Here is a 72089-nt window from a genome sequence, read left to right on the forward strand (position 1 = left end):
CTCACATGGATGATGCACACCAGTCTGACCATAAAAGGAAGTGCAGGAAATGAGCAGCATCCCCCACAGTGCACAATAGTCAGGAAGAGAGGTAAGTAAAATGGCTGCCAGCAGCACATGGCAAATACAACAAGGAAAAAACCCTGACAAATATTTGGGGAAGTGGCCAGCATATATATTTGTTTGTACAAATACAGAATTGAGTAACGGTTTAATCATTTTTTTTTGGGATGATTTTGGTAGAGACAGAATAAAAGATTCCCATTTCCTGAAAAAGGAGACTAGATGCTCCTCATAAGGATATGGTAAGTTGAATTACTCTGCCGTATATTGTGTAATCAGAGCATATTTGAAATGAGAAAATATCAGGTTACGTCCAATCAATATAATTGGGTTTATCAGTTTAAAGTTTTTGGGGACCCCTTGGAATTTGACCAGGAAGAAAATCTCAATTGGTTTAAGTTTATATTCTAAATGTAAAACTGAGTTCATCCAATATATAATTTTTTGCCAGAACTGAAATTATTTGGGCATTCCCAAAAACAGTGTAGTAGATCTGCTTTCATTGACTTACATCTACAGCAAGGGACCAATGATTTATACCATTTAGATAAAGTTTCCGGTGTAAAATAACTCCGAAGACTAATCTTAATCTGAGACTCCCTCCATGATGGTTGTACCCATGGTTGTTCAATTATTTTAAAGCTATCAGTTATAATCTGATCATTAATATCCGGGAACTTTTTAGACCATTTTGCCACCATATCGTTAACTTGTATACTTGATGATTTTTGGATGAGTAACAAGTACAAGGTGGAAATTTCATAAGTTCCCGTTATATATATATTCTGTTCTGCAATTCACCCATTGACCAATCTGTACCATATTTTTGGAGCAGCTCGTATAAAAAGTGTCAATTCGAGGTAAGCATAAAATTCACGTGGTGAAAGATCAAATTTGTTAGCTAATTCTGCATAGGTAATTGGATATCCATCTATTCCCAGTATTTGACTCATCCCTTTTAGTCCTCTTAAATCCTAATCTTTAAAGATCCTATTTGAAAACCCAGGACTGAAATTAGGATTGCCACAAATAGGCAAAAATTGTGAGATATACGGGGAACATTCTAACTCAACACAAGTTTCTGCCATGCTACTATAACATTTTTAAACATACTTAAATAGAAAGTTTTTGAGGGAAGAGAAGTTAATGGGCAATGTAATAAAGCCTTCAGATGGAAAGGTGCCACAAGTTTGGATTCCCAAATAAATGTGGTAATTTGTTCTTTCTCGGTTATCCAATCTTGGGCAATTCTTGCTGAGGCAACTAAATTATAAGCTTGAATGTTAGGAAGCGCTAGACCAGCTGCCGTTTTAGAGTTCATGAGCCGATAGCTGGCAATCCGTGGTTTGGCCCCTTTCCATAGAAATCTGGAACAAGCTATACTGTACTTAAGAATATCCAACTTGTGGATAGGAATCAGAATATTTTGAAAAATATATAATAGTTTGGGGAAAAGAATTGTTTTGATCAAAACAATGCGGGCTGTTAGAGAGATAGGCAGAGAGGTTCAATCCTCTAGCTTTTTTATGCAGTGCTCCAGACAGTGTACATAGTTTAAATTGTACCATTCATTGGGATTTTTAGATAGTCTAAGACCCAAATATGTAAAAGGATGCTTAATTCTAGTTGTAGGATTCTTGTGCAGCCATAAGAGTTCTGATTTCAGTGTGTTAATCTTATAGCCTGAAATTGCTCCAAACTGAAGAATAATATTCTGTAGTATTGGGAGAGTATTCTTAAGATTAGTCAGAAATAATAAGAGGTCATCTGCATATAGTAAATTGTCGCCTGCCAGTGGGATACCTTCCAATTCCTGCCGAAGGAGTATGGCTAGAGGTTCTAAACAAATATTAAATAACAAAGGAGAAAGCAGGCAACCCTGTCTAGTCCCTCTATGCAGAACAAACCATTGGGAGATCATGTAGTTAATAATGATTGCTGATGAACGGGTACCATAAATTAATCGGATATAGTTGTTAAAGTATCCTACGAAATATGGTGAGCATTCCGTATTTTCAGAAAAATAAAAATGAAATAACTTATTCAAAGTGGGGGTAATGTGGGTTTGTAAAATTCTATAGAATTCTATGTGGAGAGCATCTGGCCCAGGAGCTTTGTTTAATTTGGCCTTCTTAATAGCGAGTAAAATATCATCTTCTGAAATAGGAGTATTAATGCACATCATAGACTCTACCGATAATTTGGGTACTTTGATCTTATCCCAAAATTATTTTTTATTAGCTATACTATGGGATTCTGCTTTATGCAAGACATTAAAAAGTCAAAAAACACCCTTTCAATATCTGAATGATTAGTAAATCTATTCAGACCCTTTTTAATGGCAGGAATAGTATTCCTAGAGCTAGATTTAGTGATTCTAGCTAGGAACTTAGCAGATCTTCCAGTATATCCACCGTATAAAGCTTTTAATCTTAGTTCTTCTTGGGCACTATTCTGCTTAAGGAAAATATCTCGAGCTGCTTTCGCTCTCACATATATATCCCAGTGGAGTTTAATAGGGTTATTTATATAGGTTCTATAAGCGTTTTTTAACTTGAATGGCAAACTGCATTTCAATACGACTGAATTTTTTCTTTTGGTGAGACATAAAGGATTTGATCTCACCACGCAAAACAGCTTTGGCCGTCTCCCAGAACACTTCTATTTTCCCGAGATAATTTGCATTATAATTGTAGAATTCTAAGCACTTTTACTCAACTAACTTTGGAAGCTAATATTATTACTTAAATGTTTAGGGAAATAGATGTGATTATTAACTGAACCTTTCCTATCAGAATTACAATTTAACGCTATGGTAGCATGATCCGAGATTATGATATCCTCAATTTGGGCCACCCACCTCCACTTAAGTAAAGAATCTGAAATAAAAAAATAGTCTATTCTGGATAACGATTGATGTACTTTGGACATGCATGTATATGCACGCACATCTGGGTTCTGAACACGCCATACATCAATGAGACCCAATTGCGAACAAAATTTTTGAAGAATGCGTACTTTCCTATCCCTGGAGTTTACAGATTTTTTTTGAGCTATCTAAAGTCGAATCAGCTAATGAATTAAAGCCTCCGGCTATTATTAGATTTTGTCCTATATATCTATGTAATTTCACTGTTAGATTAGTCCAAAAATCACGATCAACTTGATTAGGGCCATAGATGTTACACAATATAAATTGATCTTATTAATAATTATTTCCATAATTAAAAACCGGCCATCGGGGTCAACTTCTGTATCTACAATATGGTATTCTAGTTTTTTATTCAAGAGTATAGCTACCCCCCTTTTCCTAGAGTCGTGTGTGGCGGCTTGTGCATTGTCTGAGGTTTTTCCAACATAAAATCTTCCACAACTACAGCTTAGTAGATATATTACATATTTTGTTGTACACATTTATAAATTGCCTGATGGTGTATCTCTTATTTTTATGTGGACGACTGAATGTTGGTCCAGGTATCATAGAGCACCATGTAGTGCATCCTGTACACCGAAATGAGCCAGTTTTCTTGTTTTGATGTAACCAAGTATCCTTTTTGTAATAGTGCGTAGGATCTGTAAGCAGAATAGTGTGTAGGATCTCTAAGCAGATATATAGACAGACAGACAGATAAATACAATACTGCATATATGATTATGATATATGATATGAAGTCAGTGTTGCATGTCATCCAATGGATACCAATGTCTCCCACAATTGTGATGGAAGCTAATTGGTCTCTATATTTGTGAATCATAAGCAATAATTAATAAATAGGAAACTTTAGAACAGATGTTTTACACAAAAAGCTTCTCCCTTTAGCATAAACATTCAGCACCTTAGAATCCAAAACTTATTTAGTTCAAATAAACAGTATTAATAAAGATATTGATGCACCTTGTTTCTGGCGAGCCTGTTGGCATTTATCGATGTGCGTCGGACTTGAAACGCTACATTGTATCATGTCCACTCGTACTTACATAAATATATCCCAATGTATATTCATATTTAATATGCTGGCCAATGCTTAAAAAAATGTTGGATACAGTGCATGTAAAATCTCCTACAAGCTGCAATTACTGTAATTAATTACATTATACACTCATTCTTTCTTTGCATACATGTTTTGAAGATGATTTTTTTTTTTAATGTATAGTTTTGCTTATTTTTAAATAACATTGCTCTGCTTTTCAGACTCTTAAACAAGCCCCAAAATGTTAGGAGAATACCAATGTATACCTACTCCAGCTTGCTCCTGTTGTGTAAAGGGTCTTTTCATATGCAAATGAAGGGGGAGGGGGGAGTGTCTTATTTCCCACTTGCAGTGGGCTTTCCAACTACCTTTTCAACCAAACTAAACTGAGAGCTTCTAAGTAAGTTTTTAAACAGTTTTATACTGGATTTTTATATCAGTATCTGTGCATCTTATGCTTTATTAAACATCCATTTTCATTTACAGAAAACAAGGGGTAGCAGGACCAAAAATAAAAATCATATCATGTATACAAAGCCTACAACTATTACCAAACAACAAGTTGTATAAAATAAATTTTGATCATATTATGTGATCAGTCAAATTGCACAACCTTAACAAACGAATAATGGATACTTTTCTGGCTAATAAATAAAAATAGAAGAGAGAAAAGAACAGGGAGAAAAAAAGGGGGGAAAACAACCTACTCTCCAACCCCTAACCCGCTTCTCTAAAGTTCGCAACCCACATAGGAGGAAATCCATTCAATAGTACTAAATCTGCAAAACATTTAGAACTGAGGAAGGGGGTAAGTATATTTTTTTGCACAGAAAGAGGATAGGATTTAATTACTGGCAGCCAGCTGTATATATATATACATATATATATATATATATATATATATATATATATATATATATTTAGAGATTTTTTTTCTGTAGCTAAACGTTTATAAAAAGATTCAAATATTATAGGTAGTTGAATTTCTTTAAGAAATACAACCATAGAGGGGGCTGCGTAAGCTAGCCAATTCCTAATAATACGGGACCTAGCAGTTAAAATAGCAATCTTAAGAGGGTATTGGTATTGCGGTGCTATATCACTGGCTGTCTTTAAAAATATTATCTGATCTGGTGAAAATTGTAAAGATACTTTAAACACTTGACTAAACCAATACTGAATTTTCTGCCAGAACTGAAATACTTTAGGACATAACCAGAAGAATATTTTAGCAATACGATATCGACATTGATTACAAACAAAAAGCTGCTTAGGAAAAAAGTGCGACATCTTAAGCGTTGACAAGTAATAATTATTAATAAGTTTAAAATGTGATTCTTTCCAGCTTGTGGGAATAACACATTTATCTAAGGAAGCAAAACTTTGCTTAATGGTGTCCGCCTCAATCCCTAAGAACATACTGGTCCAAACATTACATAGATTATCAAGGAGTGGCAAGCTTTGTTTAGCTACCATAAGATCATACACTAGGGAGATTGAAGTGTTGCCTCTCATATAACTATTAATACAAATATTAATCTCTGCCCAATTACTAAGAGCCGCCTATGCTTTATAATAGTGTCTATTGCATGCAGTTATTTTAAAATTGGTGTATACTGTCCCTTTAAAACCCAAGAAGGCAATACAATTTGAGAAGTTAAACTTAATTGGTATTCCATTATGCATCAGACTCAGAGAAGGATAATACAAATACTACTAATAGAGAATATCAGAGGGTATTTCTTTGCATAGCTCCATTTCCTTTACTGATAAATAGGATTTTGCTAAAAAATAAATAAAAAAATACTCTCTTGACAAAGAAAGACACAAATGAATTATTTTTTCTTGTGGCACAATAATAACTCATCCTATTTCATCCTACCTCCCAATATTTTTTGCTGGAGATCTGGGAGTCTGGAGATTGAGGAGGCCTGTCACTGTTTTGTGGGCGGGTTAGGAGAGGGTCACAGATGGATAGTGGGTGGGACCATGGGTGTGTCTTGATAACTGGGGGCGCATGTCTTAGAGGTTTATAGGTGATTCTGGGCTGTCTATGGGTGGAGTTAAGGGAATTTCAGCAAATTGAGACATATAGGGGGGTAGTTATCAAGCCGTCTACTTTTCTTGCTTCGCCGGCCCAATACGCCCGCCTAAGCTCGCCTACCTTCGCCGCCGCGGACCTGAAAAAATACGCCTAAGTTATCAAATAAAGCTGTCAAAAAGCCACGGGGCGATGAGCAGCGGACTGTGACAGTTATCACTCATCCGATCTCGCTGCCCTTCGGCTTTTTCCCAGCTTTATTGCTAGCCTGTCACTAAGCACTCACACTAAACTACACTGTTCTATCCCTATACCGGCGCCCCCGGAGCCTCCCGCAACTCAATAAAGTTACTAATCCCTAAACCGCCGCTCCTAGACCCCGCCGCAACTCTTATAAATGTATTAACCCCTAAACCGCCGCTCCCGGACACCGCTACCACCTACAGTATACCTAGTAACCCCTATCCTGCCCCCCCCATACCGTCGCCCTCTATAATAAAATTATTAACCCCTATCCTGCTGATCCCGCACCTCTCCGCAACTAAATAAATAGTTTAACCCCTAAACCGCCGCTCCATGAACCCGCCGCAACCTATATTAAACCTATTAACCCCTATCCTGCCCCCCCTACACCGTCGCCACCTATAATAAATTTATTAACCCCTAATCTGCCCCCCCTACACCGTCCCCACCTATAATAAATTTATTAACCCCTATCCTGCCCCCCACTACGCCGCCGCCACTGTAATAAAATTATTAACCCCTAAAACTAAGTCTAACCCTAACCCTAACGCCCCCCTAACTTAAATATTAATTAAATAAATCTAAATAAATTAACTCTTATTAAGTAAATGAATACTATTTAAAACTAAATACTTACCTTTAAAATAAACCCTAATATAGCTACAATATAAATAATAATTATATTCTAGCTATCTTAGGATTTATATTTATTTTACAGGTACCTTTCAATTTATTTTAACCATGTACAATAACTATTAAATAGTTATTAACTATTTAATAGCTTACCTAGCTAAAATAAAGAGAAATGTACCTGTGAAATAAATCCTAACCTAAGTTACAATTACACCTAACACTACACTATACTTTAATAAATTATTCCTATTTAAAAATAAATACTTACCTGTAAAATAAACCCTAAGATAGCTACAATGTAATTAATAATTATATTATAGCTATCTTAGGATTTATATTTATTTTACAGGTAACTTTGTATTTATTTTAGCTAGTTAGAATAGTTATTAAATAGTTATTAACTATTTAATAACTACATAGCTAAAAGAAATACAAAATTACCTGTAAAATAAATCCTAACTTAAGTTACAATTAAACCTAATACTACACTATCATTAAATTAATTAAATAAATTACCTACAAATAACTACAATTAAATACAATTACATAAACTAACTAAAGTACAAAAAATAAAAAAAGCTAAGTTACAAAAAATAAAAAAATAAGTTACAAACATGTTACAAATATTACAACAATTTTAAGCTACTTACACCTAATCTAAGCCCCCTAATAAAATAACAACCCCCCCCAAAATAAAAAAATGCCCTACCCTATTCTAAATTAAATAAATTTCAAAGCTCTTTTACCTTACCAGCCCTTAAAAGGGCCATTTGTGGGGGCATGCCCCAAAGAAAACAGCTCTTTTGCCTGTAAAAGAAAAATACAACCCCCCCCCAACATTAAAACCCACCACCCACATACCCCTAATCTAACCCAACCCCCCCTTACAAAAACCTAACACTAATCCCCTGAAGATCATCCTACCTTGAGTCGTCTTCACTCAGCCGAGCCACCGATGGAACTGAAGAGGACATCCGGAGCGGAAAAAGTTAATCCTCCAAGCGGCGCTGAAGAAATCTTCCATCCGATGAAGTCATCATCTAGGCGGCGCTGAAGGAAAGTCTTCGATCCGTCCGATGTCATCTTCAAAGAGGCGCTGAAGAGGTCTTCTATCCGGGCGAAGTCATCTTCCAAGCCGGGTCTTGAATCTTCCTTCCGCCGACGCGGAACCACCTTCTTCACCGACGGACTATGACGAATGACGGCTCCTTTAAGGGACGTCATCCAAGATGGCGTCCCCTCAATTCCGATTGGCTGATAGGATTCTATCAGCCAATCGGAATTAAGGTAGGAAAATCTGATTGGCTGATGGAATCAGCCAATCAGATTCAAGTTCAATCCGATTGGCTGATCCAATCAGCCAATCAGATTGAGCTCGCATTCTATTGGCTGATCGGAACAGCCAATAGTATGCGAGCTCAATCTGATTGGCTGATTCCATCAGCCAATCAGATTTTTCCTACCTTAATTCCGATTGGCTGATAGAATCCTATCAGCCAATCGGAATTGAGGGGACGCCATCTTGGAAGACGACTCAAGGTAGGATGATCTTCAGGGGATTAGTGTTAGGTTTTTGTAAGGGGGGTTTGGGTTAGATTAGGGGTATGTGGGTGGTGGGTTTTAATGTTGGGGGGGGGTTGTATTTTTCTTTTACAGGCAAAAGAGCTGTTTTCTTTGGGGCATGTCCCCACAAATGGCCCTTTTAAGGGCTGGTAAGGTAAAAGAGCTTTGAAATTTATTTAATTTAGAATAGGGTAGGGCATTTTATTATTTTGGGGGGGTTTGTTATTTTATTAGGGGGCTTAGATTAGGTGTAAGTAGCTTAAAATTGTTGTAATATTTGTAACATATTTGTAACCTATTTTATTATTTTTTGTAACTTAGCTTTTTTTTTATTTTTTGTACTTTAGTTAGTTTATGTAATTGTATTTAATTGTAGTTATTTGTAGGTAATTTATTTAATTAATTTAATGATAGTGTAGTATTAGGTTTAATTGTAACTTAAGTTAGGATTTATTTTACAGGTAATTTTCTATTTCTTTTAGCTATGTAGTTATTAAATAGTTAATAACTATTTAATAACTATTCTAACTAGCTAAAATAAATACAAAGTTACCTGTAAAATAAATATAAATCCTAAGATAGCTATAATATAATTATTAATTATATTGTAGCTATCTTAGGGTTTATTTTACAGGTAGGTATTTATTTTTAAATAGGAATAATTTATTAAAGTATAGTGTAGTGTTAGGTGTAATTGTAACTTAGGTTAGGATTTATTTCACAGGTACATTTCTCTTTATTTTAGCTAGGTAAGCTATTAAATAGTTAATAACTATTTAATAGTTATTGTACATGGTTAAATAAATTGAAAGGTACCTGTAAAATAAATATAAATCCTAAGATAGCTAGAATATAATTATTATTTATATTGTAGCTATATTAGGGTTTATTTTAAAGGTAAGTATTTAGTTTTAAATAGGATTCATTTACTTAATAAGAGTTAATTTATTTAGATTTATTTAATTAATATTTAAGTTAGGGGGGCGTTAGGGTTAGGGTTAGACTTAGGTTTAGGGGTTAATAATTTTATGACAGTGGCGGCGGCGTAGTGGGGGGCAGGATTGGTTGTTAATAAATTTATTATAGGTGGCGACGGTGTAGGGGGGCAGATTAGGGGTTAATAAATTTATTATAGGTGGCGACGGTGTAGGGGGGGCAGGATAGGGGTTAATACATTTAATATAGGTTGCGGCGGGTTCAGGGAGCGGCGGTTTAGGGGTTAATACATTTATTATAGTTGCGGTGGGCTCCGGGAGCGGTGGTTTAGGGGTTAATATGTATAGAGTAGCTTGCGGTGGGCTCCAGGAGCGGCGGTTTAGGGGGTAATAACTTTATTTAGTTGCGGCGGTGTAGGGGGGGAAAGATTAGTGGTGTTTAGACTCGGGGTACATGTTAGGGTGTTAGGTGCAGACATCTCCCATAGAAATCAATGGGATGTCTGTCAGCAGCGAACTTGTACTTTCGCTATGGTCAGACTCCCATTGATTCCTATGGGATCCGCAGCCTCCAGTGGTGGCGGATTGAAAACCAGGTACGCTGGGCCGTAAAAGTGCCGAGCGTACATGCTAGTTTTTTGATAGCTAGCAAAAGTAGTGAGAATGTGCCGCACTTGTGTGCGGAACATCTGGAGTGACGTAAGAATCGATCTGTGTCGGACTGAGTCCGGCGGATCGATGCTTACGTCACAAAATTCTACTTTTGCCGGTCTCGAGCCTTTGATAACTAAGGCGAATCAGCCTCGCCACAAATATGCTGCGGAATTCCAGCGTATTTGAGGTTGACGGCTTGATAACTAGGCCCCACTGTATCTCACCCGGAGCTCATAATCTGGGAATCTTGCTCACAAATAGTGACATTTGGAAAATCTGGTCAAGTAACAATTGTTTCCTTCTTCTACGTCTGTGAATCTAAGTGCGCACATAGACAAATAAATATTTACAGAAGATGATATATCTGCATTAATTTCTAATATAATTGATTATCCGATAATTATGTCTATCAAGAAATGACTGAGATTACAGTAACATTGAAGGATAAACTGATTTTATTAAAAGTGGGAATCTTGATCATTTTTTTATATGGGGATATTGGGGTCGAATTATCAAGCTCCATAACTTGTCCGCTTCTGAGGCTGCGGACATCAATCCACCCGATCCTATCAGATCAGGCTGATTGACACCCCCTGCTAGTGGCCGATTGGTTGCAAATCTGCAGGGGGTGGCATTGCACAAGCAGTTCACAAGAACTGCTTGTGCAATTATAAATTTGAACAGCATATGCTTTTGGTATTTATCGATGTGCCGGGGACATGATAAGCTATATCTTCTCATGTCCGCTCGCACTTTCATAAATCAACCCCATTGACTGGTTTATATATTATATATCAGGGTTGTTAAATCCCATTCCTCATGACCCACTATCAGTCTTAATATTAAAGATCACCTTGGATCAGTACTGATAAATTAAGCACAGTTAGTGAGCAAATGATTATTATAACTGAGGGCAAATATAGAAGCAGTATTGATTGCACTTCTCTTGTAATCTATGCCTAAATGTATTTTTACATTGTTTTATAGTTTTATAGTTTTCATGAACATAAAAAATAAAATTTGAGCTGTTTGATTCAATGCCTATAAATGTTTTTGTTTTTATATCTATTCAAGACCCCTCGCTCTGTATGTAGCGAGATCTGTCCTACCGGATCTCGGAAATCACTACAGAATGGTAACCTCTCGTGTTGCTTCGAATGTGTTCTTTGTTCAGATGGAGAAATATCAAACATTACAGGTCTGTGGAGCAACGTAACAAATCAGCTTAGAACGTATGTAATGAAAATAGTTTCATAGTGATTATTGTTGATCATTAATCGTTATAAATAATAGCAGATTTTTCATAGTCTTCCTCTATAGGCAAACCTTATAGTGTGGTAGCTATTAATCAGTTTCACTATAATTTGTTAGCTGTAAAGCATATTGTTATTTTAAAAAATGAACCTAGAAAAGTACAATAAAAATTTGACGTGCATTTGGATTCGGACAAACGTAGAAAAATAAAGTTGTCTTTCTATATTTTTTATGCTGTTGATGGTTTGTATCAGTGGTACTAGAACATGATTTAATGTATTTAAGTTGCTTTCGAGATACTTCTCTGCTGCACTGAAGACATTACCCATATGCAATAGATGAAACATAGACTTTCATTAACAAACAAAAAAGACAAAAATGTGTATTTGAGACATAAATGTGTCCAAAAGAAATTATTTGTCTGTTTTACATCTATTCAAAATCCCTCAAAAATGTATAAAGCCTATGCTATTTTTAATAACATATGAACCAGCTGATCCCAATTAGAACAAAAAGGGCTAAATTACAAGCGGAGCACTATTTAAAGGGACACTGAACCCAAGTTTTTTTCTTTAGTGATTCGGATAGAGCATGCAATTTTAAGCAACTTTCTAATTTACTCCTATTATCAATTTTTCTTTGTTCTCTTGCTCTCTTTATTTGAAATGAAAGTTCAGGACCCTATCCACCAATCAGCAAAAACAACCGAGGTTGTTCATAAAAAATGGGCCGGCATCTAAACTTACATTCTTGCCTTTCAAATAAAAATACCAAGAGAATGAAGAACATTTGATAATAGGAGTAAATTAGAAAGTTGCTTAAAATTACACGCTCTATCAGAATCACAAAAGAAAAAAATTGGGTTCAGAGTCCCTTTAAAATTCCCATTCGAGTGCTAAAAATTGGGTAGCGCTAGTATTACAAGTTGAAAGTAAAATGTTTATGCTTGAGCTCTATAATCAGAGTCCTATAACACAAAAGGAGAGGCGCCTCATGGTCTATATATATAAAAATATATATAAAAGAAGTTGCACCCAGGTGGTAAATCGCCATAGAACAGGCTAACAATGGTATTGAGCTGGTTGTTCATTCCTATGAAGGCACTTCGTTCTGTGTATATATATATATATATATATATATATATATATTTATATATATATATATATATATATATATATATATATATAAATAATGTCCTCTTTACCGTGTTACCCTCCTAGGGACAGCTGCCTGGGTGCAAAGATGAATTAAATATTCCTTGCAAATAAATGCACTCACAGGTCTTTCTCAAGGTGAAAAAACAAAGCTTTCTTTAATGTAACGTTTTCAGGGATTTGTTCCCCTTCATCAGCATAACAAAGTGAGAAAAAACAATCAAAGTTATGCACATGTGTACAATCAACAAACAATGCATACCTGTGTTCACTCAGTGAAATTTGCGGCAAACTATTGTGTTTAACGCATAGCTTGCGTTCCAACTGTGCTAAACCGGAAGTGTCTATCTCTACTATATCCGGTATATTACGTCAAATAATATACATATTTTAGTATTTATATTTCTTAAATTATATGTGCCAATTTTGTTGATCAAATCTATATGGCTGATGTGCAAGTGTACTTACTACCTATTGCATTTACTTGATACCTTTTTATTTTCTTAAAGTGCGCTACCGAAGATTGTATCTCCTAAGTTTATACCAATCAAGCTTCCTTATTTCAGCATGTTATAGACCGATCATACCACTTACTGTTATCCCTAATCGGGACTGTGTCATTCTCCCTGTGATCATCCTTATGTGAGCTGTGTACTTACTATAATGACTGTATTGTGTTTTCCGTTCCTGTTTTGTTATTCCGATTGTCTTAGAAACAATTCTCGGCCAGAACTATTTGGCGAGGGGATCTATTGCTATTGCTTGAATAGCTTTTATTACTATATACCTAGTATATTTCCTCTGCCTATGTGGATACAATATTTACAGTCGTACTGTGCTTATCAACTTAACACACATAAAATCACATAGTTGCACCAATCATACGGCATTCTCAACTATATATAATTTGTACATATTGACATTAAATTAGATGTTAGTATATTTACTAACAACTATGCATTGCTGCATAACCTACTATTTTCTACTGCAAGTTGCCAGTTGGTATAAGCATTGACCCTAGGTGATGTTACAATTTAATTGTCTAGAAGCTTTTATAGAATTATTTACAGAGTGTTCAAGGTTTACTCATATACAGTTCCTGTATTGGTGTATTGTCCCTTTTATGGTATTAATTGTAGGACCCTAATATTCTTTCTTCTCTGCTTCCCTTCATTGAAGGTGTTAATGGTACCAATGGGCTAGGTATACATAGCTCTTGGTACTGTCGCTCTGCATTTCTTTCTGTGTGTACACCATTTCAAACTCCTCCTTAAGAAGAATAATTTCTTCTACCTGCATCCTTTTATAGGGACTCTCTGCACATTTTATGATTCATTTTCAGCTCATTTTTATATAGATATGGGAGAAAGATTTCTTTAAATACATAAAGGGCAACTAGCCTATGTGGACCACTTGTTCCATAAGTGGTGGGTGGCACCTAGGTGTCTCCCTCCTACTCAGGTTTCTGGTATATATTAGATGGCTCACCCCCTCTGGGGCAAGTTCGCTAAAGCACCAAAACGTACAAGTGTTTACCACCGGCTTTGCCTTGTAGTTTGTCTCCGATCTATGTGAGCGCTTTATAATCCGGCGGAGAGTTAAGTTCCCCTGGGGCTATGGGGCCCAGTCTGTACATCTACTCTGCTTCACGTCTCAGTAAGGTCTTGTTCCGATCTCCCCCTCTGTCCAGTGGGGGGATATGGTCGATGAGTATGTACCTGATGGTTGATACTTGGTGTGACTTTACTGCATAATGTCTCGCAACCGGTTGGTCTGAATCTCCTTCACTGAGTGCTAATCGGATAGCTCTCCTGTGGTTGGCCATCTTTTCTCGGAGTGTGTCTCTTGTTTTCCCAACATAGAATTGGGAGCACGGACAGAAGAGCAGATATCTCACGTGTGTCGTATTGCAGGATATGGAGTGTTTAATGGTGTACACTTTATTCGATTGGGGGTGGTGATATGTTTTGGTGGCTATTAAGCCATTGCATGTGGTGCATCCTAGGCATTTATATGAGCCTTTAATATTTACATGTGTAGCTTCTATGTAGCTTTTTTTAGGATCCGTGTGAACCAAGATATCTCGCAAATTGGTTCCTCTTCGGTAAGCTATCATAGGTGTCATCCTCTCTGCAAACTTTAACCTTGTGTCAGATTGTATCAGGGGCCAATGTGTCCTCAGTATTTTACCAGCTTGTGTTGTGTTTGGGGCAAAGGTGGTAGCCATTCTAAGTTTATCCTGTGCTTCAGCTTTTGCTGCTGTATGGATGAGAGTGTCCTGTGTTAGTGGTAGGACTTCATTCAAAGTGTCCTCCACTATCTTTTTCTTATAACCCCTCTGGAGGAATTTATCTTTCATTTCTTGCAGCTGGGAGACCCCTGCAAAGTGGTTCGAATTATTTCTAATTACTCGGATCATCTGGGATTTGATGATCCCCCTCAAGAGTGTAGGTGGATGACAGCTATTGGCACTCAATATAGAATTTCTATCTGTAGGCTTGTGGTAAAGTGTGCTTCCCAATTTTTGTCCCTGTATATAGATATTTAAATCAAGGAACTGTATTTATTTCTCATTGTGAGTAATTTTAAATCTCACAGTGGTTTCTGTGTTGTTTAAATGGTTAAACCATTCAAATAGTGTTCTTTGCCCCCCTCGCCAGATCATGAAGACATCATCAATGTATCTCACATAAAATATTATCAATGATGTGTCTGTACTCCATAGGTAATTGTTTTCGAAATGGGACATGAATAAATTGGCGTAAGATGGGGCCATATTTGACCCCATCACAATAATTATGGGTGAGGCAGAATTCTAAAAGGGTAAGTAAATATTCCACTGGTGGTCCCTTGTATAGCCTGCCTTCTGTAAGATGTGTTCTAACTGCATTCATACCTCTGTTATGAGGGATGATTGTGTAGAGACTGTTGACATCCAGGGTTACCCGGATGTCACCAGTCTCCACACTCACATCCCTCATCTTCCTTATCAGATCATTTGTGTCAGCTATATATGATCTGACCCCCCTCACAGTGGGTTGTAAAAGGATGTCAATCACCTGAGCAACCGGTTGTGTAAGCGATTGTACTGCTGACAATATGGGGCGGCCCGGAGGCTTGTGTAAGGTTTTATGTATTTTTGGAGTCGTGTACAGGATAGGTATCCGTAGGTATTGAGTGACACAGAAATCATATATTCTGTCTGTTAGATAGCCTTGTTGTAGACCCATTTGTAAAATGCCATCAATTTGTTTTTTATACCCAATTGTGGGGTCTTTAGGTAGCATTGTGTACGTGTCTGTATCTGCCAATTGTGTCAGGATCTCTCTCCTGTAGTCATCATAGTTCATTAATACAATTGCCCCGCCCTTATCTGTGGGGCGAATTATAAGACTGTGATCATCCTGTAGTGTTTTAATGGCTGCTTTTTCAGTGTTAGTTAAATTATGTTTCCATATTTTAGTAGTCCTTTCTTGTTCCATATCCTGTGTGACTAACCTCACATAAGGCTTAGTGCTTGCACTACAGTTGTGAGGCTCAAATGTGCTGGGTTTCCTACATTTGTGTAAGGGGTCATGTATATCCTCACTCTGTGGTGCATGTTGAAAGTGTTCTTTAATTTTCATACTTCTGTTTAGCTTATATATATCCGTTTTTAGGTCAATTTCAGATATGGTGTGTGTAGGTACAAAAGACAAACCCTTGTTTAAGACAAGTGTTTCAGCTGGAGTGAGTTTGTGTCTACTAAGGTTAATGACTATGTCCTCCGTCTGAAGCGACGTGTTGGTCTGTTTCTGTTTCTGCCCCCCCCATCCTCCTGATATGTGTTCTATGCCACCTCCCTCTCCTCTTGATCTGGTGGTTACCCCTAAAAATTGTTCTGGTGTAGAGTGTGCCTGCCCTGAATATGAGGTATGATGTACAGTTTGTGAGGGGTATATATCAGGTGATGTTTGATTAATGCGCAGGGTGCTTGTATCTGTATCTGAGGTTTCTGCTCCACCCTGGATGTCAACAGTCTCTACACAATCATCCCTCATAACAGAGCCATGGATGCAGTTAGAACATATCTTACAGAAGGCAGGCTATACAAGGGACCACCAGAGGAATATTTACTTACCCTTTTAGAATTCTGCCACACCCATAATTATTTTCGATTTGAGACAAAATTTTACCTGCAAATAGCGGGCACAGCGATGGGGTCAAATATGGCCCCATCTTACGCCAATATATTCATGTCCCATTTCGAAAACAATTACCTATGGAGTACAGACACATCATCGATAATATTTTATGTGAGATACATCGATGATGTCTTCATGATCTGGCGAGGGGGGCAAAGAACACTATTTGAATTTTTTAACCATTTAAACAACACAGAAACCACTGTGAGATGTAAAATTACTCACAAAGAGAAAGAAATACAGTTCCTTGATTTAAATATCTATATACAGGGACAAAAATTGGGAAGCACACTTTACCACAAGCCTACAGATATAAATTCTATATTGAGTGCCAATAGCTGTCATCCACCTACACTCTTGAGGGGGATCATCAAATCCCAGATGATCCGAGTAATTAGAAATAATTCGAACCACTTTGCAGGGGTCTCCCAGCTGCAAGAAATGAAAGGGTTACAAGATAGTGGAGGACACTTTGAATGAAGTCCTACCACTAACACAGGACACTCTCATCCATACAGCAGCAAAAGCTGAAGCACAGGATAAACTTAGAATGGCTACCACCTTTGCCCCAAACACAACACAAGCTGGTAACATACTGAGGACACACTGGCCCCTGATACAATCTGACACAAGGTTAAAGTTTGCAGAGAGGATGACACCTATGATAGCTTACCGAAGAGGAACAAATTTGCGAGATATCTTGGTTCACACGGATCCTAAAAAAAGCTACATAGGAGCTACACATGTAAATATTAAAGGCTCATATAAATGCCTAGGATGCACCACAAGCAATGGCTTAATAGCCACCAAAACATTTCCCCACCACCAATCGAATAAAGTGTACACCATTAAACACTCCATATCAATACGACACACGTGATATATCTGCTCTTCTGTCCTTGCTCCCAATTCTATGTCGGGAAAACAAGTGTCACACTCCGAGAAAGGATGGCCAACCACATGAGAGCTATCCGATTAGCACTCAGTGAAGGAGATTCAGACCAACCGGTTGCGAGACATTGTGCAGTAAAGTCGCACCAAGTATCAACCATCAGGTACATACTCATCGACCACATCCCCCCACTGGACAGAGGGGGAGATCGGAACAAGACCTTACTGAGACGTGAAGCGGAGTGGATGTACAGATTGGACACCATAGCCCCAGTCGGACTTAACTCTCTGCCGGATTATAAAGCGCTCATATAGATCGGAGACACACTACGAGGCACAGCCAGTGGTAAACACTTGTATGTTTTGGTGCTTTAGCGAACTTGCCCCCAGAGGGGGTGAGCCATCTAATATATACCAGAAACCTGAGTAGGAGGGAGATACCTAGGTGCCACCCACCACTTATGGAACAAGTGGTCCACATAGGCTAGTTGCCCTTTATGTATTTAAAGAAATCTTTCTCCCATATCTATATAAAAATGAGCTGAAAATGAATCATAAAATGTGCAGAGAGTCCCTATAAAAGGATGCAGGTAGAAGAAATTATTCTACTTAAGGAGGAGTTTGAAATGGTGTACACACAGAAAGAAATGCAGAGCGACAGTACCAAGAGCTATGTATACCTAGCCCATTGGTACCATTAACACCTTCAATGAAGGGAAGCAGAGAAGAAAGAATATTAGGGTCCTACAATTAATACCATAAAAGGGACAATACACCAATACAGGAACTGTATATGAGTAAACCTTGAACACTCTGTAAATAATTCTATAAAAGCTTCTAGACAATTAAATTGTAACATAACCTAGGGTCAATGCTTATACCAACTGGCAACTTGCAGTAGAAAATAGTAGGCTATGCAGCAATGCATAGTTGTTAGTAAATATACTAACATCTAATTTAATGTCAATATGTACAAATTATATATAGTTGAGAATGCCGTATGATTGGTGCAACTATGTGATTTTATGTGTGTTAAGTTGATAAGCACAGTACGACTGTAAATATTGTATCCACATAGGCAGAGGAAGTATACTAGGTATATAGTAATAAAAGCTATTCAAGCAATAGCCATAGATCCCCACGCCAAATAGTTCCGGCCGAAAATTGTTTCTATGACAACCGGAATAACAAAACAGGAACGGAAAACACAATACAGTCATTATAGTAAGTACACAGCTCACATAAGGATGATCACAGGGAGAATGACACAGTCCCGATTAGGGATAACAGTAAATGGTATGATCGGGCTATAACATGCTGAAATAAGGAAGCTTGATTGGTATAAACTTAGGAGATACAATCTCCGGTAGCGCACTTTAAGAAAATAAGAAGGTATCAAGTAAATGCAATAGGTAGTAAGTACACTTGCACATCAGCCATATAGATTTGATCAACAAAATTGGCACATATAATTTAAGAAATATAAATACTAAAATATGTATATTATTTGACGTAATATACCGGATATAGTAGAGATAGACACTTCCGGTTTAGCACAGTTGGAACGCAAGCTATGCGTTCCACACAATAGTTTGCCGCAAATTTCACTGAGTGAACACAGGTATGCATTGTTTGTTGATTGTACACTTGTGTATACATTTGATTGTTTTTTCTCACTTTGTTATGCTGATGAAGGGGAACAAATCCCTGAAAACATTAAAGAAAGCTTTGTTTTTTCACCTTGAGAAAGACCTGTGAGTGCATTTATTTGCAAGGAATATATATATATATGTAAAAGAGGTGTTGTCAGCACTTCCAGTATTACCAATAAAAGGGGTGGTTACAGTGTCTGAATTATTTAGTACTTATCAGACCACTGGTGCAAGGGGAAATTAGTAAACTTAAATTATATTCTACCAGAAATACAAAGCTATTCCTATCCAGCACTGACCAATCCATATCTATATAATTGGAATATGCATCCTCAAGAGTGTCAAACCTTATAGCAGCATAAAAATGTGAAATATATATAAAATGATACTGTGAAGCAGTCATATACTACACAAAAAAGGAGCATAAAAAGTAGTATTTATTAGGAATAACATAAGGAGGTCATAAATAAAAACCTAAAGGATTCTCAAACAATTCCTATCATAGTGCACTATGAATATTCCTACCAGCTGGAAAATCATATTAAATCAAAAAAATTATTTAACTCATAACAAGTGGTTCTAAATGAAAAACCGAATATCTAAATAAAGTTGAAAAATGCCTGTTAATAGTCACAGGTTAATTTTAAAAGTTCCAGTTCTATAGTGTAGGAGAGAAATCCAAACAGTTCCTCATATCAAATTGGATAGACTGAGTGAAAATAGGCCACTAGCAAAAAATCTTAGATACCATTGGGTATTATTGGACAACCTGCAGTGTGGTTACTGTTTTCAGCATGTTTATGCTGTGTTCATGTCAGCAAAATCCGCCGTAGCGGTAAGTATTAACCAGTCCTTTGCTATTAACAACAAACACTGTATAGGAAAGCGTGTTCCGCCATAGCGGTAAGTATTAACCAGTCTTTGGCAATGAACAACAACCACTGTGTAAGAAAGCCTTTTCCGCCGTAGCGGTAAGTATTAACCAGTCCTTGGAAATCAACAACAAACACTGTATAGGAAAGCGTGTTCCGCCGTAGCGGTTATACTTGCGATTGTTAGAGAGCCCCACTGTCACGTGCTGCACCTCCTAGGTCCCTTCTGTCAGTGCTGTAGGACAGGTAATTCCTAGGGTGCTCTTCTCATTAGCTGTTAAGACGCTTCATAAGCCTGTCATCTGCGGTTGTTCTCGGCCTCCAAATCACATCAGTCATCAATCGGTACGCTGTAAATCTTTGCCTCTCAGTGTCCAAACAAACACTCCTGCCCGCTACGCGCATTTCACCCCTAAGGCTGTGGGGCTTCTTCTGGCTCCAAATTCAAATCAGTGTATAACAGGTGTTTGTAAGTTCCCTTTAAAGAAAAGTTACGGAGGAAAACTCCTCCCTTTCTTGAAGCCTTTGTTGAATCTAATATTATACTTGGGGTAAAATAGTAACATTGTTTAACAAATACAATATATCTCTTTCATTGATACATATTTTGGTGTTAAACATAAAGATGTAAAAAGCGGAATTGTAAAGAACTACCGAAATTATAAGATAGAAATGCTCCTTTTCAATGCAGTATAACATAATATAATTTACTTTTTATTATTTGCCAAAGTTTAACATATCGCAAGGATTATAAATACCCTCTTTAAGTTTGATTATATTGAGTTTGAAGCAGCACATAACTGCTAATATGACAGCTTTGATTACTAAATAAACAAAATAACCCATTTGGCAAAAATGGGGTATATTTCATATATGGATCTTTTATATATATGGAGTATGTTCAGCTACTCTATACTTGGGGATTTTTTACATGAAATAACCCTTGACTTCCATTTCTTAGTTTAGTTAAGAACAGTAAATATAAACAACAAACTAGTAGATTTATTTCATTCACCCAAAAAGCATGCATAATTTATCCCCTCATTCATGCCTAAAGGGACAAGCGCTTTTAAATTGAAGATCCATTTACATTCATTCTGCAATAATATTTTGTCCAAATCACCACCTCTCTCTCTGAGGTCAATTTTTTGTAGACCTCTAAATTTTAATTCATGCTTATTGCTATTATGAAAATGGAAAAAAATGTTGTGCTACACTACTGGTATCAATCAGTTTTTTCTTTATATCTCTCTTGTGTTCTTTTATTCTCTCTTTTAGCTCTCTGTACGCTTTTCCAACGTAATAACAGGGGCAGCTACAATAGACTAGATATACTACTCCTTCACTTACACAGTTTATGTGTCCCTGGATGTACCACTGCTTACCAAATTTATCAATGAATTTATTTCCAGTGGTCATATTGGGGCAAACTGAACATTTTGAACATTTAAAATTTCCATCTTTGCTTTTGTATTGTGACAACCAGTTACCAGACTTGTTTGTACGAAAATGGCTTCTCACTAGTTTGTCTTTAAGGTTGGGGGATTTTCTTGCTGTCATTTGGGGGGTACTGCCTACTTGCTTCACTATAGAATTATCTAAAGTTAAGATATGCCATTGTTTTAGCAAGATTGCTCTGATTTTAACCCAAGAATCATTGTAAGTGCTAATGAATCTCACTGTGTCTCCTTGCATTTTATCTTTTGGTTTATATAGAATTTCCTGCCTATCCCAATATCTTACTTTTCTATATGCCTGTTTTATGCAGTTTTGGGAATATCCCCTTTCATTAAATCTTGTTTGTAAGTCACCAGCCTCCATTTTAAATGTTTCAATTTTGGTACAATTTCTCCTATGTCTAAGGTACTGGCCATGTGGTATATTAAATAATAAATGTGTTGGATGATGGCTATCAGCACGTAGTAATGTATTGCCGGCTGTAAGTTTTCTATGAGTGGAGGTAATAATAGTTTGGTTCACATTGCTGATATTTAAATCTAGAAAACTTATTTCTGTCTTACTACTTGTGTATGTAAATTTTAAATTAAAAGTATTTTGGTTAAAAAATTCCATAAATTCAATTAGTTCTTCTTCTGATCCCTCCCATAGTAACAAGGCGTCATCTATGAAACATATCCATAATCCTATAAGATCCTTATATTTTCCATCCAAGATCACTTCTTTTTCCCAATAACCTAGGTACAGACATGCGTACGTAGGTGCGCAACAAGTACCCATGGCTGTACCTAGTGTTTGTACATAGATTTTTTGGTTAAATGTGAATTAATTATGTCGCAACAAAAAATCAAGGAGTGATAATACAAAATTTGTGTGTTCAGTCTATCTTTTCCCTCTCTGTTCCAGAAAGTACCTACAGGTTTCAACTCCTTTAGTGTGTGGAATTGAAGAATATAACCCTTCCACGTCAATTGTTACTAAAAGTGTGTCTTTTTTGGACAGTTAGGCCTTCTAGTTTTTTTAGTACATCAAGCGAGTCTTTCACAAAGGATGGCAGATTGTCAAGAAAAGGTCTTAAGTTATAGTCCACATATTCAGAGATTTTTTCTGTAAAAGACCCAATCCCCAAAATTATTGGCCTACCTGGGGGCGGTAGTTTCCCCTTATGTAATTTGGGGATGGTGTAAAAAGTGGGTGTAATTGGGAACTTAACTTTTAAATAATCAAACTCACGTTTATTAATTAAGCCTTCTTTCAATGCATCTGATAGAATGAGATCTAATTTAGAGGAATATTGTTCAGTGGGGTCAATTTTAATGTTTTTATAATGGGTTTTGTCTTGAACTTGGAGAATACACTCTTTTAGATAGTCTTTGGTATTCAAAACTACTACATTTCTGCCTTTATATGATGGCTTAATGGTAATGTTAGGATTTTTTTGTAATTCTTTTAAAGCTGACTGCTGTTTAGATGTTAGGTTATTCTTTGTGTATGTAATATCTTCCATATCAATAATATCCTTCTCTGTCATTACAGTAATAAAGGTTTTAAATTTGTTCGCAAGAAAATTAATTTTAAAGAAAACTTTTGAGAACGAAATACCTGACATTACCTTAGATATCCATGACTGTCAAATACTGACTGGTCTTGAAGATTTGGCTTCAGAAGGAGATGCACAAGAACAATCATCATTGTTACATATAGGATTTAGTACATTAAAAAATAAATCTACCTATATGCCCTCCTTATCAATGGTACCATGTGTACAAAATTTTGTTAAACTTGTAGAGAAGGATATTATTGATATGGAAGATATTACATACACAAAGAATAACCTAACATCTAAACAACAGTCAGCTTTAAAAGAATTACAAAAAAATCATAACATTACCATTAAGTCGTTATATAAAGGCAGAAATGTAGTAGTTTTGAATACCAAAGACTATCTAAAAGAGTGTATTCTCCAAGTTCAAGACAAAACCCATTATAAAAACATTAAAATTGACCCCACTGAACAATATTCCTCTGAATTAGATCTCATTGAATGAAGGCTTAATTAATAAATGTGAGTTTGATTATTTAAAAGTAAAGTTCCCAATTACACCCACCTTTTACACCATCCCAAAATTATATAAGGGGAAACTACCGCCCCCAGGTAGTCCAATAATTTTGGGTATTGGGTCTTTGACAGAAAAAATCTCTGAATATGTGGACTATAACTTAAGACCTTTTCTTGACAATCTGCCATCCTTTGTGAAGGACTCGCTTGATGTACTAAAAAAACTAGAAGGCCTAACTGTCCAAAAAGACACACTTTTGGTAACAATTGATGTGGAAGGGTTATATTCTTCAATTCCACACACAAAGGAGTTGAAACCTGTAGTTACTTTCTGGAACAGAGAGGGAAAAGATAGACTGAACACACAAATTTTGTATTATCACTCCTTGATTTTTTGTTGCAACATAATTATTTCACATTTAACCAAAAAATCTATGTACAAACACTAGGTACAGCCATGGGTACTTGTTGCGCACCTACATACGCATGTCTGTACCTAGGTTATTGGGAAAATGAAGTAATCTTGGATGGAAAATATAAGGATCTTATAGGATTATGGATAAGTTTCATAGATGACGCCTTCTTACTATGGGAGGGATCAGAAGAAGAACTAATTGAATTTATGGAATTTTTGAACCAAAATACTTTTAATTTAAAATTTACATACACAAGTAGTAAGACAGAAATAAGTTTTCTAGATTTAAATATCAGCAATGTGAACCAAACTATTATTACCTCCACTCATAGAAAACTTACAGCCGGCAATACATTACTACGTACTGATAGCCATCATCCAACACATTTATTATTTAATATACCACATGGCCAGTACCTTAGACATAGGAGAAATTGTACCAAAATTGAAACATTTAAAATGAAGGCTGGTGACTTACAAACAAGATTCATTAGCACTTACAATGATTCTTGGGTTAAAATCAGAGCAATCTTGCTAAAACACTGGCATATCTTAACTTTAGATAATTCTATAGCGAAGCAAGTAGGCAGTACCCCCAAATGACAGCAAGAAAAGCCCCCAACCTTAAAGATAAACTAGTGAGAAGCCATTTTCGTACAAACAAGTCTGGTAACTGGTTGTCACAATACAAAAGCAAAGATGGAAATTTTAAATGTTCAAAATGTTCAGTTTGCCCCAATATGACCACAGGAAATAAATTCATTGATAAATTTGGTAAGCAGTGGTACATCCAGGGACACATAAACTGTGTAAGTGAAGGAGTAGTATATCTAGTCTATTGTAGCTGCCCCTGTTATTACATTGGAAACACGTACAGAGAGCTAAAAGAGAGAATAAAAGAACACAAGAGAGATATAAAGAACAAACTGATTGATACCAGTAGTGTAGCATGACATTTTTTCCATTTTCATAATAGCAATAAGCATGAATTAAAATTTAGAGGTCTACAAAAAATTGACCTCAGAGAGAGAGAGGTGGTGATTTGGACAAAATATTATTGCAGAATGAATGTAAATGGATCTTCAATTTAAAAGCGCTTGTCCCTTTAGGCATGAATGAGGAGATTAATTATGCATGCTTTTTGGGTGAATGAAATAATCTACTAGTTTGTTGTTTATATTTACTGTTCTTAACTAAACTAAGAAATGAAAGTCAAGGGTTATTCATGTAAAAATCCCCAAGTATAGAGTAGCTGAACATACTCCATGTATAAAAGATCCATATATGAAATATACCCCATTTTTGCCAAATGGGTTATTTTGTTTATTTAGTAATCAAAGCTGTCATATTAGCAGTTATGTGCTGCTTCAAACTCAATATAATCAAACTTAAAGAGGGTATTTATTATCCTTGCGATAGGTTAAACTTTGGCAAATAATAAAAAGTAAATTATATTATGTTATACTGCATTGAAAAGGAGCATTTCTATCTTATAATTTCGGTAGTTCTTTACAATTCCACTTTTTATATCTTTATGTTTAACACCAAAATATGTATCAATGAAAGAGATATATTGTATTTGTTAAACAATGTTACTATTTTACCCCAAGTATAATATTAGATTCAACAAAGGCTTTAAGAAAGGGAGGAGTTTTCCTCCGTAACTTTTCTTTAAAGGGAACTTACAAACACCTGTTATTCACTGATTTGAATTTGGAGCCGGAAGAAGCCCCACAGCCTTAGGGATGAAACGCGCGTAGCGGGCAGGAGTGTTTGTTTGGACACTGAGAGGCAAAGATTTACAGCATACCGATTGATGACTGATGTGATTTGGAGGCCGAGAACAACCGCAGATGACAGGCTTATGAAGCGTCTTAACAGCTAATGAGAAGAGCACCCTAGGAATTACCTGTCCTACAGCACTGACAGAAGGGACCTAGGAGATGCGGCACCACGACAGTGGGACTCTCTAACAATCGCAAGTATAACCGCTATGGCGGAACACGCTTTCCTATACAGTGTTTGTTGTTGATTGCCAAGGACTGGTTAATACTCAACACTACGGCGGAACACGCTTTCTTACACAGTGGTTGTTGTTCATTGCCAAAGACTGGTTAATACTTACCGCTATGGTGGAACACGATTTCCTATACAGTGTTTGTTGTTGATTGCCAAGGACTGGTTAATACTTACCGCTACGTCGGATTTTGCTGACATGAACACAGCATAAACATGCTGAAAACAGTAACCACACTGCAGGTTGTCCAATAATACCCAATGGTATCTAAGATTATTTGCTAGTGGCCTATTTTCACTCAGTCTATCCAATTTGATATGAGGAACTGTTTGGATTTCTCTCCTACACTACAGAACTGGAACTTTTAAAATTAACCTGTGACTATTAACAGGCATTTTTCAACTTTATTTAGATATTCGGTTTTTCATTTAGAACCACTTGTTATGAGTTAAATAATTTTTTTGATTTAATATGATTTTCCAGCTGGCAGGAATATTCATAGTGCACTATGATAGGAATTGTTTGAGAATCCTTTAGGTTGTTATTTATGACCTCCTTATGTTATTCCTAATAAATACTCCTTTTTATGCTCCTTTTTTGTGTAGTATATGACTGCTTCACAGTATCATTTTATATATATTTCACATGTTTATGCTGCTATAAGGTTTGACACTCTTGAGGATGCATATTCCAATTATATAGATAGGGATTGGTCAGTGCTGGATAGGAATAGCTTTGTATTTCTGGTAGAATATATTATATATATGTATATATATAATTATATATAAGTATAGATATATACAGATATATATAGGTTTATCTATTTACAAATACATTTACCCTTATGTGAAGAACATTAGAATGTGAAATATTTACAGTAAATACACTTACTTTATTAAATTTGAATATTGCATAAACATGTTTTACATGTTTTGATTTAAGTACTGCAAAGGGTTCCCATGTACTTATATATGTGCACATATGTTTTTAGGTGTTTATATGTGTATTCATGTCTGTAAATACATAAATACACAAATAAATACATAAATACATATGTACACACATAGACACACACACACACATATATATATATATATATATATATATATATACACATACATCTTTAGACATGTATATTTATGTATCTCAATGTTAACGCCCTTTGCTTTTAGGACTTTTGTGTGCAATATTTTTTTGAATATTTTTTTATTAGATGGTGTTATTACGAGTGTAAGTATACTTTGTAATTTATTTTTTATGTTTTGTGACACTCTGAATATGCTGTAATCATTCTAGCGTAAATTGCGATTGTGCTGAAGTGATCACATTTACTTTCAACTTGTAATATGAGCAGAAAACGTGACATGTGCAAACAGCTGCCATAATTGCTCCCTTGTAACTGTTAATGCTACACTCATAATCTGACTCAAAAATATTACGGGAAGAACACCATTCTGTGTTTAATAATAAAGTGAGAATTTTTCCTTGAAAAGAAAACATTCATCCCAAAATTATTTAAGCACAAAAAATACAAATAATAAAAATAAATAAATAACTATTGCTTGCAGTAAGTGCAGTCTCTATAGCTATTATAATTTTTTATTTCATATTGGTCTATCATATGCCACATAATACTATAAATCGTTCATCATAAAGGAATCAACAATGGTATACGCTTTGAAAGAAAACAAAAAACAAAGTATAACATACAAAGGGTCAGATTACAAGTGAAGCGCTTAATATCACTTTAATGAAAGCGATATTTGCGCTCCAATATGTAATACCGGCGCACGATAATGTGGGCTGGTATTACAAGTTTTCCACAATGCAAATGCGGTGCGTTATAATTTAGCGCTCCACTTGTAGTCTTGCCCTATATAAGAAATAAGTAGAGGGTCTTACGTTTACAAGCCCTTTATATAAAATGTATATTGATATATTTTTATTTTTATTTGTACCACTTCTTTCAAGCAGCAGAATATCTACAATTTGAAATAACTTTTTTTTTGCCAGAGTACTTTAAACAAATATATGCTGAGAAATTCATGAAAAAATCTATATTTCTTTCATGCAATTGGCAAGAGTCCATGAGCTAGTGACATATGCGATATACAATCCTACCAGGAGGGGCAAAGTTTCCCAAACCTCAAAATGCCTATAAATACACCCCTCACCACACCCACAATTCAGTTTTACAAACTTTGCCTCCTATGGAGGTGGTGAAGTAAGTTTGTGCTAAGATTTCTATGTTGATATGCGCTTCTCAGCATTGTTGAAGCCCGATTCCTCTCAGAGTACAGCGAATGTCAGAGGGACGTGAAGGGAGTATCACCTATTGAATACGATGATTTCCCTAACGGGGGTCTTTTTCATGGGTTCTCTTTTATCGGTCGTAGAGATTCATCTCCTACCTCCCTTTTCAGATAGACAATATACTCTAAAATGTACCATTACCTCTACTAAAGAACTGTTTTAGTACTGGTTTGGCTATCTGCTATATGTGGATGGGTATCTTTTGGTAAGTATGTTTTTATTACTTAAGACACTCTCAGCTATGGTTTGGCACTTTATGCAAATTATATAAAGTTCTAAATATATGTATTGTGCTTATATTTGCCATGAGTCAGGTTCATGTATTTCCTTCTGCAGACTGTCAGTTTCATATTTGGGAATATAAACACTTTAAGAAATTTGTTTCTTACCTGGGGTTTAGTCTTTTTCAATTTTGACTACTTTTTCATTTGCGGGTATTAGGCCCACGGGTGCGTCAAATGTTAGACTTTATTGCGTCATTTTTGGCGCAAACTATTTTGTCGCGGGAAATTACGTTTTTGACGCAACTTCGTCATTTCCGGCGTCATACGTGACGTTGAGACCTTTCACATGGCGGCGTCATTAGTGACGCAAGTGTGTCATTTCCGGTCATTTTTGGCTCCAAAAAAGTTTACGTTATGTTGTGCGTCATACTTGGCGCCAAATTTTTTTCATTATTTCAATACCCCATTCATGTTTGCCTCCTGCTTTCTTCTCTATCAAGAGGCCTATGCTTTTGCATTTTTTCCCATTCCTGAAACTGTCATTTAAGGAAATAGATCATTTTGCTTTATATGTTGTTTTTTCTTTTACATTGAGCAAGATGTCCCAATCCGATCCTGTCTCTGAAGTTTCTGCTGGAACATTGCTGCCTGACATCGGTTCTACCAAAGCTAAGTGCATTTGTTGCAAAATTGTAGAAATTATTCCACCAAATGTCATTTGTAATAGTTGTCATGATAAACTTTTGCATGCAGATAGTGTTTCTATCAGTAATAGTACATTGCCAGTTGCAGTTCCTTCAACTTCTAATGTGCATGATATACCTGTAAATTTTAAAGAATTTGTTTCTGAATCTATTATGAAGGCTTTGTCTGCATTTCCACCTTCTAATAAACATAAAAGGTCTTTTAAAACTTCTCATTTAGCTGATGAAATTTCAAATGACCAACAACATAATAATTCATTCTCTTCTGCTGAGGATCTATCTGAAACAGAAGATCCTTCCTCAGATATTGACACTGACAAATCTACTTATTTATTTAAAATAGAGTATATGCGTTCTTTATTAAAAGAAGTGTTAATTAATTTGGATATTGAGGTAATCAGTCCTATTACTTCTTACCACTTACTGCAACATGCTAATCATTTCATTTGTGATGCCATTTTCGATATTATCAAAATTGATGTTAGATCCATGTCTTTAGCTGTATTAGCTAGAAGAGCTTTGTGGCAAAATCTTGGAATGCTGATATGACATCTAAATCTAGATTACTATCTCTTTCTTTCCAAGGTAATAATTTATTTGGTTCTCAGTTGGATTCTATTATTTCAACTATCACTGGAGGAAAAGGAGTTTTTTTGCCTCAGGATAAAAAACCTAAGGGTAAATCTAAGGCTTCTAACCGTTTTTGTTCCTTTCGTCAGAATAAGGAACAAAAACTCAATCCTCCTCCCAAAGAATCTGCTTCCAGTTGGAAGCCTTCCTCAAATTGGAATAAATCCAAGCCATTTAAGAAACCAAAGTCTGCCCCTAAGTCCGCATGAAGGTGCGGCCCTCATTCCAGCTCAGCTGGTAGGGGGCAGATTAAGGTTTTTCAAGGATTTTTGGATAAAATCTGTCCAAAATCATTGGATTCAGAGCATTGTCTCTCAAGGGTATCGAATAGGATTCAAAGTAAGACCTCTTGTGAGAATATTTTTTCTCTCACACATTCCTGTAAATCCAGTAAAAGCTCAGGCTTTTCTGAAGTGTGTTTCAGACCTGGATTCTTCAGGGGTAATCATGCCAGTTCCTCCTCAGGAACAAGGTTTGGGGTTTTATTCAAACCTATTCATTGTACCAAAGAAAGAAAATTTGTTCAGACCAGTTCTGGATCTAAAAATTTTGAATCGTTATGTAAGAGTACCAACTTTCAAGATGGTGACTATAAGGACTATTCTGCCTTTTGTTCAGCAAGGTCATTATATGTCCACAATAGACTTGCAGGATGCATACCTTCATATTCCGATTCATCCAGAACACTATCAGTTTCTGAGATTCTCTTTTCTAGACAAGCATTACCAATTTGTTGCTCTTCCATTTGGCCTAGCAACAGCTCCAAGAATATTTTCAAAGGTTCTGGGTGCCCTACTATCTGTAATCAGAGAACAGGGTATTGCAGTGTTTTCTTATTTGGACGATATCTTGGTACTAGCTCAGTCTTTACATACTGCAGAATCTCACACGAATCAACTAGTGTTGATTCTTCGGAAACATGGTTGGAGGATCAATTTACCAAAAAGTTTCTTGATTCCTCAGATAAGGATCACCTTTTTAGGTTTCCAGATAGATTCAGTGTCCATGACTCTGTCTCTAACAGACAAGAGACGTTTAAAATTGGTTGCAGCCTGCCGGCGCCTTCAGTCTCAGTCATTCCCTTCAGTGGCTATGTGCATGGAAGTTTTAGGTCTCATGACTGCAGCATCGGACGCAATCCCCTTTGCTCGTTTTCACATAAGACCTCTACAGCTTTGTATGCTGAATCAATGGTGCAGGGATTATACAAAGATATCACAATTAATATCCTTGAATCCCAATGTACGACACTCTCTGACATGGTGGATAGATCACCATCGTTTGGTTCAAGGGGCTTCTTTTGTTCGCCCAACCTGGACTGTGATCACAACAGATGCAAGTCTTTCAGGTTGGGGAGCCGTTTGGGGGTCTCTGACAGCACAAGGGGTTTGGAAATCTCAAGAGGCGAGATTACCAATAAATATTTTAGAACTCCGTGCAATTCTCAGGGCTCTTCAGTTCTGGCCTCTACTAAAGAGAGAACCGTTCATTTGTTTTCATACAGACAATATCACAACTGTGGCTTATGTCAATCATGAGGGTGGGACTCACAGTCCCCAAGCTATGAAAGAAGTATCTTGGATACTTGCTTGGGCGGAATCCAGCTCCTGTCTAATCTCTGCGGTGCATATCCCAGGTGTAGACAATTGGGAGGCTGATTATCTCAGTCGCCAGACATTACATCCAGGGGAGTGGTCTCTCCATCCAGATGTATTTTCTCAGATTGTTCAGATGTGGGGGCTTCCAGAGATAGATCTCATGGCCTCTCATCTAAACAAGAAACTCCCCAGATACCTGTCCAGGTCCAGGGATGTTCAGGTGGAAGCAGTGGATGCGCTGACACTTCCTTGGTGTTATCAACCTGCTTACATCTTCCCGCCTCTAGTTCTTCTTCCAAGAGTGATTTCCAAAATCATCATGGAACAGTCTTTTGTGTTGCTGGTTGCTCCAGCATGGCCACACAGGTTTTGGTATGCGGATCTGGTTCGGATGTCCAGTTGCCCGCCTTGGTCACTTCCGTTACGGCTGGACCTATTATCTCAAGGTCCGTTTTTCCATCAGGATCTCAAATCATTAAATTTGAAGGTAGGGAAATTGAATGCTTAGTTCTAAGTCATAGAGGTTTCTCTGATTCAGTGATTAATACTATGTTACAAGCTCGTAAATCTGTCTCTAGGAAGATTTATTATAGAGTTTGGAAGGCTTACATTTCATGGTGTTCTTCTCATAAATTCTCCTGGCATTCTTTTAGAATTCCTAGAATTTTGCAGTTTCTTCAGGATGGTCTGGATAAGGGTTTGTCTGCAAGTTCCTTGAAAAATCTCCGCTCTTTCTGTTTTATTTCACAGAAAAATTGCTATACTTCCTGATATACACTGTTTTGTAAAAGCTTTAGTTCGTATTAATCCTGTCATTAAGTCAATTTCTCCTCCTTGGAGTCTTAATTTGGTTCTGAGGGCTTTACAGGCTCCTCCATTTGAACCTATGCATTCTTTGGACATTAAACTACTTTCCTGTAAAGTGTTGTTCCTTTTGGCTATATCTTCTGCTAGAAGAGTTTCTGAGCTATCCGCTCTTTCTTGTGAGTCTCCTTTTCTGATTTTTCATCAGGATAAGGCAGTTTTGCAGACTTCTTTTCAATTTTTACCTAAGGTTGTGAATTCTAACAACATTAGTAAAGAAATTGTTGTCCCTTCTTTATGTCCTAATCCTAAGAATTCTTTGGAGAGATCCTTACATTCTTTGGATGTGGTAAGAGCTTTGAAATATTATGTGGAAGCTACTAAAATTTTCAGGAAGACTTCTAGTCTATTTGTTTTATTTTCTGGTCCTAGGAAAGGTCAGAAAGCTTCTGCTGTTTCCTTGGCTTCTTGGTTGAAACTTTTGATTCATCAAGCTTATTTGGAGTCGGGTCAAACCCCGCCTCAGAGAATTAAAGCTCATTCTACTAGATCAGTCTCTACTTCATGGGCTTTTAAGAATGAAGCTTCAGTCGATCAGATTTGCAAAGCAGCCACTTGGTCCTCTTTGCATACATTTACTAAATTCTACCATTTTGATGTATTTGCTTCTTCTGAAGCAGTTTTTGGTAGAAAAGTTCTTCAGGCAGCTGTTTCAGTTTGATTCTTCTGCTTTTTTATTTAAGTTTTTTTCTTTCAAAAGTGAAAATAAACTTATTTTTGAGTTGTGGATTATTTTCTCAGTGGAATATGGCTGTTTTTGTTTTAGTCCTTCCCTCTCTAGTGACTCTTGAGTGGAAGACTCCACATCTTGGGTATTGATATCCCATATGTCACTAGCTCATGGACTCTTGCCAATTACATGAAAGAAAACATAATTTATGTAAGAACTTACCTGATAAATTCATTTCTATCATATTGGCAAGACTCCATGAGACCCACCCTTTTTTATGGTGGTTATGATTTTTTGTATAAAGCACAATTATTTCCAAATTTCCTTTGTTGATGCTTTCTACTCCTTTATCACCCCACTGCTTGGCTATTCGTTAAACTGAATTGTGGGTGTGGTGAGGGGTGTATTTATAGGCATTTTGAGGTTTGGGAAACTTTGCCCCTCCTGGTAGGATTGTATATCCCATATGTCACTAGCTCATGGTCTCTTGCCAATATGAAAGAAATGAATTTATCAGGTAAGTTCTTACATAAATTATGTTTTTCAATAGTGAATGCTATAGTGAATAAATTATGTGCAAATACATTTTATATTTACTATTTTCTGTTTATTTATTTTTTTAGATATGGAGAATTGTGTGAAATGCCCTGATGGCCACTGGCCAAATCTAAATAAAGATATGTGCATCAGAAACACTATAGACTTCCTCTCTCTTGAGGATCCCTTAGGATCAGCATTTGCAGCTATTGCTATATTGTTCTCTTTAATTACTAATATAGTCTTTCTGGTGTTTGTGAGAAACAGAACCACTCCAATAGTGAAAGCCAATAATCTTAACCTCAGCTACATCCTTCTTGTTTCACTGGAGATGTCCTTCCTGTGCTCTTTATTTTTCATTGGTCATCCAGAAAATGTTACCTGTATTATAAGACAAGCTGCATTTGGTTTCACCTTCACTGTTGCAATTGCATCTGTTCTTGCCAAAACATTGACAGTTGTATTAGCCTTTAATGCAACAAAACCTGGCAACAAGTTAAACAAGTGGATGGGATGTAGAATGTCACTTGGACTGATTATTGCATGTTCTCTTGGGGAACTTGTAATAGATGTCACTTGGGTGGTATATTCCCCACCATTCATGGAATTTGAAACAAAGACAATACCTGGAAAAACAATTGTGCAGTGTAATGAGGGATCAATGTTGGCATTTTACCTTGTTATTTCATACATTGGCGTGTTAGCCTTAATAACCCTAATTGTTGCTTTTATAGCCAGGAAACTACCAGATAGCTTCAATGAGTCTCAGTATATTTCCTTTAGTATGCTTGTAGTCTGCAGTGTCTGGGTCTCATTTATCCCAACCTATTTGAGCACCAAAGGCAAGTACATGGTGGCTGTGGAAATATTTACAATCCTGGCTTCCACAGGAGGCTTATTGGGCTGCATATATTTTCCAAAATGCTACATTATAATATTAAAGCCTGAACTTAACATAAAAATACATCTGACAGCTAAAACATCATAAGATAGTAGAACATACAGTTTATCTATGAATACTAGTTTTATAACTGTGTGATGATGTTAAGAAACATATTACCTATTAAAGGGACATTTTATCATCTAAAGGGCATCTGTTTATTCAAAGATAGGAGGGTCAATTACTTGCTACACTGTTTTAAAGGGACACTGAACCCATTTTTTTTTTCTTTTGTGATTCAGATAGAGCATGACATTTTAAGCAACTTTCTAATTTTCTTCATTCTCTTGGTATCTTTATTTGAGATCCAAGAATGTAAGTTTAGATGTCGGCCCATTTTTGGTGAACAACCTGGGTTGTTCTTGCTGATTGGTGGATAAATTCATCCACCAATAAAAAGTGCTGTCCAGAGGTCTGAACCAATTAAAAAGCTTAGATGCCTTCTTTTTCAAATAAAGATAGCAAGAGAATGAAGAAAAATTGATAATAGGAGTAGATTAGAAAGTTGCTTAAAATTGAATGCTCTATCTGAATCACAAAAGATAAAAATTGGGTTCAGTGTCCCTTTAAGTGATTTTCCTATAAAATGTAATTTTGAGACTTTCAGATAGCTTTAAGGTATTAAATGCAATGTTTCTTCTGAAGTACACAAGACTGTTCAAGATTGCAAAAACAGTTCAAATAAATGAAATGCTTGAAACATTGGCCTCACCCACTGGCTTCCATTTAAAGGCAGTTGAGGCAAAAAACACTGTATGACAGTTTATTTGTACGCCAATCCAATATATCAAAAGTTTGAATAAATAAATCTCTCAAATTAGTAAACAACATAACAACAACAAAAATAATAATAATAAATAAATACGTAGAAATTGAAGAAAAAGAAACAGGTGTTATAACACATATATCTGGGAAGCAAAAGATATTCATCCACGGTCAGTGTAAAATATAGTATAGTACTGATCGACTTTTATTTTTGAATGTAGGTTTTTCCATTAACCTTTAATACCAATTCATAAGCAAAGCTTAATTTGATATCGTTTTTTTATATATATAATTAACATGTTTAAATACCCAAATTCTACAACTATGATAACAGTATCTACAGTATCTAGGTGAAAAGTAGTATTACAGTTAAGCGCACACACACACACACACATATATATATATATATATATATATATATATAAAAACCCCAGAACTGGAGCTTATACACAATGGCACAGTACAATACAACAAATCCCACTGCAAATTTTGCGAACATATATATGAAAATAACACAGCTAGATGTAAAAGCAAAACATACAATGCCATCAAGGGATCCTATACATGCAGATCTGCAACACCCGGTGTACAAAATACAGTGTACAGTACAGTCTGTAACCAAGGACCAAGGTTGCTACATTAGAGAAACTGGCCTTAAAGGGATATGAAACCCAAACATTTTCTTTTGTGATTCAGATAGATCATACCATTTTAAAAACAGTTTACAGGTTACTTCTATTATCAAATTTTCTTCATCGTTCCAATGATAGTCTGTGTTGAAGAGATACCTAGATAGGCATCTGGAGAACTACATGGCAGGAAATAGTGCTGCCCTCTAGTGCACTTGCAATTAAAAAACATTAGTGCAAAACTGCTGCTATATAGTGCTCCAGAAATGGGCCCGCTCCTAAGCATATGTCACTGCTTTTCAACAAAAGATAACAAGAGAACAAAACATGAAAATAGAATTAAAATAGGAAATTGTTTAAAATTGCATGCTCTATCTGAATCATGAAAGAACAATTTTGGGTTTTATATAACATTAAGCTGCATCTCAAGATGAACCAGCACAGACACTCAGTCAAAAACCAGGAGGAAGACAAATACTGTACCCCAGTCAACATCATTTCAGTCAGACCAATCAATCCATCAAAAACCTCAAAATGAAAGTACTTAAAGGGAATTTTTAGGACTCTCATAAACAGAAAACATTTGAGATGAAAATGATTTTCAATGTCATAAAGCAGGGACTCTGGTTTTCTGATACACTATCAAAACTTTATATGAATATACTTCATATCTAACATACTGTATGTCTAGTTTTTGTCACTACTCCCTACAACACTTTTATTTGAGCTAATTGCTATATACACATAGTATGCAGAGGTGTATGATTTTTATACTTATATCTGTTGTTTAATGTGTTCATTTTTTCTAACCTCTCAAACAATCTTCCCCTTTTGCTTCCATGCCGATGGTACTATGTACAACACCCCACTTACTCACCCCACTCCATTTCTCTAACTACTTCTTGTTTTAAGTGGTAAATTCTGTTATATTGATTAGTATTGCTTCAGATCTGGGGATGAGAGGAAAGTTCTTGAAAGACTTTTAAATAACGTTAGTACAATAAAAAGGTATAATTGCATACTGCAAAAACTATGGTTATTTCAAATGATAGATAGATAGATGGATAGATGGATAGATAGATAGATAGATAGATAGATAGATAGATGATAGATAGATGAATGAATGAACAAGAAAGTTTTTTCTATTTTGTGCTGTATGTGAAGTACACAGTGGTTAAGGCTGCGGCTCCTGGAAATTCACTACCACTAGTGGCAAAATCTAAAATCCAAGAAGGAGGGAAAGTGCAGTGCAGAGCCACATGGTAGAGGAGAGAGAGAAACAACTCTTGATGGTGTAATATGTTAAATAACAAATGTGAGCAATGCTTAAAGTACCAATCAACACAGTAGATTTGCATAATCAACAAATGCAAGATAACAGGACAATGCAATAGCACTTAGTCGGAAATTCAAATAAGTAGTAGATTTTGTTTCCGACAATTTTAAAAGTTATGTCTTTTTCCACTCCCCCTGTACCTTGTGACAGCCATCAGCCAATCACCAATGCATACACGTACCATGTGACAGCCATCAGCCAATCACAAATGCATACACGTACCATGTAACAGCCATCAGCCATTCACAAATGCATACACACTTATTCTTGCACATGCTCAGTAGGAGCTGGTGACTCAAAAAGTTTAAATATAAAAATACTGTGCACATTTTGTTAATGGAAGTAGATTGGTAAGTTGTTTAAAATGGCATGCTCTATCTGAATAATGAAAGTTTAATTTTGATTGAGTGTCCCTTTAAAGGGATCAGGGGGTTTTATTAGAGCGAATGGGGGCTCATGTTACTTACGGAATTAAGTGTATCTATGTTAAATTAATACGGAAGTAAAGGAGCATTGGTACTATTATACTAACTAATTGCATATAATAGCCACTCTTTTCAACATGACTTTAACAAACAGATTATTCTAATAGCATGTTGGCAACTATTCTGATAACTTATGAGCTATAGTATATATTTCAGCTAACGCTATTTTATATGCCCTAAATATGTGGCGCTAATGAAAGTATCAGCTAACTCAGTTCAGCGCCTGTTATCTAAGAACTTTGTAACGTTTATTCAACGCCAATGGCAACAATTGTATCCATACTGATAGAATCAAAGTGACATTTCACAAACTAAGTGATATTGACAGAATAACTATACCTTATAGTTTGGTATTTACCTATACAAGCACAACATTTATACACTTGTTCAAGAATCACATATTAGGATATTTCGCCGTTGATAACAGAAAGTGATCCAACTGATGTTAGGATGATGGATTGTAATAGTGAATCTAGACTTTTTCATTACATTTCATCACAATCACATACTTTGCGATTGGAATAGATTAATTATTCCCAGACTCCTTGTGTAACATTAGTACATCCTTGCATTACATACTATTTAGCAGTATTATTATATAAACTCTTTACAATTAAACTGCATGGATAATATACCATTGAGTCTCTTTGGGATAATACCTGGTTAGAGGAATATTTGACCTTGAGTATAACAATATTATCTATGCCTCTAGCCTATCCCTTGTTCCCAGACTTATAATCATAACCCTGGATTAAATATTTTTGGTTATTTAACCACAAAGGCCAATTATTTATATTGACTTCCACGGCTTTTCACCTATACACTTACTTTTCCTATTTTAAAATCAGTTTCTTACCCGGTTTTTAATTGGATTAATGAAAGTTATGTTTTATTTATTCTTCTTACAGTTCCTGACTTAGTAGTCAAGGCACAGAGTACTGAAGTGCATTTTCCAGTGGAAATTTATCTTTCTTTTTCCACAATACCAATATAAAGGATTACAAGAATGTTCACGAGCACAGTGTCTTGAGTCACAGTGCTTTAAGAAACCTTTCTTGACATTGTGGTCATTTTAACTTCACTTGGAGAGCAAGGGACAATTTGTCCTGCCTGCATATTAAACCACAATTTGACACTCTATTAAATATACAACAAATGTTTATCCACAAAAGTATTGCAATTTTTCTAGGGCCATTTGTATACTCCTTGGATATTTCAATAATTATTTTTAAATTTGTTAATTTTTCCAATTCCAATTTTTACTATAACTGGGCTAGATTAAGAGTAGAGCGGTATTTTGCATTCCTTTTACATTCTAATATATATATATATATATATATATATATAAATATATGTATTCAGGGTGCTGAATACAGGGTAGGATATAGTAGACCAGCACTCACTGGTCTTAAATAAAATGCGTTGGTCTGATGAAGGGGAGCATTCCCCGAAACGTCACTTATTAAAAGCATTTATTTGAACTGTATTTAAGACCAGTGAGTGTTGTCTTCTATCTACTATATATATAAATACAGTAATAATAAATGTAGCCAGCACAATCTTCTTAGACATGTATATGTATGCATCTCTATATTAAAGCCCGTTGCAGTAATTGTTTTTTCTAACACCATATCTTTTAGCCCTTATAACTTTTTATGCAATTTGATTTTTAAATCATTTTTATTAGATGGTGTTATTATGAATGTAACTGCAGTTTTAAATGTATTTTTTCTGTGTTTTGTGACATTTAAACGTAACAGTTAACTACAAATCTCAGGTCACACTATTCCGACGTGTGTTCAATTGCGTGTTTACTTTCAACTTTTATTTAACAGCCTTGATAAACCTGACATTGCTCGAGCACATTTGTAAGTGTGCCACTCAAAATCTAGTCCTTACTTCATGCAAATCTGTTTCTCAAACTTGGTGCTCTCTTAAATACAACTTTAGGTCTATCATATATGATACTTGTCAAAACTGGATCTCTTTTCAGAATGTACCAATCTTTATTCAAAATCTTTTTGATTTTGGTTTCATGAGTGTTGTATTGTGATTAAAAGCAAATTGGAATCCAGCAGTATTTTGGTCATTATAAAACTGATTGTGTTGACTAGTTTTGAGACTTAAGGATTTTAAAAGCTTATTTCCATCTAACGGCTAGATTTAGAGTTTGGCGGCCAAAGGGGTGCATTAGCTACGCATGCTTTTTTTCCCCCGCACCTTTTAAATACCGCTGGTATTTAGAGTTCACAGAATGGCTGGGTTTTCAGTGCGTTAGGCTCCAAAAAGGGAGCGTAGAGCATACTTTAACGCCACTGCAACTCTCGATACCAGCGATGCTTACGGACGCGTCCAGCTTCAAAAACGTGCTCGTGCACGATTCCCCCATAGAAAACAATGGGGCTGTTTGAGCTGAAAAAAAAACTAACACCTGCAAAAAAGCCGCGTTCAGCTCCTAACGCAGCCCAATTGTTTCCTATGGGGAAACACTTCCTACGTCTGCACCTAACACTCTAACATGTACCCCGAGTCTAAACACCCCAAACCTTACACTTATTAACCCCTAATCTGCCACCCCCGCTATCGCTGACCCCTGCATATTATTTTTAACCCCTAATCTGCCGCTCTGTACACCCCCGCCACCTACATTATCCCTATGTACCCCTAATCTGCTGCCCTAACATCGCCGACCCCTATATTATATTTATTAACCCCTAATCTACCACCCCCAACTTCGCCTCCATCTAACTACACTTATTAACCCCTAATCTGCCGACCGGACCTGAGCGCTACTATAATAAATGTATTAACCCCTAATCCGCCTCACTCCCGCCTCAATAACCCTATAATAAATAGTATTAACCCCTAATCTGACCTCCCTAACATTGCCGACACCTAACTTCAAGTATTAACCCCTAATCTGCCGACAGGAGCTCACCGCTACTCTAATAAATGTATTAACCCCTAAAGCTAAGTCTAACTTTAACCCTAACACCCCCCTAAATTAAATATAATTTAAATCTAACAAAATAAATTAACTATTTTTAAATAAATTATTCCTATTTAAAGCTAAATACTTACCTGTAAAATAAACCCTAATATAGCTACAATATAAATTATAATTATATTGTAGCTATTTTAGGATTAATATTTATTTTACAGGCAACTTTGTAATTATTTTAACCAGGTACAATAGCTATTAAATAGTTAATAACTATTTAATAGTTACCTAGTTAAAATAATAACAAAATTACCTGTAAAATAAATCCTAACCTAAGTTACAATTAAACCTAACACTACACTATCAATAAATTAATTAAATAAAATACCTACAATTATCTACAATTAAACCTAACAATACACTATCAATAAATTAATTAAATACAATTTCTACAAATAAATACAATTAAATAAACTAACTAAAGTACAAAAAATAAAAAAGAACTAAGTTACAAAAAAATAAAAAAATATTTACAAACATTAGAAAAAAATTACAACAATTTTAAACTAATTACACCTACTCTAAGCCCCCTAATAAAATAACAAAGACCCCCAAAATAAAAAAATGCCCTACCCTATTCTAAATTACAAAAGTTCAAAGCTCTTTTACCTTACCAGCCCTTAAAAGGGCCCTTTGCGGGGCATGCCCCAAAGAATTCAGCTCTTTTGCCTGTAAAAAAAAAACATACAATACCCCCCCCCCCCACATTACATCCCACCACTCACCTACCCCTAATCTAACCCAAACCCCCCTTAAATAAATCTAACACTAAGCCCCTGAAGATCTCCCTACCTTGCCTTCACCATGCCAGGTTCACCGATCGGTCCAGAAGAGGGTCCGAAGTCTTGATCCAAGCCCAAGCGGGGGGCTGAAGAGTGACGTCCATCCTCGGGCTGAAGTCTTGATCCAAGCGGGCGCTGAAGAAGTCCATCATCGGGATGAAGTCTTCTATGAAGCAGCATCTTCAATCTTCTTTCTTCCGGAGCCATCATCTTCCAGCCGACGCGGAACATCCTCTTCTACCGACGCCTACTCGCTGAATGATGGTTCCTTTAAATGACGTCATCCAAGATGGCGTCCGTCGAATTCCGATTAGTTGATAGGATTCTATCAGCCAATCGGAATTAAGGTAGGAAAATTCTGATTGGCTGATGGAATCAGCCAATCAGATTCAAGTTCAATCCGATTGGCTGATCCGATCAGCCAATCACATTGAGCTCGCATTCTATTGGCTGTTCCGATCAGGGTTAGCGTTAGAATTAGCTTTAGGGGTTAAAACATTTATTAGAGTAGCGGTGAGCTCCGATCGGCAGATTAGGGGTTAATACTTGAAGTTAGGTGTCGGCGATGTTAGGGAGGGCAGATTAGGGATTAATACTATTTATTATAGGGTTATTGAGGCAGGAGTGAGGCGGATTAGGGGTTAATAACTTTATTATAATAGCGGTGCGGTCCGGTCGGCAGATTAGGGGTTAATAAGTGTAGGTAGGTAGCGGCGGTGTTAGGGGCAGCAGATTAGGAGTTCATATGGATAACGTTGGTGGCAGCGGCGTGCGGTCGGCGATGTGGGGGGACCTCGGTTTAGGGGTACATAGGTAGTTTATGGGTATTAGTGTACTTTAGAGCACAGTAGTTAAGAGCTTTATAAACCGGCGTTAGCCCAGAAAGCTCTTGACTACTGACTTTTTTTCTGCGGCTGGAGTTTTGTCGTTAGATTTCTAACGCTCACTTCAGCCACGACTCTAAATACCAGCGTTAGAAAGATCCCATTGAAAAGATAGGATACGCAATTGACGTAAGGGGATCTGCGGTATAGAAAAATCGCGGCTGGAAAGTGAGCGTTAGACCCTTTAATGACTGGCTCCAAATACCAGAGGGCGGTAAAAACCAGCGTTAGGAGCCTCTAACGCTGGTTTTGACGGCTACCGCCCAACTCTAAATCTAATCCTAAGTTTTTAGCTTGTTGTAGTTTCTTATTAACAAGCTTGTAGAATATAAAATTTCGTGGCCGGACTTTTAGCCGACGGACATTTGGCCGACAGACACTTGGCCGATGGACATTTGGCTGACGGACATTTGGCCAAAACACAAGTGGCTGTCAGATAACAGTCCGGCCACGAGATAGATAGATTTGATAGATAGATAGATACATAAATTAGATAGATAGATAGATCAATAGATGCAATAGATACATTTGATAGATACGATAGATAGATAGATAGATTTGATAGATAAATAGATAGATTTGATAGATAGATAATTTCCCAGACAGAGAATTACAAAACATGTGGCCTGGGACCCATGGTAAGGTTCCCAGAGGCAGTTGCGGCGCCCGAGGCTCTGATTAGAACAGAGCACTCTGGAACGTATCTGCCCTCGGCCGAAATCGGAACATTCTTTAGCTTTCTGTCTGTCAGCCAAATGTCCGTCGGCCAAATGTCCGTCTGCCAAATGTCCTTCTGCCAAATGTCCTTCTACATTTTGTCAGAGCACCAAAATTGTATCTAAAAACCTTTTAAACACAACTTGACTTTGTTGTTCAAATGTATTAAGGTCTGAACAATTTCTGTGGGTCCGCGTAAATTGACTAAAAGAAATATTGCGTATCTAACTTGGACAATGGTGGCTAGAAAACTTCAGATAGCTATTGCTATTAGCTTTTTTGAAGTGTCCATAAGGAGACTTTTCCCTTTATAACCCAGCTAAATATAAGATTCAATAACTCTACATGTTTTGAATGGATGCTGAAAGTTAATGACAACCCCATATCATTAGCATTAGGATGTGAGGCACATTTGTTGATAGTAGGGAGGTGCATTCGGATCCTTTATTAGGATCTGAATGCAGAAATAGGAGGAGCTTCATAGGATTCGGCTCTTTCCAGAGTCAAATTGGTTTTTGTGAAGGATCACCACACTAAGACCTGTGCAAATTCAGATCCTAGTTGTGGGAGCAAAGGACAATCCTTATCTTAAAATATTTTCCTCATCATTAAACATTACATTACTCAAATTGCAGACCTTTATTTATATACCTCATTCTTTTGTTATGTCTTTCATTTTCTTCCTCCTCTAGTCTCTCTCCTTTTCTTTTCTGTGGCTTTGAAATGTATTTTCTATTCTTCATTCTCACTAATATAATAATAATTAATAATTATATAATTATAATATCATACAACAGTGGGTAAATATTATTATTAAAGTCCCCACAGTTTTTGACTTATCTGGCATCTTACTTTTGTGGTTCCATAGTGATAACACCAGCTATCGTTTAATACCAAAAATCAACATAAGTAATATAATTAAACAGCAGATCAAAAATAGTGTGAATTTTAATCACACAATCAATATATTAACCCATTGGCAGACTAATATATTAACCCTTTGATACACTAGTCCAAATTATTGGGGCTGGAATAATACCTACTCTTAGTTGGTTTTTATAACTTACATCTTTACAAAATCAATAAACATCCAAAGCTGATCAAGAATAGTGTGATTTTCAAAGCACACCAAGTATATTAATCCTGAGGCATATAAGTCAAAAACTGTGGGGACTTTAATAATATTTACCCGCTGTTGTATGATATTGCAGCTTACAAACGGACGTATATATATATATATATATATATATATATATATATATATATATATATATATATATTTGTTTATATTGTGATTAACAAGCTGCTAGATATCTAACTGAAGAGTTGCACAAGGTATTAACCCTTGAGGGCACAACCCCTACAAGGAACAGCACATTGTGATTTTTTGCACTTAATAGATCAGCACATGTAATAGCTCTCTATATACTTATGTTAATCTTAAGCTTTGATACAAACTATTAATCCTGTGGGACAAGCATATACCAGCAATATGTGTACATATTCAATTTATTATACTACAAGCTCTCCATACACTACTAAGTATTACCAGCCTGAATCCCTATCATTTCCCAGAGCTTATTACACACAAAGTATACTTTGGAGTTTTTGTACTGTATTTTAATAACCCATTCATTAATCAACATGTCCAATCTTCTATACTTGGGTTATTAATATAATTCAATTTTTATTATTATTCATATTTGTAAGCCTTACACTCCTATTGAGTGAGTGTGTATTCGATTCACTATATAAACCCCTTTGTGGCCAAATTATTTCTGTTGCACCAACATGGTAATATATTTATCCACCATTTAGAATGTACTTTCACAACACTTGGATTTTGTGTTAGTGTTTTTAATTCATTATCTTCCTTTCCCCATTTTTTAATACAACTCTATTAAAAGTTATATTTTATCAATTGTTTTGCCTTTTGTCCATATTACATATGCGATTGGCAACTACCCAAAGAGACTATGTAATACTGAAAATCAATTTGCAGTTATCTAATAAGTTAACTCTATTCCTTGGAGTGCTATTAGTGTATACTTTCTCTAGTAGATAATTATCTCCTATTTCTGTTTTTGTCAAGTTTGTTTATACACAGCATCCATCAGCTAATTTAAGTTTATCATCTTTACTCTATTATTCTATTTGAGCTTAAGGAAGTTTGTAATATTTACTAGTAGTGCCTTTGGAATTATCTCTTCCACAACTGACCCTATAGCCATCTTAAACTCCCCCACAATGGATGTAGCACACTAACTTTGGACCAGGACCAAACGGGCCAGATCGAAGATTAAACCTGAATCACAAAGAAGGCCCCAAAAAGTTTTCAGAGGCATGGAAGCTGCCATCTTTGCTTCTTGTACTCAGGAGTAACGGGACCACACTGAGGATTAGGCTAACCAGCACTGCCTGTAAAATAAAACACTGAATCGGGGCTGAATACCCTAAACCTCGATAGTGACCAATAAGCCCTCACCGAAAGTTTACACTTGGACCTAATTCCACGGGGCCCATAACATTGGCAAGTCTATTGGCCGGCTTGGGGGAAAAAAGAACTTTTGATATAGGGCACATCTGAACCAACGGTTATATGGAGCTAAACTTGACATATTAGGTGAGGCTTTATTCCCATACATGCTCTTTATAACATACTAGGATAATGGGTCCACCTCTGCATTACCTACCACATCAGCAGTACTTAACACATTCTCACTGTAGCTCACTGACGGCTAGATTTAGAGTTTTGTTGGTAACGACCCGCGTATCTAACGCTGGCTTTTTTCTGGCCACACCTTTAAAATAACTCTGGTATTGAGAGTCCACAGAATGGCTGCGTTAGGCTCCAAAAAAGGAGCGTAGAGCATATTTAACGCAACTTCAACTCTCGATACCAGAGTTGCTTACGGACGCGGCCAGCCTAAAAAACGTGCTCGTGCCCGATTACCCCATAGGAAACAATGGGGCTGTTTGAGCTGAAAAAAAACCTAACACCTGCAAAAAAGCCGCGTTCAGCTCCTAACGCAGCCCCATTGTTTCCTATGGGGAAACACTTCCTACGTCTGCACCTAACACTCTAACATGTACCCGGAGTCTAAACACCCCTAACCTTACACTTATTAACCCCTATTCTGCCGCCCCCGCTATCGCTGACCCCTGTATATTATTTATAACCCCTAATCTGCCGCTCCGTAAACCGCCGCTACTTACATTATCCCTATGTACCCCTAATCTGCTGCCCCTAACACCGCCGACCCCTATATTATATTTATTAACCCCTAATCTGCCCCCCACAACGTCGCCTCCACCTGCCTACACTTATTAACCCCTAATCTGCCGAGCGGACCGCACCGCTATTATTATAAAGTTATTAACCCCTAATCCGCCACACTAAGCATATAATAAATAGTATTAACCCCTAATCTGCCTTCCCTAACATCGCCGACACCTAACTTCAATTATTAACCCCTAATCTGCCGACTGGAGCTCACCGCTATTCTAATAAATGTATTAACCCCTAAAGCTAAGTCTAACCCTAACACTAACACCCCCCTAAATTAAATATAATTTTAATCTAACGAAATTAATTAACTCTTCTTAAATAAATTATTCCTATTTAAAGCTAAATACTTACCTGTAAAATAAATCCTAATATAGCTACAATATAAATTATAATGATATTATAGCTATTTTAGGATTAATATTTATTTTACAGGTAACTTTGTATTTATTTTAACCAGGTACAATAGCTATTAAATAGTTAAGAACTATTTAATAGCTAAAATAGTTAAAATAATTACAAATTTACCTGTAAAATAAATCCTAACCAAAGTTACAATTAAACCTAACACTACACTATCAATAAATAAATTAAATAAAATATCTATAATTATCTACAATTAAACCTAACACTACATTATCAATAAATAAATAAAATACAATTCCTACAAATAAATACAATGAAATAAACTAACTAAAGTACAAAAAATAAAAAAATATTTACAAACATTAGAAAAATATTACAACAATTTTAAACTAATTACACCTACTCTAAGCCCCCTAATAAAATTAAAAAAAAACTCAAAATAAAAAATGCCCTACCCTATTCTAAATTACTAAAGTTCAAAGCTATTTTACCTTACCAGCCCTGAACAGGGCCCTTTGCGGGGCATGCCCCAAGAAGTTCAGCTCTTTTGCCTGTAAAAAAAAACATACAATACCCCCCCAACATTACAACCCACCACCCACATACCCCTAATCTAACCCAAACCCCCCTTAAATAAACCTAACACTAAGCCCCTGAAGATCTTCCTACCTTATCTTCACCATACCAGGTTCACCGATCGATCCAGAAGAGCTCCTCCGATGTCCTGATCCAAGCCCAAGCGGGGGGCTGAAGAGGTCCATGATCCAGCTGAAGTCATCATCCAAGCGGGAGCTGAAGAGGTCTATGATGCGGCTGAAGTCTTCATCCAAGCGGGAGCTGAAGAGGTCCATGATCCGGATGAAGTCTTCTATCAACGGCATCTTCAATCTTCTTTCTTCGGGAGCCATGATGGAATCAGCCAATCAGAATCAAGTTCAATCCGATTAGCTGATTTTAGCTATTCAATTTTAGCTATTAAATAGTTCTTAACTATTTAATAGCTATTGTACCTGGTTAAAATAAATACAAAGTTACCTGCGTAAATAACGTAAAAATAATGAGCGGTATCGCACTCTCCATAGCGCTGCCATTACAAGTTACTGAAAAACCTTCTTTTGTTGTGCGATATGGTGTGATAAGCCCAAGGCCTGACTTTACGTGCACGCTTTCCCCCATAGACATCAATGGAGAGAAAAACCCAACACCTGCGATGGCGGAATGGCGATCACTGTAACACAATCCCCATTGATGTCTATGGGGAAAAGAAAGTTATGTAAAAACCTAACACCCTAACATAAACCCATAGTCTAAATACCCCTAATCCACCGCCACCTCGACATCACCGACACTAAATAAAATGATTAAACTCTAAACCGCCACCCCCCTGCATTTCTATCACCTAAATAAACCTATTAACCCCTAAATTACCGCCCCCCCCACATCGCCAACACTAAAATAAAGTATTAACCCCTAAACCGCCAACCATCCACATTTCAAAGACTATAATAAACCTATTATCCCCTAAACCGCCAGCCCCCACATCGGAAAGTCTAAACCTATTAACCCCTTAACCGCTGTCCCTCCACATCGCAAATCACTCAATTAAACTATTTACCCCTTAACCTAACTACCCCCTATACTTTAAATTAAACTTACAATATAACTATCTTAAAATAACTATGTTCAAATCAGCCAATAGGATTTAAGCAGCTCTCATCCTATTGGCTGATTTGAATATTTCAGCCAATAGGAATGCAACGGTGCCCCAATATAAAAGGGGTACCTTTCATTCAAGCTTCAGTGTGCGGGAGATGATTGCATGAAGAGGAGGTTCCGCCCTGGATGTCGCCACCGGTCCTGGTCAGCTCTGCTCTGCGCCGCCACAGCTCTGTGCCACCGGGATGAAGATAGAAGATTCCCCCGCGATGGAGGAAGATATCGCCACCTGGATGAAGACTTCTCACTGCCTGGATGCAGATGGATGTCCGGACTTCAGGAACTGAGTAGATTTTCTGGGGTTAGTGTTAGGTCTTTTTTTTATTTTTTGGGGTGTTTTTTTTTAGATTAGATTAGATTTTTTACATTTTTAATGGGCGAAAAAGAGCTGAATGCCCTTTTAAACGCAATGCCCATACAAATGCACCTTTAGGGGCATTGGGTATCTTAGGTTTTTTTTAGTCTTAGGTTTTTTTATTTTGGGGGGGGTGGTTGGGTGGGTGGGGTTTACTTTATGGGGGACTTTGTAATTTGTTTTTAGGTAAAAGAGCTGTTTAACTTAGGGCAGTGCCCTACAAAAGGCACCTTTTAAGGGCTATTGGTAGTTTATTGTTAGGTTCTGGGGTTTTTATTTTGGGGTGGCTTTTTTTATTTATAGAGCTATAAGTTTAGGTTTAATTTTTATTATTTTTGATAATTTAGATTATTATTTTGTAAATCTTAGTTTCTTTTTAATTTTTTGTAATTTTAGTGTTTGTTATTTTTGGTAATGTTAGGTTTTTGTTATTTTTCGTAATTTTAGTTTTAATGTTAGTTTTTTTTAATTTTCTTGTAGTGTTAGGATTTTTTAATTTTGTAACTTGGGTTTTTTATTTTTTGTTTATTTTTTATTTTTAATATAGTAATGTTAGGTTAATTTATAGTTTAATCTTAGTTTTTTTTTTATTTCACAGGTAAGTTTTTATTTATTTAAAGATAGTTATATTGTAAATTTAATTTAAATTATAGGGGATAGTTAGGTTTAGGGTTTAATTTAGTGTTTTGCCATGTAGGGGGCCGGCGGTTTAGGGGTTAATATGTTTAGGTTAGTAGTTGTGATGTGGGGGCCCTGGGGCCGGCGGTTTACGGGTTAAAATATTTATTTTATTAGTAACGATGAGGGGGGTTGGCAGTTTAGGGGTTAATAGGTTTATTATAATATTTGCAATGTGGGAGGTCGTCGGTTTAGGGGTTAGTAGGTTTATTTAGTGTTGCTGATGGTAAGATGGTAGCAACGACAGGGAACTATACGGAAGAGAAACCACTGCCTCAACAACAAACCAGTGCTGTAAAGACAAAGATCTAGTGGTGCAACAAACAGTACATTTTGGAGGAAAAAAAACTCATTATGGGAACAACAGCAGCTGCCTTCAAAAGCCCAGAGAACCCCATAAATATTAATCCTAAAATAGCTATAATATCATTATAATTTATATTGTAGCTATATTAGGATTTATTTTACAGGTAAGTATTTAGCTTTAAATAGGAATAATTTATTTAAGAAGAGTTAATTAATTTCGTTAGATTAAAATTATATTTAACTTAGGGGGGTGTTAGTGTTAGGGTTAGACTTTAGGGGTTAATACATTTATTAGAATAGCGGTGAGCTCCAGTCGGTAGATTAGGGGTTAATAATTTAAGTTAGGTGTCGGCGATGTTAGGGAGGGCAGATTAGGGGTTAATACTATTTATTATAGGGTTATTGAGGCGGGAGTGAGGCGGATTAGGGGTTAATAACTTTATTATAGTAGCGGTGCGGTCCGCTCGGCAGATTAGGGGTTAATAAGTGTAGGCAGGTGGAGGCAACGTTGAGGGGGGCAGATTAGGGGTTAATAAATATAATATAGGGGTCGGCGGTGTTAGGGGCAGCAGATTAGGGGTACATAAGTATAACGTAGGTGGCGGTCGGCAGATTAGGGGTTAATTATTGTAGGTAGCTGGCGACGACGTTGTGGGGGGCAGGTTAGGGGTTAATAAATATAATATAGGGGTCGGCGGTGTTAGGGGCAGCAAATTAGGGGTACATAAGTATAACGTAGGTGGCGGTCTGCAGATTAGAGGTTAAAAAAAATTAATCGAGTGGCGGCGATGTGGGGGGGATCGGTTTAGGGGTACATAGGTAGTTTATGGGTGTTAGTGTACTTTAGAGCACAGTAGTTAAGAGCTTTATGAACCGGCGTTAGCCCAGAAAGCTCTTAACTAATGACTTTTTTCTGCGGCTGGAGTTTTGTCGTTAGATTTCTAACACTCACTTCAGCCACGACTCTAAATACCGGAGTTAGAAAGATCCCATTGAAAAGATAGGATACGCAATTGACGTAAGGGGAACTGCGGTATGGAAAAGTCGCGGCTGGAAAGTGAGCGTTAGACCCTTTTTTGAATGACTCCAAATACCGGCGGTAGCCTAAAACCAGCGTTAGGAGCCTCTAACGCTGGTTTTCACGGCTACCGCCAAACACCAAATCTAGGCTTGAGGGTCTGGACAATACACTATACATGGATTGTTTATTCTAATCCAAGTTTCAGCAGTGTATACCCCTATTGAGTGACACTACACAAGAATAAATAGCTGACTTTCCTGAATTGGTATAACAAGTATAAAGGATCTACAAGCACAACCCAAATCACCCTATATAGCACAGTAGGTTACTGAACTGTTGGCCACTAGACTGTTACTGGAGTTTGTGCTTGACATCTGCTTTCTCTCACCCCTACCAATTTGCACGCTCCTAGTGGGTACTTCTGTTACTCCCTACCCTTCTACCACGCTATATGGGTATGTCCCTCTGAGAGAATGCGGGCTCAATTCATGCAGATAATTCTATTTTCAGAGTGACCACAAAAGCAGCAACTTGTAAACACCAAACCGGGAATGCCCTAGCCTCATCAGTCAGCTATCTATTCTAGCGCTCCATCAATGTGCTCACTAGTCAGAATAATTTGAGACCTAGATACAAGAAGAGGAAGAATCATCCAGAAATCTCACTCTCCCAATCTATCCTCCTAGATACATAAATACATTTAAATGTCTCTAGCCTTCAAAAGGAAGCACAAAGGCTCCTCCACTCCTAAGAGAACTGTGGCAGTTCACTTCCATAAATCATCTTTATCAACACATACCTCTTCAGACAAGGAGAGTCTGGACCAAGGAAACGTGCTCGACACCTAAGTAAAGGCAACTTTAAAACACAACACTGCTTCTAATCTACAATCTGACTCACAGTCCAATAACCTTGTAGACTCTATTAAATCACTTTTGGCATCTCACAATGACTCCCTTTCTAAAAAATGTGACAAAGCTCATGCAGACCTCAAGAGAGATATATCCTCAATAGGGGAAAGAACTGATACACTGGAGCGAAAACAGGAAGATCTCATGATTTACCATTCCAATCTTTTAAACTACTCCCAGTACCTCGCAACACAAATCTCAGACCTTGAAAATAAATTGGCAGACCTGGAAGATAGGTCATACAATTTAAGAATTAGAGGGGTTCCTGAGACAGTACTACCCCAGGACCTAGGGGACTTCCTTCAAGAGCTCTTCAAGTCTGTTCTGGGGACCACCAGTGAGTCTGAGGCATTAGTAGATAGAGCGCATCGAGCCTTATGTCCGAGATCGATGGAGGGTGACAAACCCAGGGAAGTTATAGTGCGCCTAAATTACTATACATTTCGAGAGAAAATATTGAGAGCAATTCTAAAGGATTTCTCAGATCTTCAGATATTCCCTGACTTGTTACCTCATACTCTTCAGCTACAGAAACATTTAAATTCTGCACCAAAGTGCTAAGGGACAATAATATCAAATACCATGAGGGCTTTCCAGTGAGAATTTTTATAACTAAAGACAGCCAGCAGTATGTTGCCTCAAATGTCCAGCAGGCCAGAGAGATGCTGCAGAGATGGGAACTCCTGACAGAATCTACCCCCGACCCTGAAGATGTTCCTGGAACCCAGCAGCTACATCCAATGCAAGATAATGGCAGCCTCTCGCCCAGAGAGTACCTCACAACAAGAAGAGGCAGAACTCAGCCGATCCTGCTACTATCTTTACCTAATGAGTCCAGATTCTTCTTCTTTTTTGTTTTTTCTTTACTTTTCTGAATGGAAACTGTCCATGAAGTAAGCATGAATCACAACAGGTCCTTTGTATTCCTTTTCTAAGGACCACCCCACTCTCCTGCCCAACATGTGGCTAAATGTTTCCACCTCTGCCTAGTTGGGAACTGCCATCCTGATACTCTACAGCTGATGGCTACATCCCCTTTACTATAAGGACTACCCCTTTCACCTACCCAGCTGATCTGCCACCTAAAGGCAGTATGTGAGGAGACCTACCCCTGAAGTAATGTGATATTGAGTGAAATTATGTAATTCTTCTTACTTAATTAAGGTTGATATGTACAAAGACATAAGTTTTATATATGTTATGCTCTACAAATGTTAAATATTCTCCTCACCCATCAACTTCCACAATTTAGGGATCAGTCCTTAGCTGGCAATACACCCCACACATGTACATAGGTATGCTGCCTCAATATATAGCAATAGAGCCCCCATCAGGGTGAATATAATTAGCCTTGTAAACAATACATTGACTAGGACTGAGTCCATAAAACATAGAGGAAAATTAGGGCAGCCTAAGGCCAAACTATTTTTATTATGATAGACACTTAAGCCCTTTTCTAGCACTAACTCCCTCTACTGAATTGTAGCTATTCCACTGACTATTGATATTACCACTAAAATCCTCGATTTTTAGGCCCTTAAAAGAGTCAGCGAAAATAACACCCCTGTGGTGTCTCACTTATTGCCATAACTAATCCATTCAACTTTAAAGTGATATCCTAACTAAATCAGCACCTACACGTTTTAAAAGTTCCTTCACATACATAATCACTCCAATACATAAGATTGATGGGACGAATGGCCCTTATGCTACTCTCCCCCTCCACACACACAAATTAGAATTCTATCAGCCAATCGGAATTAAGGTAGAAAAAATCCATCAGCCAATAGGATTGAGCTGGCATTCTATTGGCTGTTCCAATAGGTACCTTCATTAAGTAAGAAGACTCCGGATGAAGAGGATGCTCCGCGTCAGATGTCTTGAAAATGGACCTGCTCTGCGCCGGATGGATGAAGATAGAAGATGCCGTCTAGATGAAGACCTGCCCGTGTGGAGGACCACTTCTGCCCGGCTTGGATGACGACTTCTGCCCATCTGGAGAACCACTTCTGCCCGGTTGGATGAAGACGTCTCCTTAGATTTTTTTTTAAGGGGGATTGGGTGGGTTTTAGAGTAGGGTTGGTTGTGTGGGTGGTGGGTTTTAATGTTGGGGGGATTTGTATTTTTTTTACAGGTAAAAGAGCTGATTACTTTGGGGCAATGCCCTGCAAAAGGCCCATTTAAGGGCTATTTGTAATTTAGTGTAGGGTAGGGCTTTTTTTATTTTTTTTGGGGGGGGGCTTTTTATTTTGTTAGGGAGATTAGATTAAGTGTAATAAATTTAAAAATCTTGTAATTTTTTTATTATTTTCTGTAATTTAGTGTGTTTTTTTTGTACTTTATATAATTGTATTTAATTTAGGGAATTAATTTAATTATAGTGGTAGTGTTAGGTGTAATTGTAACTTAGGTTAGGTTTTATTTTACACGTACTTTTGTCTTTATTTTAGCTAGGCGGTTATTAAATAGTTAATAACTATTTAATTACTATTCTATCTAGTTAAAATAATTACAAACTTGCCTGTAAAATAAAAATAAAACCTTAGATAGATACAATGTAACTATTAGTTATATTGTAGCTAGCTTAGAGTTTATTTTACAGTTAAGTATTTAGTTTTAAATAGGAATTATTTAGTTAATGATAGTAATTTTATTTAGATTTATTTAAATTATATTTAAATTAGGGGGTGTTAGGATTAGATTTCGGGTTAGACTTAGGTTTAGGGGTTAACAACTTTAATAAAGTGGCGTTGATGTTGGGGGCAGCAGAATAGGGGTTAATAAGTGTAGGTAGGTTGCGGCGACATTGGGGTTGGCAGATTAGGTGTTAATAAATATAATGTAGGTGTCGGCGATGCTGGGGGCAGAAGATTAGGGGTTCATAAGTATAATATAGGTGGCAATGGTGTCAGGAGTGGCAGATTAGGGGTTAATAAAATAATGTAGGTGTCTGTGATGTTGGGGGCAGCAGATTAGGGGTTAATAGGTGTAATATTAGGGGTGTTTAGACTCGGGGTTCATGTTAGGGTGTTAGATGTAGACATAAATGTATTTTCCCCATAGGAATCAATGGGGCTGCATTAGGAGCTAAACTTTGCTTTTTTGCAGGTGTTAGACTTTTTTTCAGCTGTCTCTCCCCCATTGGTACCTATGGGGAAATCGTGCACAAGCATGCTTTACCAGCTCACCGCTAGCGTAAGCAGCGCTGGTATTGAGGTGAGATGTTGAGCAGAATTTTGCTCTACGATCACTTTTTTGTGGTTAACTCCGGGTTTGGAAAAACCTGTAACCCCAGCGCTTTCTGTAAGTGAGCGGTGAGCATAAACTGCTTGTTAGCACCACATAGCCTCTAACGCAAAACTCGTAATCTAGCCGTATATATGGTACACATATTAGGTGGAGTTATGTTACCAACCATACAGCCAGATTATGAGTTTTGAGCGCTATAGGGATTTTAAAGAGGCCACAAAAGCGTTGTTGTTTCACCTTCCTATAGGGCTGCTATTAGAGGTTTAGAAAAACCTGGCTTGAGCGGGCGATATGGTGGCGTTTAGCTCCATACCTCACTTAAATACAAGCGATGCTTTGATGTGCTCATGCACAATTTCCACATAGACATCAATGGGGAGAGCCGGCTAAAAGAAGCCTATCACCTGCGTTCGCGGGAAAGGAAAAGTTATGTTTAAACCTAACACCCTAACATAAAAACCACATCTAAACACCCCTAATCTGCTGCCCGCTACATCGCCGCAACCTACATAATGTTATTAACCCCTAATCTGCTGCCCCTAACATCGCAGCCACCTAAATAAAAATATTATCCCCTAATGTGCCGCTCCTGATATCGCTGACACCAAAATACACTTATTAACCCCATATCTGCTTCCCCTAACATCGCCGCCCCTACATTACAGTTATTAACCCTAATCTGCTGACCCTAACATCGCCGCCACCTACATTACAGTTATTAACCCCTAATCTGCTGGCCCTAACATTGCCGCCACTATACTAAAGTTATTAACCCCTAAACCTCTGGCCACCCACATCACTAACAGTACATAATTATATTAACCCCTAAACCTAACCATAACCCTAACGTAACCCTAACCGTAAGCATAAGCCTAACCCTAACCTAACCCTGAACCTAAATCTAACCCCCCCTAATTAAATATAATTAAAATAAATCTAAATAAACCTTAAATTATAACCTAAATAATTCCAATTTAAAACTAAATACATACTTACCTGTAAAATAACCTAAGCTAGCTACAAAATAACTAATAGTTATATCGTAGCTATTTTACGGCTAGATTAAGAGTTGTGCGTTAGGGTAAAAAAGCAGCGTTAACAGGTCCTAACGCTGCTTTTTTACACCCGCTGGTATTACGAGTCTTGCAGGTATAGGTGCACCGCACACTTTTTTGGTCTTACTGCAAAACGACTTACGTAAACTTTGTAAAGTCTTTTTTCTATGGGCCTTCCATAGCACTGATATTACGAGTCTGTCCTGGGAGGCCAAAAAGTGAGCGGTACACCCTCTACCTCCAAGATCCCTAACTCATTTAAAAGTCAATAGTTAAGAGTTTTATGGTACAACGCCGCAACATAAAACTCATAACTAAAGTGCTAAAAAGTACACTAACACCCATAAACTACCTATTAACCACCAAAATGAAGCCCTCCCACATCGCAAACCCTAAAATAAGATTTTTAACCCCTAATCTGCCGCTCCGGACATCACCACAACTATAATAAACATATTAACCCCTAAACCGCCGCACTCCCACCTAACAAACACTAGTTAAATATTATTAACCCCTAATCTGCCAGCCCTAACATCGCCGCCACCTACCTACATTTATTAACCCCTAATCTGCCGCCCCCAACGTCGCCACCACTATACTAAATGTATTAACCTCTAAACTTAAGCCTAACCCTAACACCCCCTAACTTAAATATAATTACAATAAATTTAAATGAAAATGAATATTATTACCAAAATAATTCCTATTTAAAACTAAATACTTACCTATAAAATAAACCCTAAGCTAGCTTCAATATAACTAATAGTTACATTGTAGCTAGCTTAGGCTTTATTTTTATTTTACAGGCAAGTTTGTATTTATTTTAACTAGGTAGAATAGTTAATAACTACGTAGCTAAAAAAAATAAAAAAGTATCTGTAAAATAAAACTTAACCTAAGTTACAATAACACCTAACCTAACCCTAAAATTAAATAAATTAACTAAATTAAAAACAATTAAATAAATTAAATTAAATTAGCTAAATTACAAAAAACAAACACTAAATTACAGAAAATAATAAACAAATTACAAGATATTTAAACTAATTACACCTAATCTAATAGCCGGATCAAAATAAAAAAAAAAACCTAAAATAAAACAAAACCCTAACCTAAAGTAAACTATCAATAGCCCTTAAAAGGGCCTTTTGCGGGGCATTGCCCCAAATAAATCAGCTCTTTTACCTGTAAATAAAATATATACACAACCCCCCCAAAGTAAAACCCACCATCCACACAACCAACCCCCCAAATAAAATACTATCTAAAAAAAACCTAAGCTTCTCCCCATTGCCCTGAAAAGGGCATTTAGATGGGCATTGCCCTTAAAAGGGCAGTTAGCTCTTTTGCGGCCCAAACACTAATCTAAAAAATAAAACCCACCCAATACACCCTTTAAAAACATAACACTAACCCCCTGAAGATCGACTTAATGTTCTGAAGACCAGACATTCATCCTCAAAGAAGTGGCAGAAGTCTTAAACCAACCAGGCTGAAGTCCTCAACGAAGCCGGGAGAAGTCTTCATCCAAGCCGGGCGAAGTGGTCCTCCAGACGGGCAGAAGTCTTCATCCAGACGGCATCCTCTATCTTCATCCATACGACCCGGAGCAGCTCCATCTTCAAGACATCAGACGCGGAGCATCCTCTTCAAACAAAGTCTTCTTACTGAATTACGGTTCCTTTAAGTGACGTCATCCAAGATGGCGTCCCTTAGATTCCGATTGGCTGATAGAATTCTATCAGCCAATCGGAATTAAGGTAGAAAAAATCCTATTGTTTCCCCATAGGAATCAATGGGGCTGCGTTACTGAGTTTTACGCTGCTTTTTTTGCAGGTGTTAGACCTTTTCTCAGCCGGCTCTCCTCGTTGATTTCTATGGGGAAATTGTGCACGAGCACGTACGACCAGATCACCGCTGACTTAAGCAGCGCTGGTATTAGAATGCGGTAAGAAGCAAAATTTTGCTCAACGCTCACTTCTTGCCTTTTAACACCGGGTTTGTAAAAACCTGTAATTCCAGCGCTGCAGGTAACTGCACCGCATAGCCTCTAACGCAAAACTCGTAGCCGTTTGGTTTTATTTTTATTTCACAGGTAAGTTTGTATTTATTTTAACTAGGTAATTATTAAATACTTAATAACTATTTACTAACTAGTCTACCTAGTTAAAATAAATACATACTTATCTTTGAAATAAAAATAAAACCTAACATAGTTACAATACAACTATTAGTTATTTTGTAGCTAACAGACGCCTAGATTTAGAGTTCTGCGGCCAAAGGGGTGCGTTAGCTACGCATGCTTTTTTCTATTTAGAGTTCACAGAATGGCTGGGTTTTCAGTGAGTTAGGCTCCAAAAAGGGAGCGTAGAGCATAATTTAACACCACTGCAACTCTCGATACCAGCGGTGCTTACGGACGTGGCCAGCTTCAAAAACGTGCTCGTGCATGATTCCCCCATAAAAAACAATGGGGTTGTTTGAGCTAAAAAAAAAACTAACACCTGCAAAAAAGCCGCGTTCAGCTCCTAACGCAGCCCCATTGTTTTCTATGGGGAAACACTTCCTACGTCTGCACCTAACACTCTAATATGTACCCCGAGTCTAAACACTGCTAACCTTACACTTATTAACCCCTAATCTGCCGCCCCCGCTATCGCTGACACCTGCATATTATTTTTAACCCCTAATCTGCCGCTCCGTACAACCCCGCCACCTACATTATCCCTATGTACCCCTAATCTGCTGCCCCAACGTCGCCTCCACCTAACTACACTTATTAACCCCTAATCTGCCGACCGGACCTGAGCGCTACTATAATAAATGTATTAACCCCTAATCCGCCTCACTCCCGCCTCAATAACCCTATAATAAATAGTATTAACCCCTAATCTGACCTCCCTAACATTGCCGACACCTAACTTCAAGTATTAACCCCTAATCTGCCGACAGGAGCTCACCGCTACTCTAATAAATTTATTAACCCCTAAAGCTAAGTCTAACTTTAACCCTAACACCCCCTTAAATTAAATATAATTTAAATCTAACGAAATAAATTAACTCTTATTAAATAAATTATTCCTATTTAAAGCTAAATACTTACCTGTAAAATAAACCCTAATATAGCTACAATATAAATTATAATTATATTGTAGCTATTTTAGGATTAATATTTATTTTACAGGCAACTTTGTAATTATTTTAACCAGGTACAATAGCTATTAAATAGTTAAGAACTATTTAATAGTTACCTAGTTAAAATAATTACAAAATTACCTGTAAAATAAATCCTAACCTAAGTTACAATTAAACCTAACACTACACTATCAATAAATAAATTAAATACAATACCTACAATTATCTACAATTGAACCTAACACTACACTATCAATAAATAAATTAAATACAATTCCTACAAATAAATACAATTAAATAAACTAACTAAAGTACAAAAAATAAAAAAAGAACTAAGTTACAAAAAATAAAAAAATATTTACAAACATAAGAAAAATATTACAACAATTTTAAACTAATTACACCTACTCTAAGCCCCCTAATAAAATAACAAAGACCCCCAAAATAAAAAAATGCCCTACCCTATTCGAAATTACAAAAGTTCAAAGCTCTTTTACCTTACCAGCCCTTAAAAGGGCCCTTTGCGGGGCATGCCCCAAAGAATTCAGCTGTTTTGCCTGTAAAAAAAAACATACAATAACCCCCCCCAACATTACAACCCACCACCCACATACCCCTAATCTAACCCAAACCCCCCTTAAATAAACCTAACACTAAGCCCCTGAAGATTTTCCTACCTTGTCTTCACCATGCCAGGTATCACCGATCGTTCCAGGCTCCAAAATCTTCATCCAAGCCCAAGCGGGGGCTGGCGATCCATAATCTCTCGGCTGAAGAGGTCCAGAAGAGGCTCCGAAGTCTTCATCCTATCTGGGAAGAAGAGGCGATCCGGACCGGCAACCATCTTGATCCAAGCGGCATCTTCTATCTTCATCCGATGACGACCGTCTCCATCTTGAAGACCTCCACCGCGGACCCATCTTCTTCTTCCGACGACTTCCCAACGAATGACGGTTCCTTTAAAGAATCCAAGATGGCGTCCCTCGAATTCCGATTGGCTGATAGGATTCTATCAGCCAATCGGAATTAAGGTAGGAAAATTCTGATTGGCTGATGGAATCAGCCAATCAGAATAAAGTTCAATCCAATTGGCTGATTCAATCAGCCAATCAGATTGAGCTCGCATTCTATTGGCTGTTCCGATCAGCCAATAGAATGCGAGCTCAATCTGATTGGCTGATCGGAACGGATAGGATGAAGACTTCGGAGCCTCTTCTGGACCTCTTCAGCTGCCGGATTATGGATCGCCAGCCCCCGCTTGGGCTTGGATGAAGATTTTGGAGCCTGGAACGATCGGTGATACCTGGCATGGTGAAGACAAGGTAGGAAGATCTTCAGGGGCTTAGTGTTAGGTTTATTTAAGGGGGGTTTGGGTTAGATTAGGGGTATGTGGGTGGTGGGTTGTAATGTTGGGGGGGTATTGTATGTTTTTTTTTTACAGGCAAAAGAGATGAATTCTTTGGGGCATGCCCCGCAAAGGGCCCTTTTAAGGGCTGGTAAGGTAAAAAAGCTTTGAACTTTTGTAATTTTGAATAGGGTAGGGCATTTTTTTATTTTGGGGGTCTTTGTTATTTTATTAGGGGGCTTAGAGTAGGTGTAATTAGTTTAAAATTGTTGTAATATTTTTCTTATGTTTGTAAATATTTTTTTATTTTTTGTAACTTAGTTCTTTTTTATTTTTTTTACTTTAGTTAGTTTATTTAATTGTATTTATTTGTAGAAATTGTATTTAATTTATTTATTGATAGTGTAGTGTTAGGTTTAATTGTAGATAATTGTAGGCATTGTATTTAATTTATTTATTGATAGTGTAGTGTTAGGTTTAATTGTAACTTAGGTTAGGATTTATTTTACAGGTAATTTTGTAATTATTTTAACTAGGTAACTATTAAATAGTTTTTAACTATTTAATAGCTATTGTACCTGGTTAAAATAATTACAAAGTTACCTGTAAAATAAATATTAATCCTAAAATAGCTACAATATAATTATAATTTATATTGTAGCTATATTACGGTTTATTTTACAGGTAAGTATTTAGCTTTAAATAGGAATAATTTATTTAATAAGAGTTAATTTATTTCGTTAGATTTAACCCCTTAATGACCACAGCACTTTTCCATTTTCTGTCCGCTTGGGACCAAGGCTATTTTTACATTTTTGCGGTGTTTGTGTTTAGCTGTAATTTCCCTCTTACTCATTTACTGTACCCACACATATTATATACCGTTTTTCTCGCCATTAAATTAACTTTCTAAAAATACCATTATTTTCATCATATCTTATAATTTACTATAAAAAATTTTATAAAATATAAGGAAAAAATGGAAAAAAACCACACTTTTTTTAACTTTGACCCCCAAAATCTGTTACACATCTACAACCACCAAAAAGAAAACATGCTAAATAGTTTCTAAATTTTGTCCTGAGTTTAGAAATACCTAATATTTACATGTTCTTTGCTTTTTTTGAAAGCTATAGGGCCATAAATACAAGTAGCATTTTGCTATTTCCAAACTACTTTTTTTCAAAATTAGCGCTAGTTACATTGGAACACTAATATCTTTCAGGAATCCCTGAATATCAATGGACATGTATATATATTTTTTTTTAGAAGACATCCCAAAGTATTGATCTAGGCCAATTTTGGTATATTTCATGCCACCATTTCACCGCCAAATGCGATCAAATACAAAAAATCGTTCACTTTTTCACAAATTTTTTCACAAACTTTCGGTTTCTCACTGAAATTATTTACAAACAGCTTGTGCAATTATGGCACAAATGGTTGTAAATGCTTCTCTGGGATCCCCTTTGTTCAGAAATAGCAGACATATATGGCTTTGGCATTGCTTTTTGGTAATTAGAAGGCCGCTAAATGCCGCTGCGCACCACACGTGTATTATGCCCAGCAGTGCAGGGGTTAATTAGGGAGCTTGTAGGGAGCTTGTATGGTTAATTTTAGCTTTAGTGTAGTGTAGTAGACAACCCAAAGTATTGATCTAGGCCCATTTTGGTATATTTCATGCCACCATTTCACCGCCAAATGCGATCAAATAAAAAAAAACGTTACATTTTTCACAATTTTAGGTTTCTCACTGAAATCATTTACAAACAGCTTGTGCAATTATGGCACAAATGGTTGTAAATGCTTCTCTGGGATCACCTTTGTTCAGAAATAGCAGATATATATGACTTTGGCGTTGCTTTCTGGTAATTAGAAGGCCGCAAAATGCTGCTGCGCATCACACGTGTATTATGGCTAGCAGTGAAGGGGTTAATTAGGAAGTTTGTAGGGAGCTTGCAGGGTTAATTTTAGCTTTAGTGTAGAGATCAGCCTCCCACCTGACACATCAGACCCCCTGATCCCTCCCAAACAGCTCCCTTCCCTCCCCCACCCCACAATTGTCCCCGCCATCTTAAGTACTGGCAGAAAGTCTGCCAGTACTAAAATAAAAGCTTTTTGGGGGGTTTAGGTTTTTTAAAAAAATAAAAAAATAATTCTTCTGCTGTGTAGGACCCCACTTAGCCTCCAACCTCCCTGATCCCCCCCAAAACAGCTCTGTAACCCTTCCCTATCTGCCTTATTGGGGGCCATCTTGCGTACTGGCAGCTGTCTGCCAGTACCCAGCTTGCACAAAAAAGGGCTTTTTTTTTTTTTTTCTTAGTGTTTTTTTTTTCTGTAGTGTAGCTTCCCCAAACACCCCCCACCCCCCCCCACCCCCCCCCCCCCACCACAAACCCCCACCACCTCATTGATCGTATTTTTATTTAACATTTTTTTAACTGATTGCCTTTTTCTGTAGTGTAGCGGTTCCCACCCGCTCCCTCCCCGTGCACGCGCCCGCGCCCGCCCTCCCGTGCACGCGCGCGCGTCTGTGCGCGCCCCCGGGCATCCCCGCCCACGATCCCGCCCTCCTCCACATCTCCAGGGCCATCGATGGCCGCCACCCGCCTCCCGGTACTGCTCCCACCCACCAACGAAGGAAGCCACCGATCTCCGGTGCAGAGAGGGCCACAGAGTGGCTCTCTCTGCATCGGATGGCTTCAAAAGGTTATTGCAGGATGCCTCCATATCGAGGCATCACTGCAATAACCGGAAAGCAGCTGGAAGCAAACAGGATCGCTTCCAGCTGCTTTCCACACCGAGGACGTGCAGGGTACGTTCTCAGGCATTAACTGCCTTTTTTTTGAGGACGTACCCTGCACGTCCTCGGTCGTTAAGGGGTTAAATTATATTTAACTTAGGGGGGTGTTAGTGTTAGGGTTAGACTTAGCTTTAGGGGTTAATCCATTTATTACAGTAGCGGCGAGATTCGGTCGGCAGATTAGGGGTTAATAATTGAAGTTAGGTGTCGGCGATGTTAGGGAGGGCAGATTAGGGGTTAATACTATTTATTATAGGGTTATTGAGGCGGGAGTGAGGCGGATTAGTGGTTAATATCTTTAGTATAGTAGTGGTGCGGTCCACTCGGCAGATTAGGGGTTAATAAGTGTAGGCAGGTGGAGGCGACATTGAGGGGGCAGATTAGGGGTTAATAAATATAATATAGGGGTCGGCGGTGTTAGGGGCAGCAGATTAGGGGTACATAAGGATAACGTAGGTGGCGGCGCTTTGCGGTCAGCAGATTAGGGGTTAATTATTGTAGGTAGCTGGCAGCGACGTTGTGGGGGGCAGGTTAGGGGTTAATAAATATAATATAGGGGTTGGCGGTGTTATGGGCAGCAGATTAGGGGTACATAAGTATAACGTAGGTGGCGGTCGGCAGATTAGGGGTTAAAAAAAATTAATTGAGTGGCGGCGATGTGGGGGGACCTCGGTTTAGGGGTACATAGGTAGTTTATGGGTGTTAGTGTACTTTAGAGCACAGTAGTTAAGAGCTTTATAAACCGGCGTTAGCCCAGAAAGCTCTTAACTACTGACTTTTTTCTGCGGCTGGAGTTTTGTCGTTTGAATTCTAACGCTCACTTCAGACACGACTCTAAATACCAGCGTTAGAAAGATCCCATTGAAAAGATAGGATACGCAATTGACGTAAGGGAATCTGCGGTATGGAAAGGTCGCGGCTGCAAAGTGAGCGTTAGACCCTTTAATGACTGACTCTAAATACCGGCGGTAGCCCAAAACCAGCATTAGGAGCCTCTAACGCTGGTTTTGGCGCCTACCGCCCAACTCTAAATCTAGGCCTTAGGGGTTTTTTTTACAGGTAAGTTTTTATTTAGTTTTAAATAGGAATTATTAGTGTACCTTTATATAGAACATGCATACAGTACCTGGCAATATGTCCATGTGCAGTTACAGGATGTGCAAATTATATCAGTTACATTCAATGATAACTATTATATTCAATTATAAGCAAGAGCACATGCTTGAGAAACCTATTAAACAAAAAGTTATACACAAATCAACAACAAAAAAATATATTTTTTTTATTTTGCACTTTCTGTTGATTTGTGTATAACATTTTGTTTAATAAGTTTCTCAAGCACGTGCTCTTGCTTATAATTTAATATAATAGTTATCATTGAATATAACTGATGGTCAGACATATTGCCAGGTACTGTATGCATGTTCTATTTAAAGTTACACTTGCATATATAATACATTTCTACACTGCACTTAAGCCACTCTTCTTATGAAGATGGCGCTCCTACTTTGCACTTTGTATATTTACCTCTTTGTGATATGCAAACTTAAAGGGACAGTTCACCCAAAAATTTTCTCACCTTTAAACTGTTCCCAATGATTCATTTTACCTGCTGGAGTGTTTTAAATTGTTTACAAGTTACTTCTTTACCCTTAATTTGGCATTTGAAATAGCTGATTTAGCTTGTGGTTTCCCAACCTATACTGAAAGTTTCTTTTTTTTTTTTTTTTTAAATCTTTTATTTATTACATAAGCCATCAGAAAAATAATACACTATACTGATCAAAAAAAATATATCTGCCACGCAGGGCACAATAACAAACTTTAAATCAAAAATACATTGCAAGAAATTTCACATTTTTCTTTCATTTCTCCATAATTTGTCAGTATCTAAACAAAAACTTGGCTTAGAATTTTTATCCTAATACTAGAAGAAGGAAGAAAAGGGAAAACCAGAATAAAGCGGGAAGAAAGAGAAAAAAAAAAAAAAAAAAAAAAAAGAAAAAGGGGAAAGTAAGAGAAAAAACCCCTCCGACACCACCCCACTCAATGTTTCCTATGTATAATGTCTAGTTCAATCTTGAAATTATTCTCTGTGACTGGTAATCCATGATGCCGGGAATTCATCATGTACCACTAACTCCATAAAGCTATCTGAACTTAAAAACGGGGATAGTATTCGTTTTTGAATAGAAGGTAAATATGACTTGATTATTGGTAGCCAGTCTAGCAAGAATCTTTTTATTTTATTTTCTTTGGCGGATTTTAAATGAAAAGACTCAAAAATTATTTGGTTTTGTATTCCCTGAGTAAGCATTGAAAAAGAGGGGGCCGATTTCGCTTTCCAGTTTTTTGCTATAAGATGTCTAGTTGATAATATAATTGAGGACAAAGTTTTTAGTCTCAAAGGGGAATTGCTAAGTTGGATATTGAGAAAAATAATACTCTCTGGTTTGAACAGAATGTCAACACCGTAATGTTTTTTTAACCAGAAGGATAATTTTTTCCATAATTGTATCAATCTTGGGCAGTAATAAAACATATGCAATAAATCTGCTTTAGGGTATGAGCAGCGAGGACAGTTAGCGGAATGTGAGATATACATTTTTGACAGTTTAACTGGTGTTATATAGAACCTATTTAGTATTTTGAAATGTGCTTCTTTCCAACTTGATGGGACTCGGCTCCTATTAACCAAGCTACAGCTCTGTTCTATTTCTCCCTCTTCTAGATTGGGACAATCTCGTGACCAAAAAATAAAGGTGCTATTAAGAAAAATAAGGCTCTGTTTATTCAGCATGATATCGTACATAAGAGAAATTGAGGGTAATCCTATTTTGAATTTCAAGATACATTTTTTAATATCAGACCATGCCAGAGACCGGTCCAGGCCCCATGATTGGTTACTGACATAATGTCTTAGTTGAAAATAAGCAAACATGTCCTTTCTAGGGAGGCCGAATTGGACAACGAGAGACTCAAATGTATGGATGAACCCATCATTATGAAGAATTTGATACATATTTGTAAGTCCTTGGTGGGCCCATCTTTTGAATACGGCCTGTGTATGTCCTGGAGAGAAATCTATCGTGCCAATAATCGGGAGAAATTCGGAAAAAGAATAATCTAGTCCTAGGAGAGTACAAAGTTTTTGCCAGGCTTTAATAATATTTTTTATCGTTATCAGTCTACTGATATTAGAAGGTAGATCTTTATATGAACAGTGTAAACTAGCTTTGATAGAGAAAGGATATGTCATAAAACTTTCCATAGACAGACAAGAAAATGTATTTGTGTCTGCTAACCAATCTATAGCGATTTTGGCTAAACACGCGATATTATATAATTCGATATTAGGTAAGGCAAGGCCGGCTGAACCCCGAGGGTGCATTAATTTTTTTAATGCGATACGTGGTTTTTTGTTCTTCCAGATAAATCTGGAGAATATAGAATATAATTTCCGTAAATCGGAAGCAAGAAGGAATAAGGGTAGGTTCTGCAACGGATATAAAAGTCGTGGGAATATAATCGTCTTGATGACATTGACGCGAGCAGACAGTGAAATAGGTAACGATACCCAACTTTCTAAGTCAATTTTAATTTTTTGTATAAGAGGAGGTATATTGAGTTTATACCAGAGTTTAGGATTAGCATGAATATGGATACCTAGATATTTCACTATTTCCGACGTTCTGAAAGGATGGATACAATTTGAGAGCCTATTTTCCTTGATCCACATTAGTTCACTTTTATTGTAGTTAATTTTATAGCCGGAAAAAGAGCTAAAGGTATTCAAGCTTTCCATTACACTGGGGATTTCCTGTGCTACATTATCTAAAAAAATGAGAAGATCATCTGCATATATAAGAAGTTTTAAGACTTGGGTGCCAAACCTAATACCTGTGATTGTCTCCCTAAGCCAAATTGCTAGCGGTTCTAAAGCAATGTTAAATAAAAATGGTGATAGGGGGCAGCCTTGTCTTGTACCTCTTCCTAGTACCAGCGGAGCGGACAAATTATTGTTGATGAGAAGGTATGAAATAGGATTGTTATAAATATTATGTATAAATTGTGTGAATTGATTTTTAAAGCCAAATTCCTGAAGAGATCTAAATAGATAGTTCCATATAATCGCGTCGAAAGCTTTTTCGGCATCCAGGCTAACTAAAGCTATATCCTGACCAGGTTGTTCCTGTTCACTTTTATCAGCATTCGATAGGTAGTCTATACAAGTCAAAAGTTTACGAATATTTTTAGAAGAGTTTCGTGTGGACATAAAACCTGTCTGGTCAGGGTGAATTATTTTATCAAAAGAGATTGCAAGTCTGGAGGCTATGATAGAAGTTAAAATTTTATAATCTGTATTAAGAACAGATATAGGTCTATATGATGCAGGGTCTTCTGGATCTTTATCTTTCTTCAATATTAATGAAATAATAGCTGCTGTAAAATTTTTAGAGATCTGTTGATTTTTACTGAAATAATGGTTAAACAATTTTTCCAGTGTCTCTACTATCTCTTCCGATAAGATTTTAAAAAATTCGGCCGGTAAGCCGTCAGGTCCAGCTGCTTTATTGGATTTGGTTTTATCTATTGCTTTCTTTATTTCATCTTGCGTTATCGGGCTATTTAGAGCGGACAAATCCGTGTCTTCTATTTTAGGGATATTCATCTTAGCCCAAAATAATTCTTCCTGTAATGTGTCAGTTTCCCTATTTGTATAAAATTGTTGATAATATGAGTGAAAAAAATCCCCAATTTCTTGGGAGTTTGTGTATTTATTATTATCTTCTCTTATGGTCAGAACAAAATTTTTTTTTTTCCTATTTTTTGTCAGCTTAGCCAAATATTTAGCGGAGCACCCATGAAAACTTTTATAGTAGAGATTAATTTTCATTTCTTCTTCTTGTATTTTTTGTCTTATTACAATATCCCTTTCCTGTCTGGCTTTAAGATAATTCCTCCAATTTAGATCATTTCGGATATTAATATATTTTTTATATGTATTTTTGACTAGATTAGACATATAACTTTCTTGAGCAGTCGCTTTCTTTTGCTTAGAACACATATAGGCTTTAATCTGGCCTCTTAGAACCGCTTTTGCGGCTTCCCAAAATATCTCTATCTTATTAAAATAAGAAATATTATTGGCACAATAGTCTCTCCATGTTTGTTTTAGCCATAAGGAAAATCTTGCATTATTATACAGATATCTAGGGAAATGAAAATTTTGATTCTTACTCTTGTTTTGAGTTAATGAGGGAAGCAAGACCGATATACTGGCATGGTCCGAAATGACAATATCATTTATCTGAGGATCTATCTGAAAGATTGATAACGTTTCAGAGACTAGGATATAATCAATCCTTGAAAATGTTTTATAAGTTTTAGATTCGCACGTGAACGCGCGTGTATCAGGATTAATAATTCTCCAAATATCAACTAGTTTCATCCCATAGCAAAAGGATTTGAAATATTTAGCTTGTCGGTCATATTCTTTTTTATTTCTGATGTCAAGTCTATCAAGTTCAGTACATATTGACATATTGAAATCGCCCCCAACTATAACGTGCTGATTTATAAAAGGGAATAATTTAGTCTGGATTAGACTCCAGAATTTGGAAGAAAAGTTATTTGGAGCATATAGGTTACATAATAGTAGTTTTGTGTTGTGGATTTGAATGTGAAGTAATATGAATCTAGTCTTAGGGTCTTTTTCAATGTTTAAGATTTTATACGCGAGGTTTTTGTTAATTAGAATAGCAACTCCACTTTTTCTGATTGAACAGGGGGTGGCTATGACTTCACCGACCCATTTAATTTTTAATTTAGGGATTTCAATGTCTTTAAGATGAGTTTCTTGTAGGAAAGCGATACTGGGATTTAGCTTACCTAATCTTTGAATAATCGCTTTACGCTTTATTGGTGACGTTATCCCTCCGACATTCCAGGAAAGGAGTTTAAATTCCTCAGCTAACCTTAAACCTGTAGAAATAATTGTCTATAAAAATATTTACATTTTTCTCTACCTTTTTTGTCTAGAGCTGGTTTAAGTAATGTATCAAACAGGAAAAAACTATCCTCATCTGAGAATGGTGGGGGGGGGGAGGGGGAGAAAGAAAAAAAAAAAAAAAAAAACCCAGAAGAAGACAAGAGAAAAGAAAGGCCCTACCAAAAAAGGACCGACTAAAAGTACGACTGACACTGCCATTATGAACTATCAGCTATATATTTTTGCGCTACCTCTATGGAATCAAGAGTTATCCTATTACCATCTTTTATTATTACAATTCTTGCAGGATAAAGCAAACGTGCATTCTCTCCTCTGTTGATCAATTGGGTACAGTACGGGGCCATGTTTTTTCTTTTAAGGGTAGTTTCATTTGAAAAATCTTGGAATAGCAGAATTTTCTTGCTAGCTATAGTAAATGTTTCCCTTTCCTTAAAGAGTTTAAGCATTTGGATTTTGTCTTGAAATCTGAGCAATTTAAATATGCATATTCTATGTCTGGTTGTGCCATCTTGGTTGGTCCTTCTGGGACCAATTCTATGGGCTCTTTCTATTGATAACGGGAGTTGTTGTGGAGGAAAACCTAGAGCTTGTGGGAGTAGAGTAGATGTAAAATGTAGTAAATCTTCATATTCAGGGGTGTCAGGTAGTCCAACAATTCTTATGTTGTTTCGCCTGGAGCGATCTTCTAGGTCCTCCAGGCGGTTTTGTAAGTGGCTAATTCTAGTGTCATATTTTTGCAATACGCTTTCATGTGTGTTGACTAGGTCCTCTAGATCAGAGATTCTGGTTTCTGCCTCTGAAATTCTATTAGCAAACTGTTTTACTTCAGTAGAAATAAGATCTAATCTGGATGTGATATTTGACAGGTCTTTTTTAATAGAGTCAAATTGTGGTAAGAATAATTGGCTCAACTGTGTCATTAGAGTTTGTGTATCAGGAGGATTGACCAGAGCTTCTGATATGAAGTCTGAACTAGCATCCATTTGTTTGCTTTTTTTGTCTTTAGGTTTTGCAGGCATTATGGGTGAGTGTTGTTTCACCTGTGTGACAAATCTTTCCATTAAAGTGTGGGAGGTGTAAAAAGTAAAGTGAATGTATATTTATCAAGGATTCAGGTGAGTGGGGGGACGGGTATTGTGTAACACTACGCAAAAACAAAAGGAAAAAAAAGGACAGCCCCAAGGAGGGCAGACAGTGTTTTTCTTACAGTGAAAGGAGAAAAAAAGAAAAAAAAAAGAGAAAAAAGTGGCAAAAATAGAGTGGAAAGTGTTTTTTTTTTTTTTTTATGTGTATTAAACCGGTGTAGCTAGAGCCTATTAATATTAATAGATATGATATCTATGACAAAAAGATATTTGTTTGTCCTGATCTACAGATACTAATCTTGTTCAGACAAAATTTAAGATATTTGACTTCTTAACATATATACTTACTACTTTAGTTAATTGCTTTTAACAGTCATTTGGTATACAGAGACAAAAAGACAGAAACCATATACACTTTACACAATAATAGATAGGTAAGCATATTTTGATTTAGTTAGTTGCTAGAATTGACCCTCTAAGAGATGCCTAAGACGGGTTATATGTAACATAGAGAAAACCATGAAAAAAGCAGATAACCATCTAGTTATACGAGCCTAGACCATCTATGATATCAGATTATTATAGTAAGCACATAACTTTTTTGCGCACTGGAGCATAATTTAACAGGATTTGTGCTCTTTTTCTCTCTTTCTTCCCCTTTTTTTTTTTGTGTATATATAACTATGACTTTAGCTTGCTAAGATAAAGCGATAAGATATAGAAAAAACAGCTATTGTCTTATTCTACTAAAGTTACTTAATGCAAAATAAGTATCAAGCACGGAAAATGAGAAGGATGGGGAGGAAAAAAAAAAAAAAAAACAGTAGGGAACAAACTTAAAAAAGTACTTGCATGTCCAGAGATAATGGAGACAGTCCTGTCTTAACAGATTCTTGCCAAGACCAGTTAACAGGGATACTGCTAGACAACTAAATGACTAGGTAGTTTTGTGAAAAAGCCAGATGAGCAGTGGTAACAATCCGTATGACCGCTCCACGGAGAGAGGGGAAAAAAAAAGAATCTTCTAGATGTTGAGGATTCCTCTGGTTAAAAGATCCATTTTCTTCTCCATAGGGTCAGCAAAACATAACTCCTGCGGTTCAAAAGATTTCTTTTACAAGCTTATAGGCAGATCGGAGGCCTCTCCACCTCGAGAGCAGCAAAAGGTATCTATCGCCTTGACGACCTGGTAACTTCTTGTTCGATATAGTCCCTTAGAGCCGGGAAGAAACTGACAGTCACTTGCTATTATTTTCCTGCTATAGGGATAGACTGGTCTGATAAGCGTCTATAGCTTCTCTTGTGGACTGTGGGTAACCTAGCAGTTTCACCGGCCGACGGCATAGAAGCAGTACCTACAGAGCACTGAGATGTGGCCTTTATATGCTGGTAGTAGGCAGTTAATGCTGTAGCGATGACAGTACCCGCAGATCACCAAGCTGTGGGAACGGCACCTGCAAGCCGCCAGACTGCGGCTTTTGTAGAAGCAGGAAATACCTATCGCCTCAACAGACCTGCGACTTCTCGCTTTGTATGCGCCCTTGAGACCGGGCAACAGCTGATAGTGGCTGACTTTGTTGTTCCGCTGTAAGGGTAAGCTGGTCTGTTGAACGTCTGTAGCTTCTCC

Source organism: Bombina bombina, chromosome 1 (genome assembly GCF_027579735.1).
Source record: "Bombina bombina isolate aBomBom1 chromosome 1, aBomBom1.pri, whole genome shotgun sequence".
Taxonomy (NCBI): Eukaryota; Metazoa; Chordata; class Amphibia; order Anura; family Bombinatoridae; genus Bombina; species Bombina bombina.